Here is a 60,948-nt window from a genome sequence, read left to right as displayed (position 1 = left end):
AGAATGGTGAATTGGGGGTGCATGACTCAAAGAAAGGCTGCGAGGAGGATGAGAAGAGTGGGGAGGAGGAGGAGGAGAAGGAAGGTGAAAAGGAGAATGATGTGGAGGATAAGGATGAGGATGGGGAGGATGAGGATGAAAGTGATGCTAAAGATAATGATGGTGAGGAGGATGACCATGAAGAAGGCGAGATGTGAATAACAATGCAGGCCCCCGCACCCCCCTTCCTTTGCCCTTCCCCGGGGATAACGGGGAGTTGGGGGGGAGGGGGGGGCGTGAGCTCTCAAGGTGACGTCATTCCCCCCCCTCAAGAACCGTTCCGCGCGTGCGCAAGGCGTCCACCCCACCCCCACCCCCCCAAGTCCCCCCCCCACCCCCTCCCCCCCCACGTCTCTCCCCCCGTCAACCTTTCCCCTGCGCTCGGAGGATGCGGGGCCGCAGGTGGGAGAGAGGCCGGGGGGAGACATGGGGAGGGAGACCCCCGCGGGGTGCGGGAGAGTGCGAACAAACAGGAGAGTTGGGGTGCAGCCGGGGGGGACGGGCTGAGTGCACGGTGGGGAGTGGGTACGTGAGGTGAGGGGGCTGCAAAGGGCGTTGCATGCATGCGGGGTGCGGGGGAGGCGGAAGATTTTGGAGGTACAGCGCGGTGTCCTGCGGGGCTCTGGAGGAACATCATTGCGCAGTAGCAGGACATCGGGTGAGGGTGGCCCTGAGGGGTGCGGGTGCATTGGGCGCTGCGTACGGGTCGTAGGGGAGGGATTTTGGGGGTGCTCGGTTGCGGGGTGGGGGGGGGACAGCAGGGTGCTGCCTGACCCCGGCGCTGCTCGATGCGCTTCAGCGGCCGTGCGGAGGTGATGCGTTGTGGGGCGCGCAGGCGCTGCGCTACGGAGTGGGGGAGGGCGATGTGGGGCTGGAGGGGAGTTTTGGGGTGCGTCGGGGGGGGGAGGGGGCATGCACTGAGCTGCACGTACGGGGAATGCTGGTAGGGGCATGCGCAGTGCACTCATGCGGGTGTGTGTAGTGGGAAGATTTGGGGAGCACAAAGGGAACGTGTTAATAGTGCAGGTGTGCACAAAGCTAGTGCATAATGGTACGCATGTGCACAGTGTGCATCTGTAGTGTGCATGTGTATGCAGCTTATTTTTGTGCTGCCGTGCCACCCCAGCACATTCAGCTCCTGAGCATGCAGACTGCACTGTGCATGCGTGCATATTCACGTGCATGTGTTGTGTGCAAACATGTGTCCTGCACTTGTGCACCACTGTATCTATAAGGCTGCATATGTGCAGAGCTGCAGGCCAGGCAGGCAGGCACAGAATACACCTGCACCCAGTAACACCTGCATGTGTGTACCCCTTTTACATGTGCAGACATGCACCCTTGCATGAATGTGCCTCTGTGCAGACATGCACACCCTCCACATTCTGCACAGGATTGCATGGTGGGGTGAACACGTCTAGGATGCTGCTGAGGTGCTACCAGAGGTTTACTAAAATGCTGTCAAGATAGAATGCCTGTAGTGCTGGGATGGTTTCTACTGAGATACTGTGAGCATACTGCTGGGTCAGTGCTGAGTTATTACCAGGACCTTCCTGAACTGACACTGAGAGCAGGGCATTCTGAGTACAACTGCTAACATACCACCAGGATGCTCATACTATCCTACAAAAAATGTTATTAAGATGCTTCTGATGTCATAATGTGTTAAGACTCGGGTACTCTTAAGATAGCACCAAAATCTTACTGGAGTGCACTAAGATCACTAAAAAGAGGATCAGGACATCATAAAGTACCACCAGAATAACTATTGGTGTTTTGCTAATTTACTGTGGGGGTCCTAATCAGGAGAATGCTGAAGTTCTGCCAGAGAGCTGACAAGATGTTGCTAGGATACTGCCAGAACTCTATAATAAAGTGCTGTCAGTGCATCAGTAAGACACTATGAAGATACTAATGAGATAGCTGTGGAACACTCGCATGAAGGCACTAAGATGATATCTGGATATTACACTGCACTACCAAGATACTATCAGGACACTACTAAGACACCAGCCATGTGCTGATATAACGTGGTTAGGATCCTATCAGATACTACTATGATACCTTCAGGACACTGTTAAAATATAACTAGGATACTATCAGAATGCATCTGACCTGACAGCTGCCCATGCTAGGATACTCATAGCATAACACAAAGCTGCTATCAGGAAGCTGCTGGACCCTCCAAAAGATACTGCTTAGATACTTTCACAGTATGTCTGAGGTACTACTAAGATACTACACAGCCATTATTAGGACACCGCTCAATTAGAATCAGGGTACCACCATGGTACTGTTGAGATACTGTCACAACACTTGATCTGATGCTATTGGAACAGTATTCAGTTTTTAGCAGGATGCTTCTTTGATATCAGTGGAATACTTCTGAGTTGCTACTAGGGAATGAGAAGAGGTAGTGGTAAGATGCTTCTGAGGTACTATCAAGGCAGCACTCAAAGAAGCTTTTGGGATACTGTCAGCACATTGTTGATACTGGTGTGTCAGTAGGGTGATGCAGTATGAGGCTACTACTGATCTACTAGGAGTTCAGTAAAAAATGCAGTGATACAATGCTTTAGGTGCTCTATAGGGCAGCAGTAAGATAATTTGGGGCATTTTTAACGTTTGCTACTACCAAATAGTACTGGGATAGTACTGAGAGGCAACAGCTTATTACTATAGCACTACTGAAGTTCTATGAAGACAGTTATACAAGGCTCTAGGGATACTGTTGAGTTACTACTGAGATACGACTAAGGTACTACTGGGATACTACTAACACTGGGATTACAGCCAGCAGAGAGTGGAGAGCCCTGCTGACACAGCCCGTGAGGAGCAAGCACCTCATGGGCACCTTGTCCCCACAGCTAAAGCGGTGGTGGTGGCAAGGAGGATGGAGGCACCCCTGGTAAGCCTGGAGGAGGAGTTTGAGGAGGGGCCTGGGGACAATGGAGGGGCCCCCCGGCGCACCATGGACCCAGCACTGGCTGAGCTGGAGAGCTTCTCGACTGAGATGATGAGCTTCAAGTCCATGGAAGACCTGGTGCAGGAGTTTGATGAGAAGCTCACCGTCTGCTTCCGCAACTACGATGCCACCACTGAGGGCCTGGCCCCCGTGCGAGGCCGGCTGCAGGCACAGGAGGAGGAGGAGCACCTCCAGGATGAGGAGTGAGTAAGGCCCCTTCCTGCTGGGAACCTCCTCGCACTCCCATCCCCATGTTGTGGCATGATCTTGCAGCACACTCAAGTTTTGGTGTAGTAACCTGTGAGTATGCTCCCTTAGGGCCTCGGTGCCTTCTTGTACCCCTATGAGACTTCCCCCATGTGCTGCTCAGTACCTATATCGTGGAGTAGTTGCGCATCTGCATGGAGTATCTGTGTGGGATCCTATGTGTAGGCACATCAGGGTGTCCCACATGATGTTGCAGCTGTGCCAGGCTTTGTGAGGAGAGCCAAGGGTAAGTGTAAGCTGTGAGCAGGATGTGAGTAGGGCTCAGCCTCTTCCCTGCAACTTGAAGACCGTGCACCAAAGTGGGACAGCTGGAAGCAAAGTCTGCCCAGAGCTGACCATTTGGCATCATAGTGACATCTGCATTGAAATCTAATTCTCATTAGAAACCTTTCCTTTTGTTGCAAAGTGCCATTTAGGGTTGGAATTTACTTTTTTATTTTATTTTATTTTTCAGCGGTGTTTATGTACAAACACCTTTATAATGGATATTTTTTTTTGCCCATTTAATTGGGATCATTCCCCAGGCTGCATTTCCTAATGCTGACTTTTCACCAAGCAAAGTGGTTGTTTTCAAACCATAAGCTCCAAATATCTTTTTTTTCTTTCCTCCAACTGTCTTTGTATTTTTCAATGAAAAATCAGTCGTTCTGCAGAGAAAAAAAAAATGCATTTTGGCAGAATGCCCAGGATGCTGCGCTGCCACCGGCAGCCGGCCCATGGTGCCACTTTGTGCTGTGGACTGTGTCACTTCAGGTCAGTTTGGGCAAAACAGGATTTTTTTTCTCCCACTATTCAATGAGCCCTGTGTGCAGGGATCAGGGATGGGGGAAGGTCTTAAAGGCGCCGCTTTCCTTTGTTTATAAACCAGTTATTGCCATAATTAACCTGGAAATCTCTGGCTGCATTTCTGGAAGGTACTGGTTCTTTAAGAGCAGAAGCAAATTTTGGGGATAATCATTTGCTTTTTCCTTACTTGTTACATTTTTGTTAAGAATGGGAAAATGATTTTGTTTTTTAGCATTAATTTTAAGTATTAGTTTGTGAAATATGTGAATAAGAGGAAATTAAAATCAGATGAGGGAGATGAGATGAATATCCCAAAAGAAGTGTTTTTATGGTTGGTTTGGAGCTGGGGGTGGTTAGGGAGGTGCAAGCTGTTTTGGAGCTATTTAGGTGGAATTAGGATATATGCTGATGTCCACACATTTTTTAAGTGTTCTGGGGCAGAACTGGGGGTGTTTTGGGATGTTTTGCACATCTCAGTGATGCTCGGGGTTTTCCAGGCAGTGTTTTGGAGCCTGGGGCTCCATTTTGGGATGCATTGTGTCATTTCAGCATTTTGGGGTGTTTTGGTGATCCCCATTCAACACCTATCTCCCTGCAGAGTCTGGGATGCCCTCACAGATGGCTTCGCCCCCCGGGGCTCCCCCCGGCCCTGGATGTATCCTGAGGCTGAGGCCCCTGATGGCACCAACACCCAGGTATGACTGTGACACCCTTGGCACCCCAAAGCCCTGCTGTCCCCATGTGACCCCTGTGATGATTGACAGCTGTCTGTCAACCCCAAGTCTTAGCAACCATTGGGGAGGGGCAGAGCCGGACACTTAAGATCACCCACAAATGGCATCTTTGGTTGGCTGTCCTTACACGCATCACTAAAGCAGGGGATGTCTGTATTCTAGGGAAGAGTCACTCTAGAGGGCAAGAGCTGCTTGATTTGGCAGTTTGGTCCCTGCCAGTCTGTCCCCAAGCTGGGAAAAAAACAATGTTTACTTAATTGTTGTGAGTTCATGCTATGAACCCACCATCTCCACCCATTTCCTTCCATGGCCTCACCATCAGAAATTTCCCTGTTATCTCCCTACCTGATGTCTCCATTCAGTCTCTTCTTGCAGCATCCATCAAACTTATTCCTAGCCATAATTTTCACCCAGCATCACCATTTAAAGTTTCTGTCCTACATCTCTGTATCCCAATATCTCCATCCAACATCCCCGTTCAGTGTTTGTCAAACACCTCCTAAGCCAACATCTCTCCATACAGCACTCCTATCCAGTGCCTTCCATTCCACATCTCCATCCTAAACCCCTATCCAGAGTCTGCCATCCAACATCTGCATCACAAAGCCCTATTCACTGTCTCCATCCAACGTCTCCATACAGATCTCCCATCCAGTGTCTCCTTGGCCATCCTCCTCATGCAGCATCTCCCATCCAGTGATTCCATCCAGAATCTCCCCAGTGTAAACCCCACATGCAGTGCATCCCCAGTGCTGTGGTTCTGGAAGTTCTTCCCATGAGTTATAGGGCTGTGTCTGTGCCTATGCCATGCCCATACCTGCACCAGGCAGTGTGTGTGGTGCCACTGGGGTGACCAGCTTGTGTCTCCTGCAGCTTTGTGAGAAGGAAGAGGAAGAAGATCTTGCTGAGAGAAGCGAGCATGACTCTGGCATCAATGAGGAGCCACTGCTGACAGCTGAGCAGGTACCTACACCTAAACACTTGGATGTTGCCATAACACTGGGCTCGAACTGCTCAGGACACAAAAAAGCCAAATCCTCTTGTTCTGGGACTCTAGAGCTTATATGTGGGCAGGGTTGCAGGACTCAGATGTTGGATGTGGGGTGCAGGGTGCAGATGTGGGACACTGATGCCTCACAGGTCATCGAGGAGCTGGAGGAGCTGATGCAGAGCTCGCCTGACCCTGAGGCGGATCCTGAGGGCGATGAAGATGAGGAGGAGGAAGAAGATGAGGAAGAGGATGCTGAGGCTGATGCAGAGGGTGACGGTGGTGGCCAGGGCATGGAGCCCATTGTCCTGCATGAGCTGCACACCTTCTCCCCCACCTTCAACAACAACTGCTCCCATGAAGGTACGGGCAGTAGAAGCCAGGCACGGCCCTTTCTGGGTGCAGTTCCCACCAAATTGGACACCAAGAGGTGGCTCTCTGCAAAAAATGAGCCCTCTGAGACCTTTCTTATAGCATGGCAATAGATGCTCCTGTGTTCCACCAAGCATGCAGCCCATTTTGCAAAATGTCTCCAACACTGCATTGCACTAAGTGCATGGTTGCTAACTGACTTGCTCCTTCCTCTGAAGCACCCAGAATTTTGTAGTATACACCATGTGTTCATTAAATGTGCTTTGCCTCACACTGAGTCATGCACCAGCCTTTCTCCACGTGCACCAAGGGTTTTGCTAAGCACACCATGCGTATGATCAATTGACTTGTGTGTTGTGCAGAAATGTCTCACTTGTTCTGCATGTTGCTGTTTGCATCCTGCACTTTTCTTATGGCACTCTGGACATATACGGCTGCATGCAGCAAGGCCTTCCCTGAGCTGTAATAGTTGCATTTTCCTAATTTGCTGACTTGCACCGTGCACCAGGCATTTTCCAAAATACATGAGAAATATTATGATACTTCTAATAATTGTACTAGGTTTTCCCCCAAATGCACCTTGCCTACTTTTCAATGACTTCAAAGAAGTTTTCCCTAATCTCACCAGGCATTTTGATAATTGCTTTGTATATTCCCTTAATTGTACTTAGTGCTTTTCATTTACTGCATTGTGCATACCGCTAACTGCACCAGGCACTTCCATAATTGCTCAGGGCACTTCTTTCTGACACTGGGCACTTCAGTGATTGTGCTATGGCAGTGCTGGATGCTCCAGCAACGTGCTGAGCAAATCACTAATCATGGAGCAGTAAAAACGTTTCAGTGCATGTTTCACTAATTACACTGTGCATTTTGTTAATTATCCCTAGAATTTTACTGACTGTAGCGCATGCTCAAATAATTGCATGATGCATGTCACTTACTGCCCCAGACATTACAGTAATTGTGTCATTCATGTTGATCGTTGCTCCACGTATTTCACTTATGCACTGTGCTTTTGCTGAGTGCACCAGTAGTAGCACTCACTGCATGAGGAGTGTCACTAATTGCCCCAGACGTTCCAGTAATTGCAATGTGCATGTCACTAATTTCACCAAGTGTTTAACTAATACACAGTGCCTTTCACTGACTGCATCAAAAATAGCACTCACTGCACCACTCATGTCCCTCATTACGTCACTCACTGTGCTGGACATCCCTGTAGCTGCACTGGACTTTTGCTAACTGCAGCATGCGCTGCACTGCGCACCCCAGGCATCCCACAAGTTACACTTTGCATGTAAGTCCTTTTTGTACAGTGCATGCACGCTGTGCACCCTAACAATGATGCTGGCAGCAGGGCTGGAGCAGCTGACGGCCGGGGAGCTGGCAGCAGCAGCAGGGCGTGCGGAGGCAGCGAGCCGGGCACTGTCAGCCGAGCTGGTGGCCCAGCTGGCACGACGGGATGAGCTGGCCTTCGAGAAGGAGGTGAAGACGGCCTTCATTGGGGCACTGCTGGCTGTGCAGGGGGAGCAGCGGGAGCAGCGGGAGGCCGCACGCCGCCGCCGCCGCGACCGTGGGCTCAGCCTGCAAGGAGGCCGTCCAGAGCGTGGGGGACACATGCCCAGGAAGGTGGGGATGGAGTTGGGCGACGTACAGACATGAGTCTGGAGGAGGTGGGGTGTGGGGTCCTGTGGGTGTGGGGATGGAATGGCATGGGATGGGGTGGAATGGGATAGAATGAGATGGGATACGATAGCACGGGTTCAGATGGGATGAGATGAAGGGACACGGGACTGGGTAAATGGAGGCCATTGGAGATGGACAGGACACGTAGCATGGGGTTGTGAGGACGGGATGGGGTGCAAGGGATGTGGATCAGGGAGATGGGGGGAATATCGGTGCCCAGGGCAGTGTCCTCATGCCCAGAGGTGACAGGATAATGTGTGTCCCCAGCGGTTCAGCATGGAGGGCATCTCCAGCATCCTGCACTCTGGCCTGCGTCAGACCTTTGGCCCCGCTGCGAACGAGAAGCAGGTGCCTTTTCTCCCCAACTTGCTCAAATCTGTCCCCTTTCACCTCCTGCTGTGTGTACCCCTGTGTGTGCCATTTTTGTCCTTTTTCATCTCTTCAATCCTTACTAGCTAGGAGTTTGTTTGGGCACAGCTTTTGCAGCATCCTATTAATTCAATATCCCCAAAGCATTGATAAATTAGATGCAGTTGCAGGAAAGTTGCAACTGTATTTTGCATTTCTGCTTCTGCACCAGTTTGGGGTGGTTTGCATCAGTGAGGTGTAAAAAAGAGGTAGCTTTGTGGCATGGAGGTGTTTTGGGGGCATTTTTCTGCTTTGCAGTACCTGAACACAGTGATTCCCTATGAGAAGAAGGGTTCGCCACCCTCCGTTGAGGACCTGCAGATGCTCACCAACAGTGAGTCCTTGCTTGACACATTTCCAACATGGCCAGTTTGGGGCACAGTTGTTCATTTTGTATCACTATGCCCTGAGCAGTTTGGGGTGCAGTTCCCCATTTTCCATCACTGTAGCACAGCTGATTTGCAGTGCGTCCCCCCTCTCATTTTTACAGCCCACCCCAGTGCCAATTTGGGTGGAAAACTTCCATTCTGCATCACCTGAGTGTGGCTGATGGGGGTGAAAATGCTCTATTTGGGTACTGTCAGGATGGGTTCACTGGCAGTGCTTCTGTGATGGTGTGGGGCTGTTTGGGGACAGAATGGGAGCACATGGGGATACATGGTCTGTGCTCAAGGTCCTTTTCCACTGTTCAGTCCTGTTTGCCATGAAGGAGGGGAATGAGAAGGTGCCCACGCTGCTGACGGACTACATCCTCAAAGGTACCTGCACATGCCCCATGCATCCCCTCTGCATCCTCTGTACCCGTGTGCATTCCCCGTTTATCATTGTGCATCTTTTGTGCATCTCCCTCACCCTCATGCAGCACTCATGCATGTCTCGTGCATTCTTTGTGCATCCCTTGCCCATACCTCATGCATCCTTTACATCTCCCATGCATGTTGGGTGCCTCTCCTGAGCATCCCTCCTGCATCCTTATAGCATCCTCCTGGGCCCTCATATGTCATTGTCCATTCTCCTTCATCTTCTGTGTACACATCTGTGGCCCTTCTGCATCCACTGGGAGTTGCTTTGCACCCCTAATGCCCCATTGTGCATCTTCTCTCCTTTGTGTGCCTCATACATCCTCCATGCATCACCTGCTCATCCTCCTATATCTCTTGTGTATCCCCCATACAAACTTTGTGCATCACTGCACACCTCAGGTGCATCCCCTTTGCTCCCTCTTGTGCATGCCTTGTAAATTCCTCATGCATCCCTTCCGCTTTCTTCCTGCATCTTCTGAACATCCCATTCAGCCACTATGGAACCTCATTCAAACTTACGCACCCTCAACATGAATGCTTGTACATCCTTCGTGCACATTCATGAATATTCAGGCATAGTTGTGCATACAAACCCTCAAGCATGCAAGTGCACCCCCATGCATCACTGCATACTCATGCATCACTGTGCACCCCTTCACATCCTTCTGGACCCTTCTGCAACTGTCTCTGTTATCACGCATCACTCTGCAACCCCCCCACACTCTAGTGCAGTCCTGTGCACACTTGTGCACGCTCACCTCTCTCTCTTTGCAGTGCTCTGCCCAACCTGATGCAGTGCAGCCTTGCACCTCCAAACCCCGGCACCCCCCAGAAATGGGGCCAGACACATGGAAACAGGTCACCCGCACTTCCCCACTCCCCCCCTCACCCAAATCCTTTGCACAGCTGGGAAATAAATAATTTGTTTCATTAATTAAGCAACTGCCATCCAGTGTTTTCTTCCCCAACGTGCAATGAATAGAATAATAGAATTGCTCAGATTGGAAAAGACCTTCAAGATCATCAGGTCTTACTGCAACCTAGCTATACTATGCAAAGTGCAGCAACCCACTGCTAAATCACATCCCTGAGCACCACATCCGATCGGCTTTTGATCACATTCAGGGATGGCGACTCAATCATCTCCCTGGGGAGCCTGTTCAAGTGCTTAACATCGTTTTCTGTAAAGAAGTTCTTCCTGCTCACCACACCATTCCTGATACAGGCCAGGACACCATCAGAGTTCTTGCCCACCTGGGCACACTGCTGGCTCACATTAAGCTGACTGTCCATCAGCACACCGAGGTCCCTTTCCATCAGGGGGCTTTCCAGCCACTCCTCCCCAAGACTGTAAGAGCCTGGCGTGGTTGTGACCAAATGCAGGACCTAACACTTGGCCCTACTTAAACACATACAGTTTACCTTGGATCATTGATCCAGTCTATCCAGATCCCTCTTTAGTGCCTTTCTACCCTATGGCAGATCAACACTCCCTCCCAACTTCGTGTCACCTCCAAACGTACTGAGGGCGCACTCAATCCTCTCATCAAGATCATCAACAGCCTTACCTTCATCCACTAAGCAGGTCACCTTGTCATTGACCGGTTTTGTCAAGCAGGATCTGCCATTCATGAACCCACGCTGACTGGGCCTGATCCCCTGGCTGACCTTTAACTGATCCATGATGGCTCCTGAGATTATCCATTCCATAACTTTCCCTGGCACCGATATGAGACTGATAGGTCTGCAGCTACCCAGATCATCTTTCCAGCCCTTTCTGAAGATGGGCGTCACATTTTCCAGTCTCCAGTCCACCGAGGCATCCCCGGTTAGCCAGGACTGTTGAAGGATGATGGGGAGTGGCTAGGCAACCACATCTGTTTAACTCCCTCAGCATTCTAGGGTGCAATCCATCTGGCCCCAAGGACTTGGGAGTGTCCAGCTTTCAGAGCAGGTCCAAAAACATCTCATCATGGATTGTGCTGAGAAAAAAGATGAGTTTTGCAGCCTCTGGGTAGAAAAATGTACTCTTTGTGGGTCATGATTATTTAGCATTTTGCAAAATACGCATATTGGTGTAACAAGCTGCTGGGTGCTTATTAGGCAAGGATTCCATTTTGGGAAGAATCATGCTGCTTTGGGGTGTGCCACTTATTTTGGACACTCATTCTGAGGGAAGAGACCAATTTTAGGGGACTGTTGATCATATTTGAAGAGCACTCCTCATTTTTGGGAAGCAACATTCAGTAGCACAGTGCTTATTTCAGTATCAGGGCAGCTCCCACTAAATTTGGTGTGGGTCACTCCTTTGGAGGCACGCTGCACATCTGGAGAGGCAGAGTTCATACTTGGGGAGAGTCCCTCTTTCTGAGGGAGCATAGTTCATACTGATGGAAAATCATTCAGTTTTGGAGTTCTTCGTAGAGGGGCATCACTTTTGTAAGTATGAATCCATTTGGGGTTGCATCACTCATTTGTGGATTTGAAGCAATTCACTCATGTTGTGGGAATTTGCCTATTTGTGGGTTGCCCATTTTGGGGTTATTCACCCCTTCTGGGGTTCCACTTGTTCCTTCATCCCCCTCACCTCCGCTAGGAGGAAGCGGACAATAAAATACAGCTGCAAAATCTCATCTCGTAGCACTTTATAATAAATGGACATGGATTAATACTAAATTACAATGAATCCTTTATGAAATTACAGATTACATTCACGCCAGATCGGTATTGAAAAATAGGCTCTGCTGCCAATTGCATCGCTTTGTTGCTGCAGCACATTTGGCTGTGGCTGCTGTTTCTTCCCAACTCTCCAAGAGCCAAAAGGTCAAAAATGGCAATCTGTGCAGCCGCCAAAATCCTTCCTGATTACAGAAGAACAAACCCCACACTGATGGGGATAATGGGGAAGAACTTGCAGAAGTTTTTTGTTGTTGTTTTTTTTTTTTTTTACCCCCATGGAACTGAGAAGACATCCTGTGCTACCTGGGGTGCTTTTATTTTCACATTTTAAGGCAAAATTTTGCCTTTTTGCTATCACTCAAAGCCCCCAAAGAACAGTGTTTTGGCAGAGCTGCCCCCTGACAGCTTGCTCGTGAACTTGGGGGTGAGAAACATGTTTTCTTGCACAGGTGGATGACACCAGGGAGATACCATCTTTTTGAGTTTCCTTCCTCCTGGGTGAATCACTATTCAATTTTGGGTGAAAGGTTGCTTTCTTTTTTTAAACTATTTTATTCCTATTTGGTACCAAAACACTCTGGAAAGGTTTCTCTCAGCCTTGCATCCAGCCCAACTTTGCATCCAGTCTCAGCCCTGAAGGACAAAGCTGAGGTTTTTTTCCCCATATCTGATGGGTTTTTAGCACATAAATTAAAGAGTCTGGGGAGCTTTCTCCCTTTTTCCTGAAAGGAACATGTGGAGTCACCAAATGGCCACAGCACTGGGGCCAAAACAGGGAGATACGAGCAATCCTGTGGGTCAAGAGCATGAAACTTTCCTCCAATCTGATACAAAGCAGAATTGGCAACTTCACAATTTTTTTCCACATGCCAGTATTTATGTGAACAATCTTTTCAGGGGAAGCCTCCCACAAAAATACATCAATCCTGTTTTTGTTGGGTTTCTCGCACCAAGAAATCCAAGAGGATGCAACAGCCTATGGTGGCATCCAAGCACAGTGGGGAAAATGCTTCCCCTATAAATGCTTTCCTTACCAAAAATGAAGGGAAAAGGGAGAAAACAAGGATAAAACCTGAAAGAAAACCTCAAAAAAATCCGGCCACAATATGTGCCTTGTAAACACATGTCCTTCAATGCCATGTGCTGATGTGGTGGCCCCAGTGCTCCTAAAGGTCAGATGGGGCGTCTTTCAGTGCTGCCACAGTTAGCTTTTTTCTCACCAGTTTGTTGTTGTTCTTACTGTTTTTTGCCATTTTGGGAAAGGTTGTTTCTGTTGCCATCCATGATATAAGGAGCACGCAGGGTGAGCTACTCCAGTGAGTCACTGTGGTCCAAGCCAAGGTTGGTGCCAGGGGCAGCTGGGAGACCACCAGGCTCTTCCTCCAACTCCTCCTCCTCCTCTTCCTCCTCCTCCATCTCATCCTCATCCTCCTCATCCTCATCCTCCTCGGTACCATCTAGGGAGTCCTCGTGAGCTGCTAGCATGGCCTGCTGCATGGCCATGGTGGCCGTGGCTGATGAGAGGGGCTGCAGGTTGTCCATGGCAAGGGAGCCTGAAATTAAACAGATATAGATAAGGACTCTCTGGCTAATATAAAAAAAAAAGGACAAAAAAATGCACAAACTTAACACAAATGGACAGCTGTATATACAGAATACTTCGAGCAGGTCCCACCTGCCCCAGCCACCCCAAGGTCTAAATCTTACTTTTTAACAGCTGTATCTTTAGTAAATAACAAGAAGCACTAATTTTTCAGGAAAAAGTTGTCCCAAATGGTTTGTCAGAGCTTCTCTTCATCTTCTTTCCTCATCTCTTTTTTTGTTCACAGAAACACAGAATTACTACAGAATCATTGAATAGCTTGGATTGGAAGGGACCTTAAAGACTATCCAGTTCCAACCACTGGTGTGCTGACACCTCCCAGTAGATCATGTTGCCCAAAGCCCCATCCAGCCTGGCCTTGAGCACTGCCAGGGATTGGGCACCCACAGCTTCCCAGACAACATTCCTTTCACTTTCTCCCTCCATCTTCTCTTTCTCTCCCCTCCCCTCTCTCTGCTTCAGTCTCCTCTCTACTTTCCCCTTCCCAAATACCTCAGCAAGAAAATCATCCCCATGTCAATGAGATGGTGGTGCCTGCCACAAGGGAACCATGACACCGCCATACACGTGACCCCATTGCCTTGTGATGACCAACTGGATGGCCTGCTGTGCATGAGCAACTTCTTGAACATGTTTTTCCTTTTATCTTTAAATATCAACATCATACCATAATATAACACATGGCCCCATCCAGAAGGAACAGGGATCATCAGGATTGTCCTTACCATCAGGATTAGTCCCTGAATTGCCACCCTGCTGCTGCAGGACACCAGCAGCGATGGAGTTGGGCCAGAACCGCTGAGTGGGCCGGTGCTGAGATTTGATTTTCTTGGCTTTAGGGGCTGGGTCTGGGTTGCTGGCATCAAGCATCGGCTGTAGGATGCGCCGGCGGGCATTGATGAACCTTTCCAAGAAGAAGTTTAAATTAAATACAGTTATTTAAACAATACTAAGTAAACAATAACAATTTAATGAATTGCTATACTAATAATATACATAGAATTACTATAAATCTTTTCAGAACTAGTTTCATGGTGCAGAAAACTGTTCTTCTACCCCATTTCCCAACCCATGTGTCTGTTTCATTTGTCTGTGGCATGTTAAGCCACTGTCCTAATTTTTCCAGCTGTTAATTGCAGGATGGAAAATACTGGCTGCTATATTGGGATTGCCAGGAGAGGGCATTGAGACATCACAAATGAACACAAAAATCATAGAATCAGAATATCCTGAGTTGGAAGTGACCCATAAGGATCATCAAGTCCAACAACTAAGCACAGCCATTGCACTGCCTAAAAATGAGTCATAAACATTCACCTCATCCCTACAAATAGACTAAAAAGAGTCAAAATAGTTTGAAATCTATAAAATCTGTGAAGTGACAGCACAGGCCACCAGTGTGCTCACCAGTTATTGACTTGCAAGAGGGTCAGGTTGGTTTGGGCAGCAATTTGCCTCTTCTCATCCTCCGTGGGATAGGGGTGCTAGAAGATAGGTGGGCAGCAAAATGATATCCACATGTGTAAAGCAGCAGCCCCAGTCAAGTGGAAATAAAAAGGAAAAAGAGCGCTTTTTTTTTTCCCACTCCCAGGCCCTCTCCCCACCCTCCCCCACCCCAAGTTTGATGGCTTATTGTATTTCCAAGACACCATCTTTTTCCCAGCACCCTTAACTCTTTTCCAGTGCTTTTTTATCTAAGGCTTTACTTGAAGGAAACAGAGATTATTTTGGTTAGTTTCATCAGTTTTCTCCACTGTTTTCTAATAATGGTTGTCAGTAAATTTACTATTTGGGTATCCCCTGAAAATATGAACTTGGCCAAGTGCTCCCAGAGCTGGCTGCATGTGGAATTTCCCAGAGATGTCTCACTGTTCCCAGTGCTATTTCCCTCTGGTTTTGTTTGCAAAACATCAAATTCATAGTTTTGCCACCTGCAGTGAAAACACTCACTCCTAAAATGCTCCCGAAGTAAAAGCAAAGCCACTTTGTGCCTTCAAATATCCCAAACTGAGACAAATCACCACCTCAGTTTGTTAGTTTTTAAGGTTTTGAGGGCATTTTCCTTCTTTCCAACTTGCAAAGCAGCCCTTTCCCCCCTTTTTGCAACCACCTGAGTGTGCCCTGCAGGGCACATCAGTGGCTATGTTGCTCACCATGAGGTGCTGGAAGAGCCAGGAGCGCATGATGTTGGTGGCATGTTTGGGCAGAACACCCCGCTTGTTCTTGGACTTCTTGTCCTCGCCATCGAGGAGTGAGGTGAGATCCAGGTTCACCTGCCAGGGAGAGGAAGAGGGGGAGAATCAGCTGAAAAAGGTGATTAGCAAAGCAAAAAAAAAAAAAGCCCAAGCAAAAAGGAACCCGAAATTGGAGTAGTGGAGTGGGAAAAAGACAATGGTGAGAACCTCCTGAATCCCATCTGCATTATGCTCCTATTTCCCACCAAGATCTCTTTTTGCCCATTTACTATCTCCATTTCTGCACCCAGTTTTGCAAAGGGCAATACGTTTTTCCCAACTGCAGTGGCACCAGTGGGGACAATGCCCTGGCCAGTTTCAACATGCAATAAGGAAAGTAATTTACCTTAATAAAAATAAAACAGAAGAAAACTGAGACAATTTTTATTTTTACTGCCTGAGGTTAAAACTGCAATTCGTTAACTCCCTGTTTCTCACTCTGCTTATCCAAATTAATAAAATAATAGAGGAGAAACACTGTGGGAAGATGTGCTGCTTTTAGAAAAAAATTAAAAATAAATACATTGGGATGCTGCAAAAGAAGCTTTAATGATGCCGTGGGAAAAGAACTGAAACCTCAGTTAAAAAGGCTTCTTTTCCCCAGCTCTTCATCAAAACACTCCTCCTGGATGAATTAAACATCAGCCCAGCAGGTCCCACCGCTCCCATGAGCTCCAGATGAATAAATCACGCCGGCGGCGCGGGAAGAGCATCAGGAGGTGCTTGTCCAGGCTGCTCTCCCTGCCCTGATATTCCCTGAGCGTCTGTTTTTTGTACCTCAGAGGGCTTTGCTGCAAGATCCAAGCTGGTGACGGTGAGATATTAAAGAAGGAAAGGAGAAAAGAAGCCTTGAAGGCATTAAAACCTGCTGTGGAGGTGCCTTCTCTCTCCAAAATATTGTTTTTTTCCACATGCATTTATGTCTGATAGTGTTAGGAGGCTCCTGCCATTAAAAATTTGCTTGGGAGGATTGCAGCCGACCTGCCCCCAGGGAGCAGCATGGCAGAGTGTGATATATTTGGCCCAAATTCCTGAGGAATGACAGTGTTTTTAAGAGATTGCAGATGATGCGGGCTATGTGCAGACAGGAATGGCAAGCTGACCTTACAAAGCCATTTCTACCCTAAATCATTGTCATACTGAAAAACTGTGGAGAAAGCTGGCACGGCTGATCAGAAGAATAAAAACAGGACACCCCAAATTCATGAGGCTGTGATAAGAAAGGGATAAAAGAAGCATTGCCACGTGGGATAGATAGATGAATGCTTGTGCTCCCACCAACATAAATGATACTGAGGTATTTTGGTGGAGATCTTTTAACCTACAGAAATAAACCTGAGACTGCAACTTCCCTGAATTTTGAAGAAAGTGCAGACAGATCGTGATCAATTGGACAGAACCAACCAACCACGTGAAGTTTAACAAGAGAATCTTAGAATCATTAAGGTTGGAGTAGACATCAAAGATCCCCAGTCCCAACTACTCCCACCACGTCTAGTGACCCCACAGTCTGGAATACCTCCAGGACAGGGACCCCACCACTCCCTGGGCAGCCTGTGCCAGTGTACCACAACTTCCACGGAAGAAACATTTCCCAGCATCCAACCTGACCCTCCCCTGGGACAATGTGAAGGCATCACTTATCCTAAAATACTAGAAATGCCAGATTCTGTGAGTAGGATAGGGCAGTCCCAGGTCTACATACGGAAGCGTGGACACCACTCTCAGGCACAGGGTTTGAGTGGTGCTGTGTGCAGCCAGGGGTTGGGCTCAGTGACCCCTGTGCATCCCTTCCAGCTCAGGAAGCTCTGTAGTTCTAGGATTTACCTGGGCACTGGGGATCTGCAGGGCACCGGGGGCGATGGCTTGGGCAAGGACCTGGCCCTGAGATGTCACCATGGTCACAGGCTGGTACAGGGCTCCACCTGTGGAAGACAGGGCTTGTAGGGGTGCTGCACCCCAAGGGCTGCCCCCCACTGGCCTCCCTGCTGGCCCTACCTGGCACAGCAGGTGATCCAGCCCCACTGCTCATGGCCAGGTTGCCTGGGGGCAGTGCAGCTGCAGGCACCACGATGCCCGGTGGAGGGTTGGAGGCAGCTGGTAGTGCAGTGGGCGAGCTCTGCAGCATCTCCTGCAAGAAAAGGAGAAAAAACATTTCAAAGCATTTTGTCATGTGTAATAAGAGCTTTATTTTCCCATCCTTCTGTCACAGCTGGAAATAAAATATGGAAAAACAAGGAATTATGCTTTGCAAAGCTCCAACATCTAAGCAAGTTCACCTCTTTGTACAGCCACTATTTTCAGTAAGACAAAAAAGCACTACACAGATGACAAGAAGGAAATAATTATATTGTTTTCTATCTACATGTCGTTATTTTTTTCCTTTGGCTGAAAGTGGAAGAAGTAGATGATCCTCAAAGGGAAAGCACCATAGAGTGCTCTGAAAACTCAAACTTTCCAAAAAAACCATGGAAGTGCACTGGGAAGAAATTCAGGATATCTGAAAGCAGGACCTAGAAACTGTCTCCAGATTTGACAACCAAAACTATTTTCAACAGTATTTTATGATGACAAAAATCACATTTTTTTCTCATCCTGGAAAGGAATGTTGTTGGTGTAAAGAAGAATTATACCAAAATACCAGATAAGTAGTATGCAGAAATGAATAAGGAATTAGAGAAATAAGAGAGAATCTCATGAAAAACCAGAGGTATCCAATGGAATTGGAGGCTCTGCCTTGAAATAGTTATAGGTACCTCCTAGAAGATTTAAAAGATGTATTTAGCATACTAATTGTAAATGCCAGCCAAATTACATTGCCACAATGATTCTATAAGTGTTTTCTATTTCAGGACTCCAGTTGGAAAGTCTCTGGCAAGTATTACACTTGTTTGTAGAAAAAAAAATGCATCACTAGGTGTCTCTACAGATCCATTTCAGCACCAAACTTCTGCAGCTCTATGGCAAAACATGGTTTCTCCAAATTAAAAGTCACTTTAATGAGAAAATGGACCTGGTATATATTGTATTGTGCAAAAAACACCCCTTTCTCACAGTAAGGCAAGTAAGAAAATACAGCACTACTTGTACTGATGTCCTTCCACTTCATTTTTTGACACATTTTAGTTTTAGGCAGTACACATGCATGAAACTTCCATCACCTCCTAGTTTTTTAAATTTTATCTGTGCTTGTGTTAAACTGGGGAAAATCTGGGTTACTTGGAGGAAAAAAAAAAGAAAGAAACCTACAAAACTGTTGAGATAGAGTTGGTCAAACTCTACTGTTTGAGTTTGCACAGTTGGATGGATGGTGGATGAAAACCTGTTGGCTTCAAATAACAGAGAAATCAAAGTGACCCATGTGGAAAAACTTCACAAAATTAAGGTCCACACACAAAAAAAAGTGCATCAAGGAAAGCCAACACAATCAGCAGTCCAACCATCAGTTCAACAACTGTCAAATTCAGTGAGGAGACAACAGGGAAATATCCTATTTTAGGTGATTATCCTATTTTGTCAGTTCCTCCTGCCTTTTTCTCAGTTTCTGCTCTCATTCTTGTTGCAGCATATCCATAAATTTTTAAGCAGGCTGTGGTGCGATCAAAATAAAAACAAACTTTGCCTGAGCCAGAAGCAGTTTGCTTTCACAACTGACCTTGTACGTCTCCTCTCAGAATGACTGATCCCACACTTTGGAAAAAAAAACTATTTTGTAAGAAATCTTGTAGACCAAAAATTGATGAATCGCATCTTCATTAATTAGAGTTAAAAAAAACAAATTCCCATATTAGTGGCTGCTGAAGTGTTATACCTACCTTTGGCGTGAGATAAATAACACAATAATTAGCAAAATTATCCCACCTGCCATCTTTCGAACACAAGTGTCACAGTTATTCAGTTCTCTGAAGCATCCCCAGCTCTATGAGATTTCTCTGATGAACAAAAAGTGTTTCCACTGTTGTTTCTCTAAGCTTTATCCATCCAAATTCAAGAGCTGAAGCACTCTGGCACTTGACATTGCTGAGTTGGGTAATTAGAAAAAAATTGCCCTTATGTCAGTATCAGTACATCATCCACATCTAGTGCCCAAGTGAGATGGTGGCTCCTTCTGGGCTATCACCAAGAATAGTTTGGCTCCTGATGCCTGCTGCAAATCCTCTCCTACTCGAGCCAGTGTGACAATCCGGAAGTGTGACTCCCCTCCAATTGGGTCTCACCCATTTATTTAGCAACTATCACAAAAGCCTCACTTGAATGTCTCAACTTTCCTGTCCTACCTGGAAGAGAGACAGGGACAACTCTGGGATTTCAGGAATCTGAGGTGCTCAGCCCCTTCTCCACCACTGGCCTGATTATTTTCTAAAGACTCATGCTAATTTTCTGATACGATCCCCACCTCTTTGTGAGACACTAAATCCTCATTACTTCTCCTGACTGATGCATTCTAATTAGATCAACACTTAAAAAAAAGGAAAAAACACAATAGCCATAGGACGGCTTTCCATCTCATTAACTCCCTCACTTATTATTTTCATGAAAATTACTGATAAAAACGTGCACCTCCATTTGCTGGGACCAGGAGCTTCATCGGCTCATATCTAACATCTCTCTCATCACCCGGGATGCGAGCTGTTGCCATGGCAACATACAATAATAGAAACTAATAAATTACAAACGAGATGCTCGTTGAGCAATTATTGTTCTCTTTTATGCAAGTGTCTTGCTAATTTTGATCATAAGGAATGCTACCATAAAGTAGCAAAGGGATAATAAGTCCATTTCTAGAGATTATTAGAAAATAGAGAGAGGGTTGTTTTTTTTTTTAGATCAATGATTAAGTGGTTTGGTGCTTTCAGGAAGCCCAAATAAGAAATACAACTTTTTTTTTCCATACTTTGCCTCCTTGTGCTGGGGACAGAAGGGGGTCCCACATGTAATGCCAGTGTGATGTTTTGAAGTACACAGCACTTGGAGCTAAGCACACACAAATGACATGCTTTTTTCTCCTTTCCACCACCTTAGAAATGTCTTGGAACACCATAAAGAGCCCCTGGCTTCTTCCCACTGGGGAATATTGCCAAGCAGCGCCCAGTGAACCTCTGGCTAATTGTGTGTTGGCCACAGTTATTTCGGAAAGGACTGTGCAATCCCAAGTTTCATCTTCCCACAGAACAAAAGCCGAGTATTTTATCAGAGAAATAAATCCCTAAGTGACACCTGATTTTACTCCCAAGCACTAAGGTGAAATCCCCTGTTTTACTTCAAAAGACACCAGTATGCAACTCAGTTCAGCCATTTCAGGACACGTCCCTGTACTTTCTGGGTATGTGTAGTGCTTGAGGCACCAAACATCTCTTTCCCCAGGCTAAAGTTTGAATTATACAAAAACAAATAAAGGCGTGAATCTCAGTTGTGCTGATGGTGGACTGCAGGATATGCAAGAGCACAGAAGCCAGAAAGGCTCACTCAAGACTCAAAAACAGCTGACCTACCTTGAAATGAAGATGACAATTTGGCTGTGTAACATCATTGAAAGCACAGCAATGACAGCAGAACAACAAGGTCCCAGGCTGCAGCAAATGAGGACTTGCTCAAATGCAACAGTTGTGAATACAAAAATAAAAGAAAGATGCTGTTTACTTTCTGAAGGCCTCAAGTAGGCACCTCCACTGCCAGCCCTTAAACGAGGGCTGGGAAGGGGTGGATCCCAGCTGCAGCCTTCCATCACTCAGTACATTGCATGCACCTGAGCTCCCTGGGCTGGCCCTGCCTTCCCACCAGGTGCTGCATCACTGCTTCAGGCCACAACTCATTGTACAATTAACAAAATGAATAACACTAAATAGTAATGTAGCTGAAATATTTTACAGATTGCATAGTTAGAAAGATTTTGGTGATGGAAAGAAACAATCAAAATAAGGAAAGTGCTCACCCACGTCCTAGGTTTGCAGTACAAAACTCCAAAGGAGTGATCTCCAGAAAAAGAACCCTACCCAGTGGTGGTCAGCTCTTAAATAGGGTCTGGGAGAGGTGGAGTCAGACTGCACCCCTTCCAATCACACAGGTACATTGCCTTCACCTGTGCTCCCATGGCTGACTCAGTGCTCACCACAGGTGATCCATCAGTGGTTCAGGCCGTGATCCAACAGTTCCCATACACTCAGCATTTTTGCTACAGGGACAAATAGTATTTTTTCATGAATCACTTGCAACTATTTAAGAAGAAAAAAAAAAACTTCACCATTTGGCTTCATATGAGTAAGATACTATTATTTTTTAACCAACTGTTCTCCTCAAATTGGAATGGATTTCATTGAATTTCCCAAAGATCACAGGACTTTCAGAGCCATACCCACTGTGCAAGGATGGTGACTGCAGGCAAAGATAAGCTGTTACCTGAGGGTGGAGGCTGATGGAGGAGGGGTTGGGGGAGTAGGGGCCCCCCAGGTCGTTCCTGAGTAGGTTGTCACTGTGCATCTTGGTTTTGAGGCAGGTGATGTAGCGGTTGCAAAAGTCCTTGCACAATTCATTGACCTTCTCCAGCTCCAGGAGGTGGATGCGCAGCACCTGGATTGCCTTCACCATCTGTATGCACCAAAAGCAGAGTTAAAAGCTTTCTCAACAAACAAACAAACAAAAAAATGCCCCTAGAGTCAATATTCTCACCCCAAATCCACCCTGAGTCCATCCCTCTGCACCACTGCCTTTCTTCTCCCTCCATTCCTGTGCTATCTTTGTGATCCCAAGAGGTGAAATTTACAAAAATTACTGTTCCCTTCATGGGAATTTCTCCCAGAAAATTCTGAGGCAAAGCCCTGATGTAGCAACGTGTTTGGTTATTCTCCAGAGGCCACTTTCCCTAACAAGATTATGGGGCTGCAGCACCGCCGTAAGCTGTTGCTGGTGCAAAGCCTGGGCCTCATTAAAACGTACCCCATAAATGTTAAAAAATTTACACATGAAACATTCCTCTTGCCAAGCTGAAACCTTAAGTTTTACAGCCGCTGTTTGAAATCTTGCATAATATATAAAATTTCAGCTATTCACTCCGGGGCAATAAATCCAGTTTTATGTAACAAAGAGTCTTTGCATTTCAAAGGGTGTTTTTAACTTGCAAATTTTAGTGGTCATCTTTACAAACTGTGAGATGTCGAGGTTGGGAAACATCTCGAAAAATACAAGGCCAAACTCAGGTGGAGGCTCCACAATGGAGAACTCAAATTTCTGGTCAGCAGATAGCAGGAACAATGGGGGACGGATGGAAAACTTCTTTTTTTAATGCTTTTTTTCTGCATATTTTCCTTCCTCTGTGCTTGGCACGGGTGAAGCGCAAGGTGGAAGCGTTGCGCCCCAGCTCTCTGCATCCTCCAGGGGCTCACGGCCATGAAAGTCAATATTCAAGGGCAAAGGCAAGAGGACCTGACACATATATGTATAAAAAATAAATCTCTCAATTATCTCAGCTCATTTGCTTAGGGTCTCATTTTATGTCCCTGCTCCGCTGCGCCGTATATCTGTCCGGATAAAGAGTTACAGTCCGTCGGCGTACGTGCACGGGGTTGTAAAAAATACAGATGCTGAATTAATTGACTGTGTGGCACTCGGCAGCTGATTGAGTTGATAATGGTGAGATCTGACCTTTTTCTAATTTCTAATTACGTGCATCTCGGCAGCGAGGAATACATGACTCTTATTCTAATGATAGCTAATGCCGCTGGCCTTTTCATCCCCACTTTGCCATTGCTGATTTCCAGGGAATCAATGATGTTAAAAAATGCCCCAAAAAACCCAACAAACAGTGGAGAATGCAATCAGATTTTTGATGGGAAACATCTGATGCATATTCAGTCCTTAAATCTGCACTGAAATGATCAAACAGTGCTGAAAAACTGCTTTTTTGGTCATTCATCCTAGAACAGTTTTGTTTCTTGTCTACAAGACATTGCAAACTGGGCTTAGCAATCTGCAGTTTTGCACATCCTGTGAATTTTTGGGTGGCTTTTCCCAGATTTCCAAGTCAGTCCTGAATTGAGAATCTCACCAAACTCTCCTCCAAGAGCTGAAATGAAGTCCAAAAGACGAATCTTTTTAATGCTGTAATTATTTCTTGCTTTTTAGGAAAGTGCTTGTTTCTGCACTTGGATGAGTACTGCTTGACTTTTTTCTCCTTCTTCCAGGTCATCAGACAAACTCACTGCCTGAAAATTGTCTGATATTGCAGCTTTTTTGGAATGGAAATTTCTCTGCAGTGAATGCCAGGGGCCACACCATTCCCTGGGGAATTTCTCAGGCTTCTCAGGCATGTGTGAATTCCTCAGATTCTCAGGCATGTGACATTTCCTTTTTCAACCTCAAAATCCCCTCTGTGGGGCAGTGAGAACACCAGGATGGGGCCATGGACGTGATCACCCATATACCATGTGTGGAGGCTTCCTGGAAATAATAATGGGATTTGGGGATATTCCCCAAGTTCTCTGCAAGAGAAAAGCTCCATCCCAAGCAGTTTTTGCAGGTAATTGTTATGGTTGGAAATTTACAGTGGAGAAGGCACAATAAAGAGCCCACAGTGGCCCAAATCATTGATATGCATCTTCTTTTCTGGAAAAAGCCCTTACTTTGCCGTGTTTGTTGGACAAGAGCTGCCCATCATGAATGAGCTGAGACAGTGCCAGGCAGAAGGTGGATGGGATTGTACATCATACTGAAAAGCAGTGATTACAAGTTCTGGGTCACAAACTGATTGTCAAGCTTGGCTGTTTCCCAGAAATACGTTGTCTCTGAGGTACGTGTGTGAGAAAATCAGGCAAAACTTGGGCTGGAGTTTCTTCTTGCTGGAGAGGATCTCATAGAAAGTCCTGGAGAAAAAAGTCTTGCAGGATCCATGGAGAACATTGCTAAGGTGCCCAATTTCATAAACGCAGCCCCAAGACCCAGTCCAAGTTGGTAGATCCCCATAACACATTCCTTATCCCTACCCAACCCCAGCCCTCAGACCCCCAGCACACTCTACCAGGTTGTCGAGTTCAGGGTCATCACTGAAGAAAGGTTTGTGTTCCTGCTCCTGCTGGTGGACAAAGTTCTCAATGTCGACATCGAAGCTGGCTGAGGTGATGCACTCAGAGCCCTGGGTGGCCTGCTCACACTTCTCAAAAAGCAGTGTAAGCAGCGGGAACAGTGGGTGCCTGCGAACAACATAAAAGACCACCCCATAAATCCAACTGTTTTAGTTCTCTCATCTGTTTCTATCCTAAAACATCTATCCATTCTGTCCCAGCTTGCTAAAGCCTGGTGATGAAAACTTCATACCAAAGCCAGTGTTGGATATACTGTCTCTTAGATCTGCAAAAGCAAAGGTTTAAAATTGCTGAATTTCCCATCCAGAAGTGGTGTCTCTCAACATCATGGTGCTTTCCAGAACTGACCCAGAGCTGACTGTTTCAGAATGATTTTATAGCAGACAAAAACGTTTGGCTTCAAGGAGGTTGCTTTGGCACTGGAATCAACATCTGCACTGGGATCCAAGCCAAGAGACTCCCAAAAACGTCAGTCAGCTGGGGATGATGGATGGGGGTGTGCATGCATTGCTACATTCCTGTGATGTCCCTTTACACCAAGGACCCAACCTGCTTTTGCTTTAAGGGTTGCTGCTGCATTCTGATGTCTCTTCAGGACTATTTTGAGCACATCTGTGTTCATGATGAGGTTGAAGGTGGACTAAACCTTTCTTCCTTTTTAACATGAGATTTCCCTTTAAGGACAGGCTTGCCTTTCTTTTTGTGAATCCATCATTGGGATTTTAATTGGGATCCTTTTAATAGTGACTCTCAATCAACACAATATAAAATGCAAATATACGTTAGACCATATAGATGGAAAACAAGGACACAAAGATCATAAGCTAGCACAAGGAGTTTCTCTGGTGGTGCAACTTTAAAAACATAAAGCTATAAAAAATAGAAAATGAAAAAATATAAAGCTATTAAACTTTGAGGAGAGGAATGCAAAATGCTGCTGTGGGATTGCTTTGCCCACCCCACAGCAATGGCACCCTAGTTATCTCAGTATAGCAGGATTTGCTGCTCCCCCTTCAGATAAGCACTCTTATACACAGATACACAACATTTTAGGGAAAAAAAAAAAAGCAATTTTAGCCCAAAGAAGGAATGATTATGGCTCACTCCAGGCTTCCTGTGGGTCTTTTCCAAGCCAGAGTCAGGAGAAGGGGTTAAACCCCTAGGCTAAGTCTTCATTTGCAGCCACTAATACTTCAGCATATTATGGTCTAATCTGGCCTGATCCCAGTTTAATGCAAGATTTGCCAGGGCTGGAGCAGCCTGCAGGGGCTGGGGGGAATCATTCCATAATTTCAGCCGCCCCGCCGGGGCTTAGCTGAGGGATATGAACGGCAAATTCCAAGCAGCAGCATGAATTATTGGCCTTATGAACCCACGACTCACAGCAGATGCCATTTCGAAAACCAGCTAGGAAGAAAAGGCACGAGCAGACCTGGTACTAGGGAGCAAAATTACCCCAGGGGTTGAGGTTATTTTAGGGGGGAGATGCATTTTGTAGCCTCTTTGCTTTGAAGGGTTGTTGGTGCCAACAGGGATTAAAGCTGCCACAGACATCACTGCACTCTGCTATGCTCATAACTGACCTTCAGGAATTGCCTGTGGGATGGGGAGGCAGTGTGGGTTGCTTTTATTTGGAAGGAAAATAAAACAAAATAAATAATAATAAAATAAAATAAAAAATAAATTATAAAATAATATAAAATACATTTGAGCAAAATATCATCATTAAATAAAACAAAATAATTAAAGGTGGACATGCAAAACCCCTACACTAAGGGAAGGTACCAAAGCCCTTTTCAAGCACAGTGTTCAGGAGCAGTGAAATTAGGATTTCTGCCATGAGCTGGGAACTGAATTGTTGCAATTTTTTGTCGGTTTATTTTCCTTTTACATGCAAAGAATATGCAGCTTTCTCCATTTCCAGCCTTTCCGTGGCTGCTAAACTCAGGAGAATGGGACAGCCATGATGGGGCGCTGGCACGGGGGATCTGGATGCCAACCTCAATGTGAAATATGGGGTGGAGAGCTTGGAAGCATGAGGTCAGGAGGATTTTACCCAGCACAGATGTCACAAAGGCAAAGAATCACCCCTACAGCACCGAGAAGAGTTTTGGGATGGGAAAACCTGCTTTGGCAAAATCTGCTTTTGCAGAAATCTGTGTTTTTGGGGCAATCCTCTGAATCTGGAGCGTGCACAGGTCAGCCTTTCCACCCCATCTGCCACCACTCCAAATAAATGGGAAAAGCGTTTGTGCGGTGGTGGCACCCAGCAACTAAAGGGCTGAACCTGACATTTTCCTGCAGGAGAGAGGTCGTTGGCAGCTGCTAATAAAAAGGATTTGACACGGGCTAATAAAGAGAAATGAATCCCTCTAATGGCCTCATTTCGCACATTCAGCAGGGTGCTGCTACGGGCTGGCAGTGCGGGCACGGGGAGGGTAGCACGGCACAACACTCAGTACTGCTTTTTTCCCAGCCCCAAAATGCATTTTTTTTCTCCAAAAGCAGGTTGGCAAAGAAGCACAGAGTTCTCCCACTTGGAAATCCAGAGCACAGTGAGTGCAGGAGTGGTTCTAAGTGCATGATGTCCCAAAATCTGAAATAATGCTGCTGGGCCAGTACCCAGAACGATGCCTGGTTGCATAGCAAAGAAGGAGTGCATTGGTTTTCCTCCTTTTTTTTTTTTTTATGGGAAATAGAACTCCCACCAGAGCATAAAATCCAGTGGTGACTTTGCAGTCACTCGTCCATTGCCTTTTATCTTTCTCATTGCATTTTCCTGGCAATTTCCCTTCAGGTTGATCGACCAGAGCACAGAGCCAATGCCTTCTGCCTTTGTGTAATTATTGAAAATTAACAAAAATCCATTGCTTAGGGTGGAGGATGCAGCACAGGGTGGCATGCAGCCAGCTGCTAAAATTCCATTGGATATCTAATGATGTATATTTATTCTACATGAAATGATGTACATTCAGATTTTGCATGGGACTGGAACCCTGTAGGCCATACATGCAGGAAAAAAAAAAAAAAAAAAAAAAAGGTTATTTGCATTCATTTTTTTAATATAAAAATGTATCTGGGAGCTAGTTGTAGCTGGTACCCAAAATAAAGAACCTGGTTTTGAACAGGGGATGCTACACCTGTGACCAGCCCAGATGCCACCTGAAATTTTGCCACCACTTTTCCACATGGGAAATACCCCCAGAAGGACATTGGTGGCATTTTTGACCTTCAAATTAAGGCTGCTATATCTCCAAAATACCATCTGATTTTGCAACCAAACCACACCCATAAGCATTTCAAAAATCCTTCCTTCAACCCAGCAGAAAATAATTGCAGAGCTGCAAAAGAAAAAGGCTATTTTGTTCTTCAGTGATTCCTTTTTGGAGCCTTTTGGACAAAATTCAAAATATGTGAATATCTGGAGCTGGCACAGTTCAATTTCTTCACTTCTGATCTGCAGCTTTTGGCTCTGGAGCACCCAAAAGCCTTCACAGGGTCAATGGCATCTCCAGACCACAGTTTGGCTGTTAGTTGGGTCATTCCTTAACATTAAGCCTTAATCTTAATTATATTATAATAATAGAACCGTAGAACGGCTTAGGTCGGAAGGGATCTCAAAGATCACCTGGTTCCAATCCCCAACATTACTGCTATATCAGACTGTATACATTACGGTACTGTCATTAATTACATATCACTTATATAATTACATGTTACTTATATAATTATATTATTTACATAATTACAATATTACTTATTGCAACACATTATACATTGTAATATGATATATTATTGAACCCACAGTGAAAAATAAGGGGACAGGAGGGTTCTGGCCATTGCTGCTCGCGCATTAAACAGATGCACAAACTGCACATTTCAGGTTCGTGTCTCTTTTTGCTCCTTCCGAGTACTTCTGCTGCGTCAGATAAAAGTTTTGCAAAAAGATAAAAGATTAATTTGGATTCTGTGGAAATTGGTATTTCTGGAGGGGTCTGGTGCTGCTGGCCATGGTGCTAGGATGGCAAAGGAGCTCCACCACTGTGCATTATTATTGCTAGAAAGGAGTTAATTGCCCACCCACCCATTCCTAGGCATTAATGAATGCATTTGAATATTAGCGGGTTAACAATGCATTACCATAATTAAGGTATTGGTGCCTTGCTGCATTCATCAATGCGTTAATCAATGCATTACCACCTCAACGTACCCCCAGCACAACAAGAAAAACGAATGCAGGAACAAACTGCCACACGGAGCAATACAAGGGTTAATGACTGCCCGCAGACATTAGCTGGCATCACCTGTAGACAGCTCGCTTGTCGGCCTCCAGCTGCGCCTGCGGGTCGCCCGCTGCGGGGGGCACGGCTGCGGTGGGAGCCGGCGCGGCGGCGAGGTGCACGGGCTGTGCCTTGCTGGGCTGCTGCGCTGTGGCCGTCATCTGGGGGAAGGGAAAAGGGGAGAGCAGAAGGGGTGATGTGAGGGGGAAATGCAGGTGCTCTCTGCGAAGCGCTCCGCAGTCCCCGATAAAATCTGCGGCGCTCGTCTCGTGCTTTCATTGTTCAAAGCGAGCAGGTAGGGCTGTCTAGACACACAGGCATTCTGCCTTCTCCCAAAATCACAGCAGCTTCTGCCAGCCCTCCGTGTGCTGAGCCCAGGGATGAGTCATCTGCAGCAATGCGAGCAGCCAGCCCGGAAAGCAACTTTCTGTGCCTGTGTGTCCAAATCATCTGTCCCAACGGCCAACGCTGCCCAAATGGCAACTGCGATGGGATGCCAAACACACCAGCAGAGCGACATGGGAAATGCACGCAGCAAATGACTGTGTGAAGAAATGTCTTACTTTTCAAGAACTTGAAATTAATTTAGTGAAACACACATTCAAAAAGTGAGACCAAGCTCTGCCAGCACGTGTGCAAATTGCTGCATGTCCTCCCAGCATTACCCCAAAGCATCCCAAAATGTCCATGCATCCCTAGGGTGCGTGTCCTCGCTTGAATGTTTAGGGGTGATTACCATATTAACTAAAATTAAAATTAACTATTAACATTAAAATTAATGATTGCATTAGGGAAATCTGCATTATTTCCAACCCCTACAATTCCGTGTTTCTGTGATTCATTGCCAGGCTGTAGTCAGGTCTGACATAAAATACAAGATTTAGTTAAAAGAATACCAGCTGGGAGAGAAGCACAATCTCTTTAGGGTCAAATGCATCAGCATCCCAACTCCTGTGGTTTGCAACTCAAAAAGCCAGTGCAAAACAAACTCCCTGAGTTGATGTTTCACCTGCTCTTGCTCTGAAATTCTGTACAAATTAGCATTTGCCTGTTTTCCTCCATAAATCTTCCATCCTCCCCCAAGCTGCATAGCAAAAAGAAGCCTCTGTCTCTGGCTAAATAGTTTCTGTGTGTACATAAAGAGGTGTGTGCATACGTGCAGATGCCCACAGTTGTGTCCAGCACAGCTCACCTCTGCACTCAGGCTCTCAGCATGGAGCAGCAGACTTCTCGCCTCGATTAAAAGCTGTGCAGACCTGTGCCAAGCGCCCGCTGCTTTTAAAATGTTTGACTTTAATATCTCCTGCCTGACCTTTCCCTGCTGCCACGGTACTTTTTAATCTCGGTTATTGTTCATAACTCCAAAGTTTGTCTCCTGGAAATTCACCTGGCACCGTTTAATTTCTAACACTCCCAGCTCAGAAGCTGCCTGGATCACTTCATTTTTCTCCCTTTTCACTCCCAGAGGGCTAAATAAGTGGGTTTGTGGGACAGTTTGGCATCACCTACCTGCTGGGGTTTCTCCCTGTTTTTTTCCAATTTTTATCCAAACCCAAATTGAAAGCACTGATTGTGTATGACATTCCAGCCATGCCATTAAATACCCCCACTTCCTTTCTCATTTTCCCGTTTCCTCTCCCTGCCAGCTCTGCTGAGAATTATTTTACATTTTGGGGTAAATGGCTTTTTTTTTTTTCCTTTCCCCCTTTTTTCATTTGAGCACTCATTTACCGGGACGTTGCAGACCATTTTGTGTCCTCGTCGGCAGACAGAGCCCCCAAATCCTGCCAAGTTGGCTGCGTGCAGCTGAGTCTGCAACTAATTGGGCTATTACTCACAGAAAAGCCTCCTCTGCGGCTGTTTCGAAGCCATTACCTCACCTTGGACTAAAGAAAATAATCCCCGCACCTAATGCAACCTCTGATGAACAGTGCAGCGGTGCCAAGTCGGAAAAAAATAGGAGAGGTTGCTCCAATGCAAGTGTTTGCAGACAGACAGGGGTGAGGAGCAGGGAGGAAAACAGCCAAAAATATGTGAATAAGAGAGAAAAAAATTGCAAAACATCGCCATGCATTTGTACGATGGTAACTGCTGGGTAATGGCAGGGCTGAATTCTGTGCAGAGCTGAAGAGATCTTTGCAGCACTGCATCACCTCCTGGTTGTACTCCTGTTGGTGTTATAATCCTCTTTTTGGTTCTTTAGGAAAAAAATTCTTTGCCAGAGCCAGTGGCAGCATGCCTGGCACTTGTAATAATCTCTTCTGCTACACATTTCTGAGAACTACAGCCAAATAGGTCAACTCCAGAGTGCAGCCCCAGCAAAGGTGCCCAGGGCAGGGCAGCTGCGGCACATGCACCTCTGATCCTATTCACATGGACATTTCTTAGTGCCTTTGCATGAAATCCATATGCCATTCACAGAGGTTCCAAGCCCAAAAATATGCCAAGGACACCAGGAGAGGGGCAGTGATCCTACCAAAAAAATGACATCTCCACTCAATTTTTAACCTGCAACAGCTGCAGAGTTTCTGTATTTGTCCCTGACAAATGCAACACCATTTTAAAAATGGTTTTTGGGGCAGGCTTGCTTTCATCAGCTCCTGTGCTGAAAATGCGACTGTTTTTTAAAACAATTTGCAAACCATATTTGCTCCACTTTGACAGTGAAATAGCAGATGACTTTCTGCTGTTTCCTTCCTTTTAATTTATTATGGAAGACACGTGTACTTCTATGCAGACTCCTAATTTCCAACAGGTAGAGTTGCTCAGCGAGCATGATCACGCTTGGTCTCAATTACACTGTTACGTGCTGGTAGCAGAACCAGGAGATTATTACAGCGTTTTTTTCCCTCATAAGGCAGTTTTTCCCACCACTTCTGCTTCATTTTTGCACATTTCTGACAGTGAGGTTGATTGCTTGCATGGCCTCTGTAGTAACGAAATTAATGCAAAGCTCCCCCAAAACCCTTTTTTACCATTTTTCTCCCCAGGACGGTCCCCTCGATGAGGAGGAGCTTTGCAATGTCAGTTGTAGCTCTTGTAATTAATGGTTCAACTTGTTTTCTTATTTAACACTGGCCTCCCCATCTCTACCATGTCTTTGGGGAGAATAAACATGCAATTCGCTTTTCTAAAAGCTAGAAATACCAAATCCTTCCATTTCAGGTGAAAAGCTCACAGCAGCCACAGCATTCAGAAAAACAAACAAACAAACACAAAACAAAGTGATTTTTGCTGCAGCATTCTCCCTAAAATGAAGGAAAAATACATGAGCATCCCCTTTAAAAGAGTGAAAAAGAAAGGGTTTGGGTGGCAGCAGCCCCAAAGATCCCAAAATGCAATGTTTTAAATGAAAATGAGGGCGCAGAAGGGACAGGGAAAGGTATAGGGTATGTCTCTGTAGGATGCCATGGAAAAGCTGGGCTATTTTAAAAGTCCCTTAAATTGCCCATTAGGACTAAATCGGCGTCCCAGCTCCCTGCTGCGTAAGCGAGAAAGGCGCGGCGATCCGACAGGGAGGCACTAAGAAAAAAAGCAAAACGTGGGGAAAAAAAAAAAAGCCCTGAGCGGAGCAGCGGAGCGAGCAAATGATGACACAGAAGTTGGAGGAGCCATAAAAGCCCCACCGAGGCATCATTTGCAAAAGTGACCTTTTCCCACCGAAGGAGACAAGCAGAAAGGAGGCCCGGGTGGCTTCGGGGGAGCACAGAAGTCACGGCTAGGCAGCAGGGTATTTATTTTCCTTGCAGGGAATGGTCTCTATTTTTTTTTTTCCTGGAGGGTATTTTGTGCTTTTGCAGCCACACAGGGATGCAAATGGTGGAGAAAGGCAGCAGGGTTGAGCTCTGAAGGAAACAGAAAATGGGGGAAAATTCACATTTTCTCATATAAGCCCTATAAAAGCTGCCTTAAACACAGTGCCAGTTCAGTGCTTCATCGGGATCATCCACATTCATTCCCTGCAGACCAAACCAGAAATACAGATTTGCCCCCCAAAAGCTTGGAATTGGCTGTGAGGAATGGGGCCATCCCCAAAACCCAACCTCACTACAGCCCAAATCCCCACATCCAGCACATTGGGGTGCTCTTGCTGAGTTTCCCTTGGACCAAATTCCTTTTCTTATAATAACTAACTCTGTAATGATGCTTGGAAAGGAGGTTATTCGACTCCTTGGAGCAACACTGTAGATGAAGTCTCTTTTTCCCTGCGACAGCTTGCCAAAAATGCCGTAAAATCAATCAAAGCACCATTCAAATTGCCTCCAAAGCCACCTCAGTGCAGAATCCACGCTGCAGTGCTGGGCTGGAGCGTTCACTGCACCCCAAACACACAACTGTGCTGGTTTTCCAGGAAAACCCTGCAACCCTAACATGAATAAAAATGAGCAGAAAAAAAACCAAGAACCAAACACAAGGTCGTTGTCCCCAAGCCCTTGGCTGCATCAAGACGAGTTTCAATGTGTTGAGCTGGGGGTCAGGGAGAGTTCTGGGGGGGACGAGGGCGCTGGGGGACACTCACCTGTGGGCTGTCTTGGTAGGGAGGAGGGGGCACCGTCTGAGTGGCCATCATCGTCAGAGCCGGTGCCGGGGAGACATGGTGCATCCTGGGTGGGAGTCACATTGAGAACCTGTGGGCAGAGGAAAAGCTGCTGGACTGTGGGGAAAAACGCCCTGAAAAAGGGATTTTATTCCCCAGAAGGGAAAAATAAATAAATAAAAAGGAGAGAAGGAAAGGAGAGGTGACATACATAATGTGAGCTCACAGCACTCTCCCTGTGGGAAACCCAAAATGATTTGTTGACTCTTAATTTGACAGCTATCTGATATTTGTGATTTTCAATGGGAAATGCATTCAGGGAAAAGTGACGAGGGCCATAGGTGAGAACAGTGCTGCTGGGGACACGGGCTGTCATGGCTGGAGTTTGGTATGAGTTTTCCCCATATGAACCCTGGTGCACCCAGGACTCTGCTTACTCCTGTGACCCGTGGGAGGAAACGTCCTCACTTGCAGCAGAGGAACAGTGATGCTGAGGTGGGCTCAGGGTCTTCAGATCAGTCCCCGCAGTCATCTGAGGGAAGATGTGCAATATTCTGTTCTTCTCTGTGAGACTTGGAGCCTTGCAGGAAGCACCAGGCACCACAGGCACTGTGCTCGTGCACAACGCTGAGCACTGTCTGCGTGGGATGAGCATCAATCGCCCATATTGTTTTGAATGAATAAATGTGAAAAATACATATTTATTTACACACATAATAATACAGGATTACTTTTCACACACTTGGTGTGCCCCTTGAATAGCTTATTAAGAGAGCTCACTCAAAATGCAGTGCATTCAGAATGTAGAGTGGGGTCAGTGCGTGACACAGACCTCTTGAAGACGGCATTTATGGGATTAAAATCATAAAACCACAGAACCTCCCGAGTTGGAAAGGACCCATGAGGATCATCAAGTCCAACTCCTGAAATGATGCTTTTATCTCTTCTTCCTCTAATAAAATTATCTGCTCCTGAGTGAAGTGGCAGCTTAAAATCTGTGGGGTCAGATGTTAAAACCTGCCTTGTGGGCACACGAGCAGCCCCATCCTGGAGGGGAAACATTGAAGCCCACAGGGGAAACCTCACCAGAAACAGCTGCAACTGGAAAAAGCAAAGAGCTCAGCATCCTGACAGTCCAGAAACACGGTGGGAGACTTAAAAAAAGGAAAAAGTCCCCACAGAGGGCTATTCTGGGGAAAAAACCCACTTGCTTTCTACTGTCCGAGCCAGGAGCAAGCCTACCATTAGCCAGCAGCCGTGTACTGCAGGGTGCAGGACTTTTAGCCCAGCGCATTCCCAGAAGATGGCAGTCCAGAGCCCGATTTAATTGCTGAGTATCGGCCAACCTGCTCGCTACATCCAGCAGGTCTTGGAGGCTTTGCAGGTGTTGATTTGTTTGGAGAACAGGACTTACGGCCAAATACAAACAGGGATAGAAATGAGAGACAGCAGTTGCCAATAGCGGAGTATTTATCTCAGGGAAACAAACGCTCCGGTGCCGTAACTGCGCGGGGAAGTGGCTGTTGCCCGCAGGATGCAGCAAGAGCCCGGATGAATCCCATCAGCACCCTCCTGCAGCCCCGGAGACGATTATCATCAGCACTGCACTTCTTCCAGGAGCAGGGAAGGTCCAAAAGCTGCTATTTTAGGTACTAATTCTCATTTATTTGTAATTATTTTCCCCCTTAAATGTTTTAAAACATTGGCTATAAGCACCCAGAAGACAAAAGGAGAAAGAGGAGGGTGTGCACAGCACCAGCTCTTTGCAGACTGGCTCAGATCAGTGATCCCATCTTGGGGTGAATGGTGAATTTTCAGGGCTGGGAGCTGATGAGGGCAGGAGGAGTCAGTCCGTTCCCCAGGCATCACATGCAGCAGAGAATTTTTGTGCAATAAAACTGATAAATGCTCTTTTCATTTCCGGAAGGGGCTTTGGCAGCAATCTGAGATCAAAGTATCCTAAATTTCCTTATGAAATAAAAATTATTTCATTTCACTGTAATGTTCCCATTAAGCTGGAAACGTTTTTCCCAAAGAGCTTGTGCCTACCTAAAAGAGTCGCAGCCCAGAAAGATTTATAGGTTGCTTCTGAAAGACATCTATTAGCTCCCCTTTCAAATTAATGTAATTAGTATGAGTTGAGAAGTCATCTTTTGGGGTAGTCATTGATGCTTCAAAAAGTTTAAAAAATCCAAGTGTTACCGGCAGCCATCGCCACCCTGGAGGCGAAGAGCAAATAATCTCTGACCTACAAGACCAGCAAAACTGATGTGAAACTGTGTCAGAAGTAGCCCTGAATGTGGAAGAAATCATAGCACTGGACCCTATGTTACCATTTTCTGTGGATAAGTTAATATTAGCTTTTCAAGATGCAGCTGTTGCTTCCAAATCAGTGGAAAACAGGGGTCATTTTTTCCAGCTAATTCAACAGCTTCTCCCTGCAGCATGTGGTAGACAACTGAGAATCCCACGTGGAAACCACGGAGCCAGGTTTTCGTGCATTTCCCATTTTCTTCCTGAAGTTGCAGAATTATTTGAGATGGTTGGGAGTGTGGTTCTGGCCACAGGAAGGTATTTGGGAGCACCAGTGGAAGATTATCCTTCCAAAGGGTGTTTCCTCAGACGGAGTCCACGAGCACGGTGTCCGTCATGCTCCGCTCGCAGCGGGCAGCCAGAGCCTGGTGCTGCTGTACAGAGGGCTTCTGCACGCTGATGTTTATGATATACGCATTCATTATATGCACATATATAAGTTAAAATGAAGAAATACTGCTGACGGGAAGGGAGATGCACCTCCAGAGGACAATATATCTTGCTCTGAAATGCTAGCCAGGACAGGTTCGCTCTCTGCGGGTGACAGCATCCCTCTGCTTGCCTGTAATGTGAATCAGGAGCGAGTCCCTCGGTCCCACATGCAGCATTTCTGTCCGCTGTATCCCCACCGCTGACCGTATGTGTTTTTAGTGAAATCTGCCCATTTCCCTGAGAGCAAAAGTTTCCAGCTGCAGATGAATGTAAGGTTTTCACAGGCTATGAAAGTAACCCTCTAATGTCACGTCTGATGCTATTAAATGGTCAAAAATGGGGAAGAATCCCATTTTTCGAGGTATTACCTAATCCCAGTTGGTTTTCATGATTCTTTACTCTCTACCAAGTGGGCTTGCATGTTGCCTTATATGTGGACATATGCTAGAAATACCACTGGGACAACAAATATTTCTATTTTTAGCAACATTTGGTAGCCAAATTTTCTCTGTTCAATTCCAGGAAGATTTCTGCACTGCTAACAGCCAAGACATTGCTTCCCTACACACTGAACTTTGAAAACTTCCTTGTGTCTCATCACTGAATTATTTCCCAGCAAAAAAAAAAAAAAAAAAAAAGACAAAGCAAGACCAGGCTTCTGCTGCTGCCATGGTGTAACGCAGTCTGGGATTAAGTATTTCTGCAGGATAAAATCCAGGGCCAGAGCAAACTCCTTTTTTTCCCCTAAAAAAGCTCTTGACCAACACACAAACACTAGAAAGGGAAAGGGACAGGCTGCACTGCTTGGAATGTCCCAAAAACCAGCTTGCTTTCCCACAGGATGGGCAATCTCCCTTTTGTTGAAGGGAAACAGCATTAAGATATCTGCAGATCCCCCCAGCCCCAGGTGCATGGGAAGGAGTAGGTGTGGGAGAGGGAGCTGCTGTGGTGCATTTCTGATGAGAGCAACAATTACCGCTAAATATTTCTCTTCTCTCCGAAGATACCCATCCCCGCTGCCGACTAAAATGCTCCAGGGATATCTCTGCAACATAAACACAAGAATAAAACCTGCAAGAGCCAGTCAGAGCTTTAGTAGACAAGGTTAATGTACCTTGAACGGCAGCATTAAACAACTTTGTTCTTTTTTTAAGTGGAGAGCTCGGATACCTATGCACGTTTTAGAGTGTTACTTTTATAGAGGGAGATCGTTAAAGCACCTTCCAAAAAAACTGGCACAGGGAAACATCAAAGAGGTCTCTTCAAAGTAATATGAAAATACTTGAATGTTGGGCAATGCAGCCCCTGGCCCAGCAAAAGTTCCCAAAAGAGCAAACTGTGAATTTTTTTTGGAGGGCAAATGGAAAACCTTTGAAGTGAAATGAAGCTGAGGAACCTAAAAATGTACAAACTTCTCCTTGTTGGACACAAGTTGTCCAGGAAAAGGTTCGCATTGCTTTGAGAGCATTAGCAAAAATTGGGAGCGGATTAATTTGCTAACAGTTCTTCACTGCAAGCAATTAACTGTGAATAATTTATGATCAAAATCTATCCCGATGCTTTCAAAACTTGACTTTCACACTTCATTTTCGATGGCAACCTGCTAATCCCACGACATAGGATTTGCTGTGCAATTTTCAGCACCCAAACACCAAATTTCAATCACATTCCAGTCCAGAAATAGGAAGATTTCACCCCAAAGTCCCAAACAGGTTCAGACTTCAACTTGGAACTTCTTGGAGGAAGAGATAATCTTCCTCAGCAAAAAAATTAACCATCAGCTACGGTATTCCATCCCACAGTCCATCACCAATGTTTCAGACAGAGGATCAGACTGGCACTGGTGGAAAAAAGCCTCCCACAACTCCAATGCTTCAAATATCTCAGCAAAGATCGGGCCACAAACCACACAGGAGTGGGTAATACAGGCTGATTGTTTGCATCAGTTTCATTCAAATCTCCCAACGTCTGCGTGAGTGATGGCAACAGGTAAACACCAGCAGAAACACAGTTTCCAGTCATGTGGCAGAGACTGAATTAAAACAGCAGAACTACCCCAATTTCAGAGATGTGGATGGCAAGACATGCACAGGAACCAAGCCAAAGATTTCCCTGCCTGTGGGAATCACCAAAAGCAAAGCAATGCTATGGAACACCTATAAAACTCTTTCCTCACTTAAATCTGCCTTGTTTCTTACTAACTTCTGCTAAAATGCTTGCAAATTTTCCCTTCGGGAGAGTGAAAGGAATCCCTCTGGAGCTGGCTGCTTTCCTCTTTCCCATATGGCAGATAAATCAGAGCTCCCAACTCGCTGCACTTCTGCCTCACATCCCTCTCCTGTAGCTCTCTGCTTTCTCCTGTTCTTAAGCACCACCAGGGAAATGGGTCTGGGGTTTTTATTCTAATGCAAAATTGCTGGCGAGAGATGTCTCTCCAGACTCTTCCCCCTCTTGTACCTCTCCTCTGGACATTCTCTGATAGTTTTACGTTTTACCTGATTCTGAGGTCAACCCAATCCACACTTTTAGTAGAAACGGGGCCAAACCAGAGATCTGGAATAATGAGAAATTCAGCCACTTCGTCACACACTTAATCCTGTTTTATTTGGCTGATGGAAGGTCACTGGTGAGAATTGAGGCTGAAAGGGCAGCCTGGAGAAAATAATCCTGTCATTATTGACTGCTGCTTATTAAAAGGCTTTCAGAGCGGGCAAAACTCAAAGAAAAGATGCAAAAGGTCTTGCACTGTGCTTTGCCGCCACACAGCTGTCCAAGGGAAGCTTCACTTTGGGCTGGAAGAGCAGAAAGTACTGAATAGGTTTCTGGTTTTACCCTGTGATGCTCCAACCGTCATCTCCACTGTTTCAGGGGGAGATAAGGCTCCTTTCCAGGACAGCTGCCCAAACTGAAGGCACCAGCTCAGTTTTCAAGCTAAATATTTTGTTTAACAGACAAAGACTTTTCTTTGCTCCTTTAGGAGGAAAGTTGCAGTCAACATGGATTTATTTTGTCACCCTCTGGGTGCCTCCAAGTGTTGGCACAGAGCAATCACATTTGTCACTCTGTCAAGCCCTAATTTTAGCAATTGGGGTTGACTGAAGAACTGCGAGACCCTTGGTTTCATACATATATTATTTTAAGCTCTGCATTTAAGTTATTTTTAACTGGTGACCATTTCCCTATATACTACTGAGCTGCCAATATTTTGCAGTGATAACAGCTCATATTTGGGGTACTTTTACAATAAAAATCTGTGTTTTCTTCTAGGCCAGTCATGGCTTTTCCTCTAGGCCAGTCATGGCTTATGGCTCTTAACGCATCCTCAACACCTGAGCTTTAAAGCAAGATCCCCTGCACAGCCTCATTTATAAGAAAAACAACAGTGAAAATAGGAAAGTCAGCAATTCCTCTCTAATGCTCACTGAAGGGGCAGTATAACTTCAAGGTACCAGAAAAGAGCAAAAATCCCTCAGACAAAGCCCTTCTGAGGACACAACTCATCACATCCCTCCCAGTTCATACACTGTTGCCCAGTTGCTATAAAGCAAGGCTGCCTTACCACGCACGGGTGCTTGCGGAGCCACTGCCCTGCACGTGACGGTCCACTGCCACAAAAGCAAAACTTCTGAGGATGGGTCACAGTCTGAGAAAGAAAATGGTGAAATATTGAATAATGAAAGAAAATAATGAAATGGAAAGATGAAGTATTACATGAAGGATGAAGCATTTTGAGCTAGCTCCCTTGGCATCATCAGTGAAGCCACCACAGGCCTCCCTTTGAGGGCAAGTCTGTTCTTAGAGCGTGTTTTTTGCAGGATAGGGCAAAAAATTGGAGGAATCAAGGAAAATAGAGGTGACCATAGTCCCTTGGGGATGAAAGCTGGACTAGTGACTGATAAATCAGGCCCCCAGGGATGTGACAAGCAGCTCTGGACAACTCCAAGGAACGGGAAAAATAAATGAGAATTTTAGAGGTCGAACCAAGATGTGTCTGGAAAATGGAGATGTGCTCGTTGCCAGTACATCCACAAGGGGAAATCCACTGTTGTATCTTGTTCTGTCCCTTTCTGCTCCTCGATGACAACAGTTCCCCAGCACAGGATCTCACAGTGGGTTACAGCTCAGATCTGAAAAGGAGAAGATAGGGAAAAAACTGTGAAGCTGCCCCTACCGTTGGCCATGCCCCTGTTTTGCACTGGCTGTCACCATTCCCATAGTTAATTACAATCTTTGCTTAAGTGTAAATGTGCCTTTACACTCCAGCTCAGACAGTGTGAACCAGGAAAGAGCTATTAATTAAAAAACAGGGGAGTGGATCGGGAGGTTATCTAATAAGCAAAAGTCCATATAAGTGTTAGAGATGATGCTGCATCTCCCAAGGATCTGGTCTTTAAGGAAGCTGAGATTGGGATTTCTACGCCCATCTAAGCAGATCAAGTGGCAAAATTTCCCTGCCTAAATGGGATTTAGCTGCCTAACCCACTTAGGCGCGTCGGCAAATCACCATATTTCTCAGTTCAGCTTTAATTATCTCACTAAATGCCTTCACAAATCTCCCTCTCTGCCTCTCTGCACAATCTCCCTGTGTAAAAAAAAATGGAAAAGAAAAAGGAAAAAGAAAAAGAAAAAGAAAGAGAAAGAGAAAGAGAAAGAGAAAGAGAAAGAGAAGAGAAAGAGAAAGAGAAAGAGAAAGAGAAAGAGAAAGAGAAAGAAGAAAGAGAAAGAGAAAGAGAAAGAGAAAAAAGAGAAAGAGAAAGAGAGAAAGAGAAAGAGAAAGAGAAAGAGAAAGAGAAAGAGAAAGAGAAAGAGAAAGAGAAAGAGAAAGAGAAAGAGAAAGAGAAAGAGAAAGAGAAAGAGAAAGAGAAAGAGAAAGAGAAAGAGAAAGAGAAAGAGAAAGAGAAAGAGAAAGAAAAAGAAAAAAAAGAAAAAGAAAAAGAAAAAGAAAAAGAAAAAGAAAAAGAAAAAGAAAAAGAAAAAGAAAAAGAAAAAGAAAAAGAAAAAGAAAAAGAAAAAGAAAAAGAAAAAGAAAAAGAAAAAAAGAAAAAAGAAAAAGAAAAAGAAAAAAAGAAAAAAAACCCACACAGAAGTAAACTTGCAAGGATGACTTAAAAGTTGAGATTTCTTCTGACCAAGGATGGCAGATGGGTGCTACTCCTTAGCAAGACAGAAGTCAGAGAGCCAGGCAAGTCTCCAGGAGAAAGATATCTGTTGTCCAAGACCTTTTGCATCACAGATAATAAAGAAGAAAAAAAAAAAAGCTGGGCCAAGCAATGACTTTGCATGGGCATGGTTGCATTTTTTTTTGTTTTCCTAAAAAAATAGGAGAGCATATGAAGTGTCATTCCTGTAAAACTGAATGACACTGTGGCCTCTAAGAGATGTTGGAAGCAAGTGGGTGATTTCAAGGGAAAATCAGGCAGAAAGAAGCAAAGCTCCCCAGATCACTGACATATACATCACCTCTAGCAAGCTCCTCAGATTTCCAGTATGTCTGAAAAATGTCCCTCAATTTATATCACCTCTAGATATTACCCCTGGCTTAGGTGATAAACATCACGTAAGATCTTCAATATGCACCTGCTATATCTGCTCTGATATAAATCACCCCTAGAAAGCTGCTCCGATCTCTGCTATTCATCTGATACATACATCTCTGATATATATCACCTGACTGGAGCTCCTCAAATCTAAAATATATATCTGATATATGTACCTACCACAATATACATCACCTCTAGAGAGCTCCCCAGATCTCCAGTGCATGTCTGATATATCTACCATGCAATATATAACACCTCTACAGAGCTCCTCAAAACTCCAATAAACATGTAAGTCTCTCGATAAACATCCCTTCCAGAAAGCTCCTCAGATCTTCAATCTGTAGCTGCCTACCATGGTATATATCACCCAGTACAGACCTCCTCAGATCACTTGTATGTCTCTAGGACATATATATAAAAGCACCTTGATCTACAGCTGCTCAAACCTTGAATGTACATGGGATATATGCATCTGGATATGCAACAACTAGTGGAGTGCCTCTGGGATCCCAAACATCCACCCAAAATCTCTGCCATGCTGCACAGCACAGCCCCAGCACTGGTGTGTTTGTTTCAGTATCACTCCCCTGATTTCTCCACCCAAAATGCCGTCTGACTTTTCAACACTACCGTTTCGAGCACACATTTATACATCTGCTATTAGCACAAAATTTTCTCCTCCCATCCAAACCTGGACCCAAAATCTCAAAAAATTGAAGACTTGGTGAAGGAGATGGAAGGACAAGAAGGCTCTTGACTTCCTGGACAAGTGTAGGTCGTGCCAAGAGGTTGAGAGACTTAACCTCAGTTATGTGAAAGACTGAGGTAGGTCTCGAGTCCAGAACTCTTCAATTGCAAACATCATTAAGGATATTTATAATCAGGAATAAAAACCTGTGAGCTTGTGCCTTGGCAGAGCAAGCACAGGCTGACACCAAATACTAGTCAAGGAGCTGGGACGTGAGCTGCTTTGGATTTGTCCTGACGACATTACCAAAAGCTCTCATTTTGTGGCCATTTGTTGTCCCTGTAAAGTCTTTTTTCCTCCCATGGGAGAGGCTTTTGTCATTTGGCTTTGCTAGTGTGAGCAAAGTGTGGGACCTGGAAGAAAAGAAGCAGATAAATAGAGCTTTGCTTGTGCTAAAATAGCTCCTGAGCAATGCTGATTTCCATCTTCAGAACTGATCAGGGTTGTGGTCTTGGATACTGCACTCACATGTACCAAGAGGACAAAAATACAGCTCGCATGATTTCTGCACAAAAGAGGCAACTTTTGTCCCTACCACAAGGAGTGCAAATAGCCAAACCCACCAGCAACACTTCCCCAAACACTCTTGAAAAGGGAGGTAAATCTTCATTAGCCAGCACATACTTTTAGCGACTTCAAAAGGCATCCTTTGAAGTTTATCAGAGGCCTTTGAAGTCCTGAAGATGCGAGAGGGAATGGAGATGTTGCCTCCAAGCTGCTCCATGGCAGATACAGCACTCAGTGCATGGAGCAGCTGCTGGAGGGTCACAAACACAACACGTAATGACATGCAGTGACATGCAGTCCTGGCACAGACTGCATCTACAGCAATCCCCAAAACTATGTCTCCTTTTACCCAACTCATATAATGCCTATCAGTGAAGATGGAAACCTAGGTCAGGTACCAGCATCCCAGGACTTCAGCCTGTACACAGGCTGCAAAAGGCTGGTTCCTTAGAGCATCCCTTTAATAAGGATTTAATTAAGTGCAAGGAAATGCTGATTAATATTTAGCAAGAAAATAATCATTAAGGATTTGTGCAAAAATTGAAGTTTCCTGGCACCCTGTGTTTCCAGCATGACCAAATCACAGTGTTTCCACATCAGCAGCTCAGTGCTGTTTAACTGTGGCTATCAGTTTTTAACAATCTCAGCACCAGCTCCTCTGACCTGAGTAGGAACACCAAACAGTGACGTCTCTGATAATGCTGCTGGCTCTGATGAATGTTTTTATACCTCACCCCAAGCTGTGCCAGCCCCAAACTCTATACCTGTGGTGAAAATTGGAGAAATCCTATCAGCATGAAAAATATTATAAATGAACAAAACCAAAGCTCAAATTTCAGTTGTGCTCTTTAAAGAGCACCAGCCTTAACCAAAGGGTGAAGATAGCTCTCCAAGTACAACAGCAGCTTCAGCACCCACTGCAAGCTGGAATAAGGAGCACTGCAAAAACTCCTCTGACTGTGTTTCGTCTTTTCCCCATTGGGCAGTTTCAGTACCAGCCACAAAACACAGCCCAGAGCTGCAAGGTGGGGACACTTGAAGGTGCGAAGAGCAACCTGGCATTCTCATCCATTCACCCTTCCACCTTCCCACAGTCACAAGCTAACCCTGACAATGCCATCCTCAGCAAAAAAGATTGAAAACGTGCTAATATGCATGCACTATTTCCATATTTCTGCAAAAGCAAAGCCATGCACCAACTACTGGATGAACCCATGAGCAAAGCCCTTCTCCTATCGGTGATTTGCATCCTCAGAAGTGGGGGGAAATGTAAAGAAATATGGGAATCTCCCCCCCAGGCACATGTGTGCACATCTGGGCACGGGGAACAAAGCGGCCACACCACACTGTGCCAATAAATAATGGAAAGTCAAAGTGCCCCAAGAAACGGCCCCACACTGTTCAGCCTTGGGCGAGATGGAGGAAAATTTGGTGCCCATGAGGTCTGAACAGTGGGATTAATAACACATCAATTTTAATGCAGGGTGGGTTGTTTTGTGTCGTGTTGTCTTTTTTTTTCTTCCCCTTCTTTTTTTTTTTCTGCTTCACAAACAGCAAAGTGAATGTTTGAGCATCTCTGCGGGGGGTTAATGAGGACTCTGATTAGTTATTCAGATTTGCCGATGCTGCCTCCATCCATCCTCTGACGGGGAGTAACAGGAAAGGGATTGCAGAAAAGCTCTTTAAAGCAACCTGGCTTCACAGCCTGGGTCCGCAGGTTTTGGGGCACTCATGCTGTGGGGCTCCCAAAATACCTCAGTGGTAGAAAAGTACGTTGGGAAGATGTGTAGATCATTTGTGAAGTGAACAAAAAATGCTCCTGTGTCGGGTGATGCTGATCCCTACAAAGACTTGAGGGAAAACAGTGTTTTTATTTCATATGAAAATAAATTCTTGGTTCTCTTAGTAACATTCTCGTGCAATTCCAGTATGAACCATATGAGCAAAAATGATGGAGCATGGAGGCAAAAAAAGGAGGGAAAGAAAGTAGGGAAGGGAGGAGGGGAGGAAGAGATAGAGAGAGGAAGGAAGGAAGGAAAGAAGGAATAACTGGGATGTCCGAAGAAAGACAAACTGGAGCCAAGCAGTTGGTTCAGCGAATGCCAGGCATTGCTGGGGTGCTCCAACCCAAACATGCACTTTTCCCGGGATCACCTCCATATGCTTTGTTTCTGTTTTAAGTGGCATGCTAATTGTTCTGAATTAAGAGCTCCAGCTGGAGGAGCAAGCAAGCAATTTGCAACCTTGAAGATAATGCCCAACTTATCTCAAGTGATTTAAGTTTTTGGGGGAAATCATGCCTTTCTGCCTGTGGAGTGTGAATGCGGACCTAAGAGATCATCTGAGTGCTTGCACTAGGCTAAAATCACATTGCTGAGATGATGAATGCATCCATTTAGCAGAAATGGATATTACTACATAGCAACAGCTGAGGGTAGGAGGGTAAGGAGGAGGAAAAGAAGAAAAAGAAAGAAAAAGGAAAAAAGAAAAATCTGCATATGACATCACATTAAAGACAGAAGAGATATAGGCTGCACTTTCACTGTTGGGCAATCCAAAATCTGCAGGTAGGGCTTGTGAGTATTTTCTCCCTAAAGTTTTTTCTTTCCTTTTTTTTTTTTTTTTTTTATTTCATTTACATTTTGTTCCAAAATATGCACAGTCTCAGGAAAAAAAATCTTTCAAGCTTTATCTCTTTGCCCTCTTTCATCTCTTTCCCTTTCTTCATTTGCTGCTAGATGCAGGAGGTGAGAAAAAAGGCTGCAGTGATTCTGGATAGCAAACCTTAATGAAAACGTTGTTGTTGCTTTCCTTTAAAAATAATAATTATTTCTGGTAAAAACAATGACCATTTGAAGTATTCTATTTTATCTACCGGGATTCAAGAAGCAAAATTTATCTCCTTCTCACTGCCTATTATGCCTTGTTTCAAGAGGAGCAAGTACTGCTGGCAGTGAAAAGGACTCTACAGAACAATTATTTCTCCAAAGTGCAGCATAAGTGTTGAGAAAATGCAAGAGGAGCTGACTATGACAGTGACCAAGTGCTTGGCACCAGGCTGAGTGAAATTGCTCTTGCTGCCCCCACCAAGGCTGAGCTGGGAGTCAATGTCCATTCACTCCTCATGGCTGTCCAGGGGCAGCATCCCATCACAGGACCAGTACTGAGGACATCCACGGTCCCACAAGGCTTCCTGATGAAGATGCAACAATACTCTCCTTGTTTGTATCTATCCCACAAAGAAATAAGGGTTTGATTGCACCCCAAAAAAAGGAAATGAGAGCAGCCCTCAGTACTGATGCTGCAGCAGCGGCTGAACTCTCGGGAAACCCCTCTGCCAGGACTCACGCTTACCCTGGAGGCCCAGGGATGAGCCTCAAGGTTTGTTGGTCTCCCAGCCCATATGTAACACACCAGGAGATGCACAAATCGTTTTGGCACCTTTACCAGGAATGGTGGCCCTTGATAAAGGACCAAAACTTGAGCGAGGCAGCGTGACACCGCACTATTCCCAACACGCCCCGTTACGCAGATTAATCCTTCTTGATGGAGAATTACAATTAAGGCTCCATCTTAAGAAGATATCAGCAATCAGATATCTTATCAAATGCCACCTCAATTATTCAAATAATCCCTAGCTCTAGATTTGGGTGCTGTTTAGGGAAAGTGGCCCGATTAATGTGCTGACACTTCCCCATCACGTCTGACATCCTCAACTTCATGTCTGATTATAGAATTTGCATTCAATTTAATTTTTCCATCTGGAGTAAATGAATAATCCGAGTACCTACCCCATCCTTAATTACATTTGTTAAATTAAAAACCGGGATGTGAGAAATTTAAATGCACGTAGCTCTGCGGCCAGACAAACTGCACGTTCAACCTGCCATCTCCTGCTCCAATTTCTTTTCCTTCCCCACAGCCATGCATCAAAGAAATTACAACAAGAAAACAAAAATTCTTTATAAATGATGAAACAATAGATGATCTTTTGACATTTCCAGCGCTGTTTGCAGGAGAGTGAGATAAAATGTAATAAATTCATATACTTCTGTGTGTTTCTTGGCTCCAGCAGCTAAAATTTCCATCTCTTTATGCAGAAGTCCTGGGGAGCAGAAATCCTTGATAATGCCAAACAATTCGACACTTTATTTTCTCTTTACTCCACACCACGCAAAACACAGGCTTCAAGCTGCCAGCTGCTGAGAGTGAAACCAGATGCCACATCCCTTTTCCATATGGAAACAGAAATCGCTCCGTCTGGGGGAGGATGTGAGCACAGTGCTCTGTGACCCCGGGGCTGCTACCAGCACCCAACAGCAAAAATGAAATAAAATACTGCAGTGGAGCGACTGGAATTTGTTACCCCTGGCCCAGTTTGGACCAAATCCTGGTATCACTTCCCACTTGAACAGCGGAGGAGGTTTGCCCCGAGCAACCAAATTTCCTAATTTTTAAATGGAAAGGTAACTGCAGAGGGGGCAAATACAACCACTGAAGGTGACATTTTTGAAATAGTTTTGCTGAAGCTTGATACATTTCCATTCTTTTGGAGAAATACAACCTGATGAAACTTGAAGGGCTGGAATTAAGAGGTTGATTCAAGGTGGTGGTGAGAGGCACGTCCACCCTGATAGAAATAATAGTCAAACACAAATTGAAGATAAAGCATTTATGGCTTTGGCCATTTTAGGTGCAATACTGCATTACATCACACGATGGGAAATGTTGGATAAGTATTTTTGGCTGTTGATTCCTGTCCAGATGCCAGCGACAACAAAAATGTCCAGGAAAGTCTGTTCTTAGTGCTCCCAAAGACTGGTTGAATTAAATAACATGTATGTGGGCAAGTAGCTGTGCAACAGTAATAATCCCCTGGTTTGGGGTTTGCGAGGCTGGTAATAAAACATGGCTAAAAATATTCAGGAAAGCCATGCTTGGGTAAAGTGAGACAGGTGAGAGCAGAGCTGAAAATAGCTCTTCCTTTTGCTCTCAGCATGCTCTCAGCTCCAGAGACATTTCTGCACTTCTGGGAAGCTGGATTTGACTCATCCAAAAAAAAAAACAACCTTGGAGGGGTGCAATAGGGTGACCCCAACCCAATCCCAGCAGCGGGATTAGGCCATCAGAGATATCCCTTGGATGCTGCTGATCCTCTCTCTTTCTGACTTTCTGCTTTGTTTTGAGTTAACAGTTATGGTGCCGGAGGAGAAAACATCACATTTTAGCAACGAGGTCCCCAGTGAATCTCCTTAAAAATTAATTAGTGCCATGCAACGTATTAGCTATGAATAGCAATTTTAGCTTTTGTAACTACTTCACCACCTTCCACACCACCAGCATTCCCATTTTATAGAGCCTTTCCAACCAACTGGACCCAAAGGGTACCAAGGAAATTGCTGCCTCCATCTCCACCCATCAGACACCAAACATACCCCTATTGCGTTTTCTGCGGTGCTTTTAAATAACCAAAGACAGTGGTTGCTGGGCTGGCTGCAGAGTTTGCATCACTCACAGGTACAGGCTCACAGCATCCCAGCTCTTGTCCAAGGGCAGGAGCCTGGCCAGAATCCCATGACTTCTGCATTAAGGTGGGTGCTATGCGGAAGAACCAGTGGCTCCAAATTTGGCCTAGGATCTGGGATGGAAGTCCTCTGAGCGTGGAGATCTTCCATGCCTGAAACCCATGACTGTGAGCCCTTCGAAACCGGAGGAAAGAGATCCCCCAGATTCCCAGGATGGAGCCCCCCTCCAAGCTGTGAATGGAGACGTCCCAAGGAGAGATGATTTCCACTTACAAGATCGAAGATCCCTCAAAACACCAAGGACAGAGACCCTTCCCCAGACAGAAGGAAGAAGATCACCCCCTGCAACCTTGCTGCCACTAGCTGCAGCCTTAATTGCACCAGGCAAGACTTGCAGACATCACTGCTGGCTAATGACATCTGACCCCCTCCATTGCCACGGAGACACCGAACAAACCACCATCCCTCAAACAGGGGCAAGAAAGCCCCATGCAAGCAAAGCAGCGGGTGCCTAGGAGCCTCACCACAACGTCTGCCTTCAGGTGGATGGCGAAGCTGAGGGGAATTTGCAGGGACATCTGGAATGTATTCATTTTATGGCATGTTTCATATCACGGACAGGTACTTTGAAGCGGGAAGCAGTAGCAGGGCGGCACGTCCCCCTGGGTGGGCTGTGGTTTGCGCTTTCAGTGTGACAAAGGGGCTGAGGACACAGAGCTGACGTTTTCCAAACACAGCTTTGTGCCTCTGGGGACAAATCCAGAAACAACTTTAAAACCAAAAGGAAAAATAAAGGGTAGAAGGGGAAAAAAAAAAAGGAAACCAACCTTCAAGTATTTAAGCGATGTTGATCCCCACATCAGGCCATTAACAGTCCCATCACAAATTGTAAACGACTCAGATAAATTAAATGGCTTAGCAGCTGTGGCAGAACACACTTCTGAAGATTCATTTGTTTCACAGAAAAGAAATTAGTCAGGAATTTAAAATCCTTCCAGCAGCTTGGCACAGACGCCCTACTAAAGCCCACATGTTGGTGTGCACAGCCCCTAAAGGAAAAGTCCTCCGTGATCATCCCAAAGCTCAGGACCAGCATCCCTGAGCAGGAGACAAAGCCATGCTCCTGTTCGCATGCTGCTAATGAGGCTGCACCTCTCCCATTGGCCAACAGTAAATGTATTAAAAGCCTTGAGCAATGAAGAGTGCTTAGAACTGTAAGATATGGCTCAAACACCCACAGCGAAGAGGAAAACCCAGCACCAGAGAACAGCAGTGACCGAGCTAAGGGGTGGTGAAGCACAGGAAGGTGAGTTCATCTCCCGGGAGCACAGAGCTGCAGTGATTGATTTACCCAGGGGCTGCAGTGACTCACCCCTCTGTGCAGCACACCATGTTGATTTCCCCAGTCCCCAGCAGAATGACAAACCCCAAGTCTCTCTGACTACTCTGACAAGGAAATACGGGGCCAAGCTATGCTTGCCAGCCTGCCAGCTGAATGCCCTTTCTCCCATGTCAGCACATGGAAGTAATGTGTTAAACCACTTCTAAGAGCTCAGAGCATTCAGAAACCTCCCCAGATCCCACTGCTGTCACCCCCCATCCCCATCCCTTTTCACTCACGCAAGATTGAGGTTTTTCGCCTTCAGCCACATTCATACTTTATTGCACAGGCAGCACCATCTCAAAACTCCTGTTAGTCGAAGTTCAGAGCTATAAAAGATGCAAAACGCCCCTAAATTATTCACAGAGAGTTTCAGTAGGAGCTGTAACAGCACCACCGTGGGAAAAAGCAAAGGATCTGGGGACAGAGCCACGACCCTGTGTTGTCCCCTTTTGGGTGGCAAGCTCTTCTTGGAGTTGCTGGGGGAAGGAAGTGAAGGAAATGACAAAATAAAAGAGTGCGAGGAATTCAAGGAGCACCTATTTTTCAGATCTAACACACCTCTGCTGCTGCACACGCAGACTGTTTGGATGTTACTTCTCCCAAAAATAGGAGCTGTTTCTTTTTTTTCTTTCTGCTGCAAAATATTGGAAAGTGTGAATGTTTGCTGCTCTGGGAGGCTGGGAGATCTGCAGCATTCCTGGCCCTCAGAACAACTGAGCTGTATTTGCCCTTTGGCGACGCTGAAGCCTTCTCAAACTTTACAGGAATGGAAGAAAAAAAATTAAAACATGGCACAGAAGGAGAAAATGCAAACCAAGAAATCCCATCTTGGCAAGGAGGGATGGAAGCAAACAAAAAAATGGGGAAAATTTAATAAGAAATTCGGAAGCGACTTTGCACTTCAAATACACGCGGTTCTCGAAGAAGAAAAGCTGTGACAGGCTTTTTCCTTCCCCGCTCCCCTCTGTGTTTTGCTGCATTCTGTTCTGCTGAGCAGCTGTGTGCTCCCGGGCTGGGATCCCACTCAGCCTTCAGCTCCGGCTGCGGGCAAACCCCGACAACCCCACGCAAAAAGCCACGAAAGTAGGGCACCAAGCCCTGCAAGACCCAACCTCAGCTTGATGCTCACTAATTACCCTGTAATAGTATTTATATGCTGCTGGCACACTCGGAAATGCAGCTCCTAATAACCGAGGTCTGCATCAATATTAATGCCCTGGCTTGACTCTCAGTACTCGGGGAATGGTGGGAGACAAAGAAACATCACAGCAAAGTGAAGGGGGAGATGAAAAAATATACATTTTTTTCGTGTTTAGCAGGAAGGGAGTGCTGGAGATCAAATGATGGGATCCCCGTGGGTGAGGATCAGTGGTGAAAGCAAATATAAACTGTAGGTTCCCACCAATCTTCCAGTGGCAGAAATTTCTTGCCATCTGTAATCCCCCAAACTGAGCTCCCCAAAGGCAGGAGTGGGCTGGGAAAAAGCCTCTCTCCATGTTATGGGAATGGATTTCTGAAGTTTGCGGCTGGTTGGTGTTCCGTAGCCTGAGATGCGCCAAGACAAGCAGCAGCAAATGCAAAGATCCAGGCTTGGGGTTGCCTCAGCAAGAACAAACACCTCAAACGAGCCTCCAGGAAGCATCCCATTTCAGTGACACTACGTTTACACAAAAAAAAGAACCAAGTCCCCAACATTTCCCAAACATGTGCACACGAATACGCACTGCACTGTTCGCAGAGACATGGGGGACACGGCACAAGCTCCAAATGTGCCCTGCCACACTCCGTAATTCCATTTAATTTTTTTTCTTAATAATTTCCATGCAGAGACACTTGGCACACTGGGAGCATTTAGGCAGAGTTTAAATGGAGTTAATAAACTATTAATAGCCTGCAGTAAGCTGTGATAGATTGGAGCTGCATGTGCTGCATGCGCCCGGCGGAAGGTGTTATTACTGCTGTCTGCAGCCACTGCACAGCAAAACACATCACAGGAATCTTCCACTGAAAACCCAGTTCTGGGAAACCCCAGGTTTATCAGGGCAAGATGCATACGTTCAGGATTTCTTCCACCCAAAGGAAACCTGGCAGTGGGAGGCGTTGAGGCGTTTCCCTGCAGTGGTTGGTGCCGTGTTAACCCGTGCCGTTGACCTGCTAATGGGTGTTGATTTGCCTTTGTTAGTTATTAGAATTCAAAGAAAGCGCGTGGAAGCCATAAAGTTCACATTTAACAGCGTAGCATGCCAGAAACTCCACGTTAGGATGTTCCCAGCTCATCATCTTTCTGTACTTCCATTTCCACGCAGGTTGAGAATCACCCTATTTTTAGGCAAATTCCAAACGAGCAAAAGGCAAATGGCCGAGTGCTCGAGGATGGATTCTCTGCGCCCCGTACGCCTTGAGGAACAAAGCACTGTTATGAACAGCTTCTGGACACGGATTTATTTGCACATTTATTAAATAACAGTTATTAATACTGCGCTGATCCTTAGAGCAGAGCTGATCCTGTGTCCACGGCTGAGCTAAGAGGAAGCGTGACTCAAACCAACTGCCCAAAGACTGCCATAAAAGTCAAATACTGCTATAAAGTGACTTCAGATATTAAAAGAAATCTCCCCGAAGAGACTATTTATCACCTCGTTTGGCAATTTTGGCTGGAAACAGCACTCTGCACTTGTAGTCCTGGCCATCAATTCTGGTTGAACTCGAGGTCTTTTTCAAAAGAGCCATTGAGGGACCCAGTGGAAACAGCAATTTTTCCTACAGAAACAGAAATTTTCCCAAAGCTGAAATCTCCTCTCTGTTCAGTATTTCCTCGTTAAAATTGCAGAAAGAAGATGAGATGCCTACTTCTGTGGATTTTTTTTGTTTGATTGGAAGAGGAGATGTCTATGAGAAGGGCTCAGAGGGCAGAAATGAGACTTTCAGGGAAAAGTCCTTCACTGAGACTTCCATGTGGATTTCCATCCAAGAGACAATGAGCAGCAGCATCCTAAAACCTGCCCCCAAACGTGTTTCTTTGTTGATGTGACAGAATAAGAACCCCAAAAAGAAGCAAAACCTTGGTCCAAGATTTCCCATGGGGAGTGTGTGGTGCTCATCACTTCTGAGGCATGCAGAAATGCTGTTTCTGTAATATCAATACAACAGCTCATAAGATGGGCCCTCCCTGTCCCTTCCAGCACTGAAGGAAGCACTCTTTCCCAAGCCCTCCATTGGCATCTGGGAAAAACCTCGAATCCCCATGACCAGCACATGCCTGCAGGGCTCCTGATGGCCATTTTGGACCAATTCTCCCGGCCCAGAAATGGGACCTGACAAAAACAAAACACCAACAACCCAACCCCAACTGAACTGGAAGGACAGCCAATTAATTACCTGCAAACTGGCAGAAGCCAACCTGTAGCCCACTGCACTTTTTGTCTGGCTACCTACGCTGGATGTGGCTTTTTTATGAGTGTTTGTCCCCATCCTCTTTACCTTGAAACAGGAGCCGCAGGCACTTGGATGAACAAGAGCAATAGTGATTTCAGGCTCACTATGGCTTTTTGCCTCTCTGTTGAGATATTATTGGCCTATCTCCTACACAGCTGCTCCCAGTTGAATAGACACAGCCCACCTCCAACGCCAGCGGGCGATGGGATTTGGCCACCAACCAACATGGGAGTAAATACAACTGTCATTTTGTTGGTTGTTTTTTCTTTCTTTTTTTTTTTTTCAGTTGACTTATTTGAGCTTTTTTGTTTCTGTCTTTTTTTTGTTTTGTTTTTTTTTACTTGGAGGAACATGTGGTTATATATCCAATATTGCACTTAGACAGAAAAAAGAAAAAAACCTACTCGCTGTCCTTTCCCTGCCAAAGGCTGCAAGTCAAGAGATGCCACCACAGGATGTCAAAAGCAGAGCAAGTTCCTCCAGGGGAGAAAGCCCAGATCTCAAGACAACACTGCAAATTTCAATGAATACACCCCAGTGACACTCTTTGATTCATCCTGATGACTCGCCAGCTTAGTGCAGGGAAAGATCATCTTTGTGCTTTTCTGGGGAGTCCAAAACGGCAAACAGAGTGTCCAGAATTATTTCACACCAAACCTGGGGTGAAACGGTGCATGTTTTGCCCATATGGTTCCTTCTGAAAGAAGAGCACCAATGGCAAGAAATGTTTCTGTTCTCCAAGCCACCAGCTCAGAGCAGAGAAAAATGCAAAGTTTTGAAATACCTCAATGAAATTTATTTTTTGTTTGAATCAACAGCTTCACTCTGTGCCATTTTAATGCTATTTTAAGTTGAAATGTCAATTTGAAACTAACATTTAAAAATGTCAAAACATTTCACGTCTGCAGACAGAGCTGATAGGTTTTGCTTCCATGTGTCCAAACAGAAATCGCTTTTGGAATTTTACCTTGAGAAAATGAAAACTCAATATTTTGACTGCTTGGAACGAAAACAAAGTTAAAACATAATATTTCCTGCAGGATGCAAACAATATTTTCTGACAAGCTGTAATCACCAAAACCTAATCTGAACCAAATGTTTGCTACCATGGGCTGCTACAGATACATGAGGAGAGACAAGAAATGGGGATTTTGTTATCGCTGTCTGCCTAAACCCTTTCTTCCCGTCCATTTCCACACTTCCACTGCCTCTCTCTATTACATCCCAGCAGGGTCCAGCAAGGTCAGGTGTGGGAAGCCCTTCCTTCCAGGCAGACTTTCCAACACACCGCATTTTGTTATATTTGTGGGACTTCTTATTGTGGGAAAACCAGGAAAAACAACGTCGCTTCTCCTCTCGTGGAATCAGCATTTGATTTCAGAGGGATTTGCAACAGTCGCATCAGCATCAGTTTGGGCGATCTGGGGAGAAAGTACCCAGAGCTGCAGGGAGCGATCCCATGACAAATCCCATAGAAACGCCATTTTGCAGTGATATCACCTTTTAAATTCCTGCCTTAAAAATGTGTTGCCAGAAAAAAAGAAAAAAAAAAAAAAAAGAAGCAAAGAAAAGCAACCCGGGCTGCTCCTCGTAATAAAAATCAGTTTCACTCAATTTTCCCACTCCCTGCACAAACATGGCGGTGCACAATGGGGCAAAAGGCACTGCGGGCAGTTTGGGGCCACAAAGCAAGTTGCTCTGATGCTGCGGCCCCGACCACCTCCCTCCCTCGGCGGCTTCGTCCCCAGATTTCCCCTCCTCGCGTTCTCCCTCCGCGGCGCTGAGCCCCGCGTGGGGAATAGTGCAATTATCTCGTCTCGCCACATTTTTCCAGCCCTGCCTGAGGTTTAATTAAAGCCAAGCACAAAAACACAGAGGAGAAAGCGCTTCGTGTAGATATCACCCCGCCACATGCAGGGAAAAAAAAAGAAGAAAGAAAAAAAAGGGGAAATAAAACCTTTATCGCAGACTTTTTAATTTGCTGAACCTCCCAGCTTGGTTGGATATTGCTCCTTTATCACATTTCCCTTAAAGAAGTGCATATAAATATATATATAAGGGTATGCATGAGCACACGAGTACATAAGCACACATATACAGACGCACGCCGTGATACAAACGCTCCCTCCATATATAAAAATATATATTTAAACGTTCCCTAATCCCCTGTAATCTCCTTGAATTACACCTAAAACGCCCTCCGTGCAGGTGACCTTTCCACAAAAGGCTGTTTCTATGCCAACAGCATTGTTTGACTCAGTCAAGAGAAAAATATGGCACAAAACCGCCTTTAATTTGCTTAACTTGACGGCGCAGATTGTGTGGTGGAAACCTCCCATTTCAGGGGAAAAAAAAAATGTTGATAATAAATATTAATTAATATTCAGAGGGTTGGAAAATTAGTACAGGAGTGCAGGGTCCTTGGACATGGACTGGGTGGTTGGGCTGCAAAATTTTGCCCAAATTCTCAGCTTTGCTTTCGGGTGAGACTCCCATCACGGTGCGTTATTTTTGAGCCAAATCTTGTGGTTTTCACCCCCAATGCTCCTTCTCCATACCCGCTCCCATCTCACCCAAGCTATGGACATCAGTTCCTCCAGCAACAGCCGCACAACTCCAGCGCGCAGAAGTCTGAACGTCCCCCACTCCCCCTTCCATGGCAATGGGGGTTTGGGGAATCCCAACTCCCACCGCTCTCCCAACACAGAGCACTCATCCACGTCACCCAACTTCATCACAAAACCTCTCGTTGGAGGTGGGCTGCCTCAATTCAGCGGCGAGCAGCTGCGCAGGAGACCGACCAATAACAGAGAGGTGAAAAGCCACAGAGAGCCTGAAATGGCCACAGTGACACTGCATAGTGCCCAGCCCTCCACGCACGGAGCTGCTCAGCTTTCCCCCTCCGTCCGCTCCCCCAGCGCCAGCAGAGCCGTTCCCGCTGCCCAAATTCGACGCGGCGCAAATTCCTGCGCTGTATTTATTTGTTCTGACTCGACCCCGACACCTCGGAGGCTCTCGGGAGGAGGGCTGCTCCCCGACGGCGCAGAGGATAAAAATACTGGTTGCCATGGGAACGTAAACTCTGGAGTTTGGAAATATCGGAATTAACCTGGCACTAATTTGGGTCCTGAAGGTGGGGTTTTACATCGGCGCATGGTGGGCTCGGGGGATGCTGGGGGATGCAGTTCACCCCGCAGGACAACGGCCCCTTTTCTCCTGCAGATGTTTTCCGTCTGCTGCATGCTCCCATTCTGAGTTTTAGAAAACATGAAAAATAAGGAAATGGCTTTCCTCTCATCTGTCAAAATTAAGGCTTTTTTTGGCTGAAAATGCACCACAATCACTTAATAACAGCTAAATCACAGCAATGAGGCTTCAGCACCAGCGCTGCTCAGCGAGCTCTGCCCAAACCCGCAGCCTCAGTGGCTCTGAGCAGTTCGGCCGCAGTGTTATTGGGGCACAGAAGCAACTCTGGGGATGGGGAACTGTGCGCCCAAAGGAAAGCAAACAATTTTTGGCTTCATAATAAGGCGATAAATTTGGTGTCAGCAGCCAAAGGATAGGCAGCGGGTCACAGCGAAAGCTGAACAGCAATAAAGGGATTATGAATTAAAAGGGGGCATAGTTAATCCTCTGTGCAAAGAAAGATCCCCATCATTAAACCTGAGTTTCCAAAGGCGAAACAGAAGAGGGAATTCATTCCTCTTTGCAGAAAAAACACAGAGTTACTGGAACTAATTTGTTGCTGACTACAATAAATGGACTCCATTCTGGCTCCTGAGGAACGCTGCAAGTTGTGCACTGCACTGCCGTGCACTTGCAGGCTGCACGAGGCAGCGCACTGTGCCTGCTCTTCCTGCAGCGCAACGCAATGTGCACGAAGGTTTGGCAATGCGATGCCCTCGCGGGATTTTGAAACTCTGCAAAGCATTTTTTGCAAATCCCCAGTGCAACACACGTTTGAACTTTTGCCACTTGGCAACACAAAGCCTGTCTGCACTTTTATGAGTTATTTTTACTTTGCAACTTCGCAGTGCGATGTCCACTTGTATTTTATTATTGTTTTGCTATTTTGCCTCCTCTGTCACAAAACTCCAAGTGACAGAGATAATGCAGTGCTGGCTGTCAACACAACTACTGACACTATTTACACACACACACACATATATATATATATTTGCAGTGCCATAGTGCACAAAAAGGCTAATTTTTCCCCAAAAATTCACCACAGGAAAAAGAGGCCTGCAAATAAATAAATAGAGTCTAAGTAAAGTAGAGTTGTTGGAGCAGCTTGGTGAGAAAAGCCCCCAGTGAGCCTGGAGGAGATGCAGCCCCACAATCCCCCGCCAGCCCCCAGTGGCTCTGTGCAAACAGCACAGGGCTCAGCCCGGCCCCGGCCATGCTCTGCGGATGGAGTTTCACATAAATAACCCAAAACGCTCCCAGTGAGGGGCAGAACCCACCCAAACATGGCACAGCTGCCGGGCGACGCTGAGAGTGTGGTTTGGGGGATTTTTTTCCCCAAAAAACTCTGATAAACGCTGTTTTCTGGATAGCAGAGGGATGGAAAGTGCTGTGCCCAGAGCCCAGCTGAGCACTGCAATGGGATCGCAGCTCACGATGGATCTGCGCCGTTGCAGAGCTGCAGCCAAAACACACAAGGTCCGAATGGGGCAGAAAGGAAAGGGGGAGGCCCCAGGGTCACCCAACTGCCATAAATACATTTTGAATACAATGTACACATGAAAATGGTTTATGTATGAATGCATTACAATGTGTCACAATAAAATTATATATTTGCATGTATTTGTAATCCTTTCAAATATGTATTTATTTATATGCACGTATTATATAAGTATGTATAAGTGTCTATTATTATTACATATATGTAATATATGTGAGCTTCATTCCTCACAGTGAGTATTTATTATAATGTATAATAATGCATATTATATACGGAAATGCAGAAAGCAGATCTGGGGAGAATGTGACCCCAAAAAGGCCCAGAGAGGGACCAAAGAGCGATAGGGCCATGACACAAATGCACCGAGCTCTTTGATGTTTCCTCCTTGTTGCAAAAGGATGATGCTGACGCCAGACTGCAGCCCTGAGAGCCCATCCAAGCCCTCTCCCCTACCCTAAACCATATTTTTTCCCCCAGAATCTTTCAATGTCTCACATACAGGGAGACACTGCATCTAGGACACGAGGTGTTGGCCACAAGTTGTGCCAGAGGAGGTTCAGGCTGGTTATTAGGAACAACCTCTTCTGAAGAGCAGTGCTGTACTGGCACAGCTGCCCAGGGGATGGTGGATCACTGTCCCACCACTCCACATCAGGGACCGTGGGGATGTGGCACGGAGGGACGTGGGCAGTGGGCATGGTGGGGTGGGCTGAGGTTGGACTGGGGATCTGAGAGGTCTTGGGGATCTCATTAAGGCCCAACCTTAACGATTTTGTGACTCTGTGAGATGGCAAATCTTTCAGTGCTCTGAAATAACTCAGCCCCAAAATGGATGCTCCCGGATGGGGACACTGGCCGTGTGCACTGCTCTCCTGCTGGGAGGGAGCACTGCTCCACCGTTCCCGACCAGACCTGTTTGCTAGAGCTCCGCTAATGAAAACAAGCCAATAAAAGGCACGTCGAAAATATATTCATTAGGATTTATAATGCTCATTAAAACTGGCTGTGTACAAAAGCATGACTTCGCTGCGGAGAAGTAGGGGAAAAATGCAAATTCTTCGGCATGAAAAGAGGATATCTCCCTAATCGCCCCAATCAAACGCCGCGCAATTATCTGCGGCCAACCCGACGGGTTAAAATTACACTGCTCATCTCCGGACACAGTGAGGAGCCAAAAAGTGCTTCATTTTAATAAAAATGGAATCTGGACCCTGCAGAAACCAGCGCCACTAATGACGTGTTTACACAGAAAAAGACAATTTCTATTTAATGGTGATTACCAGCAAGAACAAATTAAACTTCCCAGAGTATATGGGTTAGAGATAATGGGAAGAAAAGAAAGTTATAGAGTGTGTTTGTGTGTAAATCAGGGGGTGCTGCTGCACGTGCCTCTCTCTGGGGTTGCACCTCCCACCTCGCTGTGCTGCTGCATGCGGCTCTGCATGCAAAGAGAAATATTTTGCCACCTTTGTGCATGCACAAGCGTTTGTATTGATGCTCCTGGAAGCCTGGAGTGGGAAATCCAGGAAGCAGAGTGCTCGCCCTGCAGCTTGCTGCAGGAGTTGGATTATTTTCATTTGACTTTTTGCATCTCATTGAGAAACTATGTAGAAGCTACAAAATGCACCTCTCCCCACTTGGCAGCTCGACTGCAAAACCTCCTGGCTTATTTTACTGCTGAAATTATTTCAGAATATAACCCCAGAAATACAAACTTTGCCTTGGTTCCTGCCTCAGAAACTCAAGTTTTTGGGTTCCTCTGCCAAACAGAGGGACCTGCGCAGACACATCCCAGGAACAACGCTCCGCCGTCAGCTTTCAAGTTTGCTCTGTTGGATGGGAGCAGAACAAGCCCAGGTGTGAGCCCTGGCCCAGGAATTTCACTCAGAGGCACAGAATGAGGCAGCGCCTGGGAAGCTTTAATAAGGGCAAAATTAAAATTGTTATCAGAGCAGAATGCAGAGTGGTGCAGGGGGGTCACAGAAAGTCCCAGCGAAGGGCTGCACAGGTGGGGCCCAGGGAGCAATGTGCAGAAATGCAGCAGTTACGGTGCATGCAGATGTCTTGCTGAAAGCTCCACTGTGGGAAAGATGAGGGCTGCATGCCCCACAAAAAACAAGAGCAGCTCCGCACTGCATAGGACGTGCTGCAAATGCTCTATTTGATGCATCGATTCATTGCATCTGGCCCAAGCTGCCTCAGCTGTTGCAAATGCTGCAGCTCTGCAGATGAGCTGTGCTTCCCATTCAGACTTTCTGCCAAATGAGCCCAAGGCAGCTGGCCTGGTGTCTGCCAGGACACGGTCAGAAAACTGTTTGATAAATGCCATAGTGATGCAGGAAGCACACGGTTTGTGCAGCCACTGCGTGTGCACTGCGGGCACGGATGCATTGTGTGTGCTGAGCTGGGAATTACCTCAACCAAAAATGAAGGATGCTGGCAGGGATCAGTGAGGATGTTGGCCAGGACCAAAGGGATGCTGTGCAGGGCCAACTCGAGTCTCTGGGTGCTATTATGAGAATGAGGCTGACAGCTAAATTCAAACTCAACTCATTAATATTGCCATCAAACTTGAGATACTCATTAATATTGGTGTCAAACCTAAGATGCTTGCTAAAGTCAAAGCAAGGATGCTGGCTAGAGCCAACCCAACTAACAGCAAACTGCAAATGATGGCTGGGTTGGCCACAAAGACCCAACAGCACCCCAAGGACGTGGCCCATGACTGAATCAAAGGTGTTGGCTGCAATCAGTGCCAGGATTTCGGGTGTGCTGGAAGCACAGAGGACACTGTTACCTTGGGCAGAGGACGCAGTACTCCATTAGCTGGACCAAAATAACCAGAACACGCAGAGACACTCTGTCACATTTCAGATCCAAATCCCCCAGCCCAGGGCAGCCCCGCACTGTCTGTGTGCTCCA

The 60,948-nt window shown here is 45.9% G+C and overlaps 2 protein-coding genes across 4 annotated transcripts; one reads left to right on the top strand and one right to left on the bottom strand.

Moving 5' to 3' along the window:
- Positions 1-382: 382 nt before the first annotated feature.
- FEZ1 (fasciculation and elongation protein zeta 1) lies at positions 383-9,989 on the top strand. Its single transcript, XM_065738594.1, has 10 exons — positions 383-441; positions 2,907-3,207; positions 4,656-4,752; positions 5,665-5,754; positions 5,932-6,142; positions 7,512-7,783; positions 8,108-8,188; positions 8,507-8,582; positions 8,941-9,006; positions 9,826-9,989. The coding sequence occupies exons 2-10, from the start codon at positions 2,933-2,935 to the stop codon at positions 9,840-9,842; spliced, it is 1,185 nt and encodes a 394-aa protein (XP_065594666.1). The 5' UTR covers positions 383-441; positions 2,907-2,932; the 3' UTR covers positions 9,843-9,989.
- A 1,692-nt stretch (positions 9,990-11,681) lies between these two features.
- On the bottom strand, positions 11,682-39,830 carry PKNOX2 (PBX/knotted 1 homeobox 2). Of its 3 annotated transcripts, XM_065738617.1 has the most exons (13): positions 39,763-39,829; positions 37,180-37,248; positions 35,508-35,677; positions 33,441-33,549; positions 28,946-29,082; positions 24,578-24,749; positions 21,964-22,152; positions 17,566-17,698; positions 17,395-17,492; positions 15,487-15,606; positions 14,741-14,817; positions 14,059-14,237; positions 11,682-13,283 (listed from the first exon to the last, which is right to left on the bottom strand). In XM_065738617.1, exons 4-13 carry the CDS (start codon positions 33,522-33,524, stop codon positions 13,039-13,041), a joined length of 1,434 nt encoding a protein of 477 aa, XP_065594689.1. In that variant the 5' UTR covers positions 33,525-33,549; positions 35,508-35,677; positions 37,180-37,248; positions 39,763-39,829; the 3' UTR covers positions 11,682-13,038. The 3 variants fall into 3 exon arrangements, with proteins under 3 accessions (XP_065594689.1, XP_065594688.1, XP_065594690.1); XM_065738616.1 differs by lacking the exon at positions 35,508-35,677; XM_065738618.1 differs by lacking the exons at positions 35,508-35,677; positions 37,180-37,248 and having other exon boundaries at positions 39,763-39,830.
- Between the last annotated feature and the right edge of the window lie 21,118 nt (positions 39,831-60,948).

Source organism: Cyrtonyx montezumae, unplaced genomic scaffold (assembly GCF_038088225.1).
Source record: "Cyrtonyx montezumae isolate F1298 unplaced genomic scaffold, pur_monq_1.0 scaffold_22, whole genome shotgun sequence".
Taxonomy (NCBI): Eukaryota; Metazoa; Chordata; class Aves; order Galliformes; family Odontophoridae; genus Cyrtonyx; species Cyrtonyx montezumae.
Note: the sequence above shows the minus strand (reverse complement) of the source record. Positions and strands in the feature narration are given on the sequence as shown.

Bases quoted from the DNA above. Each gene is read 5' to 3' on its own strand.
- PKNOX2 (XM_065738618.1), bottom strand. From the start codon at position 33,524: ATGCACCATGTCTCCCCGGCACCGGCTCTGACGATGATGGCCACTCAG. The intron at 29,083-33,440 runs GTGAGTGTCCCC...CCCTTCCCCCAG, and splicing joins CCTACCAAGACAGCCCACAG to ATGACGGCCACAGCGCAGCA. The intron at 22,153-24,577 runs GTAGAGTGTGCT...TGGTGCATACAG, and splicing joins ACCCTGAACTCGACAACCTG to ATGGTGAAGGCAATCCAGGT.
- FEZ1 (XM_065738594.1), top strand. From the start codon at position 2,933: ATGGAGGCACCCCTGGTAAGCCTGGAGGAGGAGTTTGAGGAGGGGCCT. The intron at 5,755-5,931 runs GTACCTACACCT...GATGCCTCACAG, and splicing joins CACTGCTGACAGCTGAGCAG to GTCATCGAGGAGCTGGAGGA. The intron at 7,784-8,107 runs GTGGGGATGGAG...GTGTGTCCCCAG, and splicing joins GGGGACACATGCCCAGGAAG to CGGTTCAGCATGGAGGGCAT.